General features: G+C 41.2%; 1 protein-coding gene across 2 annotated transcripts; it reads right to left on the bottom strand.

Annotated features, from left to right (window-relative positions):
* Positions 1 to 18,349: 18,349 nt before the first annotated feature.
* Positions 18,350 to 54,238, bottom strand: LOC126092389 (conserved oligomeric Golgi complex subunit 8). Of its 2 annotated transcripts, none has more exons than XM_049907955.1 (9): positions 54,106 to 54,238; positions 47,263 to 47,334; positions 47,037 to 47,161; positions 46,339 to 46,614; positions 42,495 to 42,708; positions 20,994 to 21,157; positions 20,629 to 20,910; positions 20,205 to 20,549; positions 18,350 to 19,164 (listed from the first exon to the last, which is right to left on the bottom strand). In XM_049907955.1, exons 1-9 carry the CDS (start codon positions 54,158 to 54,160, stop codon positions 18,913 to 18,915), a joined length of 1,785 nt encoding a protein of 594 aa, XP_049763912.1. In that variant the 5' UTR covers positions 54,161 to 54,238; the 3' UTR covers positions 18,350 to 18,912. The 2 variants fall into 2 exon arrangements, with proteins under 2 accessions (XP_049763912.1, XP_049763914.1); XM_049907957.1 differs by having other exon boundaries at positions 47,268 to 47,334.
* Positions 54,239 to 60,948: the final 6,710 nt, after the last annotated feature.

The following is a 60,948-nucleotide window of genomic DNA, read 5'->3' as shown; positions in this document are numbered from 1 at the left end:
ATGCATTGTGTTCATTACTGTCTTCATATTATCGCCGCCGCACGCATGTTGTGGCCGCTAGGGTCGAGTTCTATCAATGCAAGAAACAGCCCCATCAGTCTTACTGGGCATGGGCCGCTACCCTACATGGTCTTAGTCGCAAGTGTCATTTTGTCACGGAGCAGTCGCGAGAGTCGTATGCCCATGTTATGGTATGCGACGTCATTGTTCGTTCAGCCCCTGATAGGGAGGTCCGGCAACGGGCCCTGCAGTTAGAAGACCCTTCCCTTGAGGAAGTCCTGTCCATTGCTCAATCGTATGAAGTCTCTCATGCCACAGGTCAACAGCTGGAAGCGTGGTGCGACGTCGCGGTGGTTCAGGGCGGCACGTCCGCGTCCACTGTGTCCGGGGTTGACGAAGTGCGAGCAGTACAATCCGGCCATTACGGCCGCTCCCACACGGCGCGTAAACACAATTCCGGCCACCGGCCCCTGTTGCCGTCCTGTACGTGGTGCTATATACATCATGATTGGTCAGAGTGCGCCCAGCGTTGGGCCATTTGTCGCAAATGTCATAAAAAAGGTCACATTGCTAAAGTTTGCCGCTCAGCCTCAAAAGAATCGAAGGAAGCAGGTACAGAGGACATGGACATTGACATTCAGAAAGTTTCATTGGGCCAGGCTCCCGACGCATCGGCACGCAAACTCTTTATCGAGGTGTCGGTTCGGTTGCACCGGTTACAACTGCAAGTAGATACGGGTGCGGCAGTTTTGTTGTTGAATGCACAAACTTATTCCGACCTTGGATCGCCCCCGTTGGCGCCAGTTTACCGGTAAACTGTTTGGTAAACCGTTCATTCCCCAACTGGGTCAATTCACTACCGACGTGACTTACAAATCAGTCACTCGGCCTATTACTTTTATTGTTGTCAGTGATGCGAGCTCCGCTAACCTTTTTGGCCTGGATGCCTTTCAAGCGTCGATTTTTCTATCGCTGACACCATACAATTGGTCTCCGCAGACGTTCCCTATCAATCATTGGAATCTTTGATCTCAGACTTTCCAGATATCTTTAAGGAGGGTCTGGGGCATGTTTCAGACTTTGAAGCTCACTTCCCGTTGAAGGCGTCGGCTCACCCGCGTTTTCTACGCGCGAGGCAGATCCCCTTGGCTTTCCGCCTTCAGGTAAAGGAAGAGCTCAACCGGCTCACAGCCCTAGGGGTCGTTCTTCCCATTTCTTCTAGTGAGTGGGCTTTGCCCCTCGTTATTGTCAGGAAGGCCTCAGGAAAATTACGTCTTTGTGGCGATTTCAAGGGCACCGTTAATTCCCAATTGGTGGTGGACACCTATCCTTTGCCTCGTGCTGATGAATGGTTCTCCGCCGTGGCGGGAGGCCAATATTTTTCGAAAATCGATCTTTCGGAGGCTCATCATCAGATACCACTTGATGAGGACTCCAAACGGCTGGCGGTCGTCAACACCCCGTTTGGCCTTTACCAATACCAGCGGTTGGCCTTCGGAATATCTAGTGCCCCGGCGATATTCCAGCGTTATCTTGAGCACGTCATGTCGACAATCCCTCATTGTATTAATTACCTGGACGACATAATTGTCACAGGCCGCAGCACAAAGGAACACTTGCACAACCTTCGCACCCTCTTTCTCAAATTCAGGTCTGTGGGCTTGTGTTGCAACCTGCGTAAGTCAAACTTCTTCCAACCGTCCATCGAGTATGTGGGCTACACCAACTCTCGGCACGGCGTCCAGCCACTAGGAAGTTTGGTCCAAGGTATCGTCGACCTTCCTCAGCCCGCTTTGCTGAAAGAGTTACAAGCTTTTTTAGGCAAGATAGCCTATTACCACCGGTTCATTCCCAGGGTTTCCACCATAGCCCGCCCCCTGTACTGCCTTATGCGCAAGGGTGTTCCTTTTGATTGGTCGCCTGCATGCGAGCGAGCGTTCAGCTAGTTGAAGGGCCTCCTCACATCAGCGCCTTGTTTGGCTACTTTTGACCCCCATAAGCTGTTCGTCCTGGCTACAGATGCTTCGCAGTATGAGGTGGGGGTGGTCCTGGCCCATCACAATGCAGATGGTTCCGAGCAACCACTGGCATTTGCGTCTAAAACTCTTAGTCCCGCGCAGGCCCATTACTCCCAGGTGGAAAAAGAGGCTTTGGCCATTGTCTACACTGTTACCAAGTTTCACCCTTTCTTGTATGGCATGAAGTTTCAGTTAATCACTGACCATAAGCCTTTAATATCGTTATTTGGCCCCGCCTCTCAGATTCCGGATAGGGTGGCCCACAGACTACAGCGCTGGGCCTTGTTCCTCTCTGAGTACCATTATGACATCCATTTTTGCCCTACCGTACAGCATGCCAACGCTGACGCTCTTTCCCGTCTTCCGGTGGGCCCGGATCCTAAGTTCGATCGAGAGGAGATTATGTGTTTTCGTTTGGATGTGATGCCCGCCAAGTGGTTGATGGCTTCCCAATCACTAGTTCTAGAGTCGCCAGGGAAATGGCAGCTGAACCAGTTCTCCAGCAAGTAGTTCGCCTCATTCAGCGGGGGTGGTCATCCCGCCTTCCAGGCCGGGACTCGGACCCTCTTCGTAATTATTTTCTTCTATGAGACCGCCTATTGGTCTTGGAAGGAGTTCTCCTTCTGGCCACCGATGATACAGCTCCTCGTGTGGTTGTTCCTGCAAGTTTACAAAGGGAGGTCCTCACGTTATTACATGAGGGGCACTGGGGTGTTTCCCATACTAAAACCTTGGCTCGCAGACATGTGTACTGGCCCGGTATTGACAGAGACATTGAGCACTTGGTGACTGCCTGTTCCCAGTGTGTGAGCCAGCAGGCATCTCCCAGGGCAGTGTTCTCTTCATGGCCGCCGGCAACCCAAGCATGGGAACGTATTCACATCGATTTTGCGGGCCCGTTTATCAATGGCTTTTGGCTCATTGTCATTGATGCTTATTCCCGATTCCCATATGTGGTTCGCTGCTCCTCAACCACTTTAGAAGTTGCAATCCAGGCACTAGCAAAAATCTTTTCTGTGGAAGGTCTGCCAATCGCCCTGGTCTCGGACAATGGACCGCAGTTTATTTCGCAGACCTTCCAGGATTTTTGTAGGCGCTTCGGTATTCGGCACGTTTGCTCTCCCCCCTTTCATCCACAATCGAATGGGGAAGCTGAGCGCATGGTGCGCCCATTTAAGACGCAGATGAAAAAGTCTGTGCACGAATTTCCTGCGGAGGAGGCGTTGACGTTTTTCCTGACAGCATACCGGACCACACCAATGGGAGAATGCAGCCCCGCAGAGCTCCTCCACAGGCGCCAACCTAGGACTCTGCTGCACCTCCTCCGGCCTGGTCCTCGGCAGTCTTCGCAAAATGGAGTACCTGGCTTTCCACCGGGTATGTCGGTCTGGGCACGTGGGTTTGGTCGCAATCCACGTTGGATACCGGCGGTGGTCCTACGCCAAAATGGCCGCCGGCTCTATACCATGCAGGCGGGGGACCGGGTGGTACGTCCTCACCAAAATCAGCTACATCCACGTTTGGGCACCCACCCTCCGACCTCTCGGACACCGGCATCCCCATTGCCAGCACCCGTGTTGGTTTCTCAGGAGACGTTACCGCCTCTCCCCACAGTGACTCCGCCGCACTGCGATGGTTCTCAGCCTTGGCAGCCTCCAGTAGCTCCAGCACCGGCATCGCCATCGTTAGAGATGCCCCAGCGAGAGCCGGCCCCCCTCGCAGGCCCGGTTCCTCAGGAGGCTGGTTCATCTGTGGTCGTCCGTTCCCCATCGTCTCCGCCACTGGGTCTTGCCCCTCCCGAGGTGGAACAGGATCCGGAGTTCGACAGCTTGTTGCCCATTCTGACCTGGGCTCCGGTGGTGGGACGACGGGGGCCTCTTCATGTGGGTCACTTCCAGCCGTATTCGAAGGTTCCGGCTCGAGGGTTGGCAGATCCCCTTGACTTCAGCCTTCCAATGGATGTGGAGGTCATCGCTCCTACCCGACGCTCCACCTTCCGACGCAGTGGCTTCACCCCCCGAAGGAGGAGGAGTGTAGTAGCCACCAGAAAGATCACGGGAGGCGCACATCGGCACGGCGCGTCACAGACGGTAGTTGCCGCAAGTAGAGTCCCATCCACCAGAGGGCACGCGAGAATTCGTACGCGACCTCTGCCGTCGGAACAACAACAACTCAGGCACCACGGGCCGTGCCCAGTGAGTTAACATCGGGCATGCCTAGGACACAGTCCCAGTCTACGCTAAGTAAAGTGCGATGGAAAACATGAACAGTGTTACTACACCCCATTTGCAGATGATGTGTGTGATGAATGAGTGTTGTTCAAATGTCTGCTCTGTTTATTACAAAACTGGATCTTAAGTTGTCAAGAGTCAAAGTGGCAAAAAGAGAGAGAAATTCATTCACTAAGTTTATCAGTATTGAGTGGATAACCATTTCTTTCCTGTGTGTTGATGGATACTCAAATGGGTTTATTGTTATGTCGTGAAACACAGGATCTCCAAGAAAAGCAGACATTTCTTCTTCCTCCTTTATGGTGTGATACATATAAGATGATGATGATATAAGATGATATAACTTACCAAATGAAAGCGTTGGTATGTTGATAGAGACACTAACAAACACACACACAAAATTCAAGCTTTTGCAACCGACGGTTGCTTCATCAGGAAAGTGGGAAGGAGAGGGAAAGACGAAAGGATGTGGGTTTTAAGGGAGAGGGTAAGGAGTCATTCCAATCCTGGGAGCGGAAAGACTTACCTTAGGGGGAAAAAGGGACAGGTATACACCAGCGCGCGCACACACACACACACACACACACACACACACGTATATATACAGGGTTATTACAAATGATTGAAGCGATTTCACAGCTCTACAATAACTTTATTATTTGAGATATTTTCAAAATGCTTTGCACACACCTACAAAAACTCAAAAAGTTTTTTTAGGCATTCACAAATGTTCGATATGTGCCTCTTTAGTGATTCGGCAGGCATCAAGCCGATAATCAAGTTCCTCCCACACTCGGCGCAGCATGTCCCCATCAATGAGTTCGAAAGCATCGTTGATGCGAGCTCGCAGTTCTGGCACGTTTCCTGGTAGAGGAGGTTTAAACACTGAATCTATCACATAACCCCACAGAAAGAAATCGCATGGGGTTAAGTCGGGAGAGCGTGAGGCCATGACATGAATTGCTGATCATGATCTCCACCACGACCGATCCATTGGTTTTCCAATCTCCTGTTTAAGAAATGCCGAACATCATGATGGAAGTGCGGTGGAGCACCATCCTGTTGAAAGATGAAGTCGGCGCTGTCGGTCTCCAGTTGTGGCATGAGCCAATTTTCCGCAGGCTACGCGTGAAACTTGCCCGCACGCGTTCAACCGTTTCTTCGCTCACTGCAGGCCGTCCCATTGATTTCCCCTTACAGAGGCATCCAGAAGCTTTAAACTGCGCATACCATCGCCGAATGGAGTTGGCAGTTGGTGGATCTTTGTTGAACTTCGTCCTGAAGTGTCATTGCACTGTTATGACTGACTGATGTGAGTGCATTTCAAGCACGACATACGCTTTCTCGGCTCCTGTCGCCATTTTGTCTCACTGCGCTCTCGAGCGCTCTGACGGCAGAAGCCTGAAGTGCGGCTTCAGCCGAACAAAACTTTATGAGTTTTTCTATGTATCTGTAGTGTGTCGTGACCATATGTCAATCAACGGAGCTACAGTGAATTTATGAAATCGCTTCAATCATTTGTAATAGCCCTGTATATATATATATATATATATATATATATATATATATATAAAAAATCAGTTACTTCTGCCCTTAGTATGCTCTGAGGCCACATAAGACTAAGAGTCAGTATTCCAGGGAAGAGACTGGATTACAAAAGTTTGTGTTTATTCTCAACTGAATGCTGTACATAAAATATAGCAAAGAGGAATACCTGCTGTCTTTGGTGTGTACTCTGTGAATGCACTGATGAGAAGTCAGTTCATGCTGGGCTCCCCAATAAGAATTACTTCAGTCAGTAAAAAAATATTATAAGTGTGTTGGAGGCATATGTTTACATCAAGCTATTATGCAGTAGAATACACGAGAAAAGACTTCTTCGGCGAATGAACTCTCAACAATATTGGTTCTAAAGTGGTAAAGCAACTGAAGACACTGTAAATGAGGCAGTAAGACTAGCAAAAACGCTCTGCATAAGTATGTTGTACCCATAATGGCAGATATCGCTGAGACATTTGATCACATATGGTGACCAGCACATTTTGATCACCTGAGGGACTTCAACTGTTTATGAGCATTATTTCTAAAGTAGTTAAGCAACTTTGTCATGCCGAGGAGAGACCCTGGCAATAGAGATTTGAAAAGGCTACCCACAGCAATCCATGAGTGGACTTGTCCTCTTGGGACTGGTACTCGACCCGGTATTAGGAAAGCTGCACGACAACAAAGCAGTTTTAGTAATAGCATATGCCAACAAAGTGATGATGCTTGTAAAGGGAATCTCCAGACGTAATTTGGAAGAAGGATGTGACACACAGTGGTTCTGCGGAGTTAAACTGTCTGTTGCACCTGAAAAAGTCCTGTATATGTTATTAAAATGAAATATTTGAAGAGACCTACCATGAAATTATGTGACAAGTCCATAAAGAGAAAGTCTGTCACCATATAGCTTAGTAGCTTTTTTGATGAGTGACAAAATATTAGTGCATATACTGAATAAATGAGCAAAAGAGGCAGGAAAGCAGTGAAAATTATTAAAGATTATAAATTACCTATGCAAACAAGAATATGTCATGACACTATCTAAACTGCAATCATGGGATACTGTGTGAGTACTTTGGCACACAGACTTCCACTCATAACACCAGCACAGATAGTTAGCAGGATGCAACATGGACTACTTCTACATTTAATGGGAGCTTTTGGTACTGTGTCAACTGCCACGCTGCAAGTGATATTTGGGATATGTCAGCTTGATATACAGACACAGAAAAAAGTGGTGATGTACTGACTGAAGAAAGAAGAGCAACATGAATTGCAAAATTTAATGGATACATGGGCCACAAGCAAACAGTTAATCCACCATCAGATCCTTCTCTTGTGGAAGAAATAATGAGCTGAAGCTCAAACATTGAGGCATAACTTCTATTTTCACCCAAACACAAAACAAGAGACAGGGAATGAGGCACCTGAATCCTTCAAGAGGCAAGACACACTTCTTGATGGGTCATGGACTATATGCCATCTACTAGCATTGAATTGGGCAAAGAGAAATCTCCAAATGTGCCTTCGGAGAAGATGGCACACCAGAATATACTGTCATTATATGTTGATGTTACTGATATCAATTTGCAGCAACTGAATTGTCATAGAAGACTCGGTGTCAGGGAAATACTGAATGACAGATTCTGGACAATATAGCTGACACTATTTCAAGAATGGATTCGATAACATGCAAGCTTATAAATCAATACCTATCTGCTGCTGATGGAAGATCAAGAAGCAACACAGTGAATACAACTGAGGTCAACAGAGGCAGCAGATGTAAAGCAGACAGCACATGCACAATGATCATAACTATAACACTGCAGCCAATGGTAGTCTCTCCCCACCCAAGGAACTAGGACCCGGATCATGTGGGCTGGCATGTGGCTGCACTTCTCCTGGTATCTCTATATGGCTCTGAAACATTTACAATAAGAGAAACAGATGAACAAAAACTGCTAGTCTTTGGGAGAAACACATTAAGGAAAATATTTGGCCCCAAAATGGACACCCCATCACAGGAATGGAGGATATTACAAAACCAATTACTGGCAAACCTATACTCACAATCTGATATAGTCTGAAGGATGAAGAAAAGAAGACTGATGTGAGCAGGACAACTAATTAGGATGGAAGATGAGAAACTATCACAAGTAGCATTCTCAGGATCTGTGGAGGGCACAAGGGCCCAAGGAAGGCCACAAGCAAGTTGAAGGATGAAATCAACAGGGATACAGAGATGAAGGGCATGAGAAAAGGAGAATGGGCCACAAAAGCCAGGAACAGAAATGACTGGTGGAGGAATGCATGTGTTTTCCGAGGCCAAGGCAACAGTTAAGAAGAAGAAGAAGAATCCAGTTCCATGTTTGGTCAAAAATAGTCTGCAGTAGTTACTTTTCTTACATGTCAGTTGAAACACACAGGGAAAAATGTAATATGATTTTGCTACAAGGGAAATAGGTAGTGGGAAGATACTCCTAGCTCTTCTCATAAACATCACAGCCTTGATCTACATTATGTCTGCTTGTGTCTGTATATGTGTGGATGGATATACACTCCTGGAAATTGAAATAAGAACACCATGAATTCATTGTCCCAGGAAGGGGAAACTTTATTGACACATTCCTGGGGTCAGATACATCACATGGTCACACTGACAGAACCACAGCCACATAGACACAGGCAACAGAGCATGCACAATGTCGGCACTAGGCACTAGTACAGTGTATATCCACCTTTCGCAGCAATGCAGGCTGCTATTCTCCCATGGAGACGATCGTAGAGATGCTGGATGTAGTCCTGTGGAACGGCTTGCCATGCCATTTCCACCTGGCGCCTCAGTTGGACCAGCGTTCGTGCTGGACGTGCAGACCGCGTGAGACGATGCTTCATCCAGTCCCAAACATGCTCAATGGGGGACAGATCCCGAGATCTTGCTGGCCAGGGTAGTTGACTTACACCTTCTAGAGCACGTTGGGTGGCACGGGATACATGCGGACGTGCATTGTCCTGTTGGAACAGCAAGTTCCCTTGCCGGTCTAGGAATGGTAGAACGATGGGTTCGATGACGGTTTGGATGTACCGTGCACTATTCAGTGTCCACTCGACGATCACCAGTGGTGTACGGCCAGTGTAGGAGATCGCTCCCCACACCATGATGCCGGGTGTTGGCCCTGTGTGCCTCGGTCGTATGCAGTCCTGATTGTGGCGCTCACCTGCACGGCGCCAAACATGCATATGACCATCATTGGCACCGAGGCAGAAGCGACTCTCATCGCTGAAGACGACACGTCTCCATTCGTCCCTCCATTCACGCCTGTCGCGACACCACTGGAGGCGGGCTGCACGATGTTGGGGCGTGAGTGGAAGACGGCCTAACGGTGTGCGGGACCGTAGCCCAGCTTCATGGAGACGGTTGCGAATGGTCCTCGCCGATACCCCAGGAGCAACAGTGTCCCTAATTTGCTGGGAAGTGGCGGTGCGGTCCCCTACGGCACTGCGTAGGATCCTACGGTCTTGGCGTGCATCTGTGCGTCGCTGCGGTCCGGTCCCAGGTTGACGGGCACGTGCACCTTCCGCCGACCACTGGCGACAACATCGATGTACTGTGGAGACCTCACGCCCCACGTGTTGAGCAATTCGGCGGTACGTCCACCCGGCCTCCCGCATGCCCACTATACGCCCTCGCTCAAAGTCCGTCAACTGCACATACGGTTCACGTCCACGCTGTCGCGGCATGCTACCAGTGTTAAAGACTGCGATGGAGCTCCGTATGCCACGGCAAACTGGCTGACACTGACGGCGGCGGTGCACAAATGCTGCGCAGCTAGCGCCATTCGACGGCCAACACCGCGGTTCCTGGTGTGTCCGCTGTGCCATGCGTGTGATCATTGCTTGTACAGCCCTCTCGCAGTGTCCGGAGCAAGTATGGTGGGTCTGACACACCGGTGTCAATGTGTTCTTTTTTCCATTTCCAGGAGTGTGTGTGTGTGCGCGAGTGTATACCCGTCCTTTTCCCCCCCTAAGGTAAGTCTTTCCACTCCCGGGATTGGAATGACTCCTTACCCTTAAAACCCACATCCTTTCGTCTTTCCCTCTTTCCTGACGAAGCAGCCGTTGGTTGCGAAAGCTAGAATTTTGTATGTATGTTTGTGTGTCTATCGACCTGCCAGCGCTTTTGTTTGGTAAGTCTCATCATCTTTGTTTTTTTATATATATATAAGTGATAAAGACTCAGAATTTCCACAGTAATGAACTGAATTACATACAAATCCTCGTCTTTCCAAAATTAAAGATATATATGAAGGGGTCGGAGAGATATGGTCATAAGCCACCACATTGAACTAGTTTTGAGATACAGCGACTTTGAAGTTCCACGGAGGTCTGAAAATGTTGAATACAAAATATAAACCTTATTTCTACTGCAAACACTTGCTTAATACTTGCAAAGCATGTTGTTAAATAGTCAACTCTCTGCATGCTATAAAATATTAATTTTAGAATGATTCTAATTAAGATGTAGTCAACGGTGGCTTATGACTATATCTTCCAACAAATTGTTTAAAACATAAAGTAAGTTTTGTATGGATTTACTTTAACTACTCTTACACAGCAAGCAGAATAAATAATTTTTACACGTTAGTATATACATATCAGGTATCTGAGATGTATAAATTACTTTTCCATTGATACAGTTACATCAAGGAAGTTCCTCTACCTCATCATTGTACACGTTATTTCCAGTACATGTCCGAAAGAAATCTTGATTTGCTGCAGGTATGTATGGCATAAGAGACAGTACATCATCAATTTTTTTCTGGTTAATGGGTAGTGGCTTTCTGTACTTTATTGGCACCTGGTATGGATTTGGTTCAACTAGCCTTCCTTTCTTTTTGACACAAATATCCACTGACATGAAAGCTCCTATGTCTGAATAAGAGTGTTTTACACTTAGCTTGAAGGGATCTTCAGACTCAAACTTAAATTGAGTAGCTTCACTGAAATGGTGGGGATGTCCAGACGTGGATTCTGTATGTTTTGAGATCAATGTCTTCAGGCTTTCCAAACTTCTGAAGTCTTCTCTTTCCATTTTAGTTACAATGAAATGTTTTGGACTCGCAGATTTTATTACTTCTGCCCATTCATCTGGAGTGTATGCTATTGGACGTCTGTTTCTTGCATACCGTTCAATGGGACCAAAATCACGATCGCTAGGTAGCATTGTGTCCTACCACAGGGAAGTTATGCTGGACAGAATCAAATCTTTTGGTAGCAACAAGGGACCTTTCCAAAGCAATAATAGTCCAATTCTTTGCCTGACCCTTGCAGTTGTCTGTGATTATGTGGAGATGTTTTGTCTGAGGATTAGTTATCTCAAAGTACTTCAATAAGCAGCTCCTAAACTCATCTGAACCCCGTCTTCCATCTTTCTCACTCCACAGAAACATATAACCCTTATTTGATCCACAGTCGTGGATACCATAGTTATATGTCCATATTTTCCTCTTGTAAAATGCTGGACCAACTGTTAGTTTAGGTGTGAGGAACGTTTGCTGCATGTCCATTGCTATCACATGATGCTCTTTCGAATTTTCTTTAGCCAGAGCAGTTAAAGACGCAGTCATATTTTGTCCTCTGTCAGCCTTTTTGAGATGCAGTTCATTTTGTTGTTTCTTTTCTGTGACTTCTTCTGCACATAATTCTGGGTTATTTATTGCAATTAGAAACCCATCAAATTTTGAACAGGTGTAATGTTTTGGTAGTTTGAAGCCTATGTTAAATTCAGATAGGAAAATTTCTCTGAATTTACTTTCAGATACTGCAGGAACTGGCTTTTCCTTGCAGTATTCTGAGTATTTATCTCGAAATAAGGAAGTAATTGTGAGATCACAATCCAAATACACTTAATCGGGCTATGGCGTTGACTAATTCTCTAACACTTTGTACAGCTTCGTCTTGAAATTTATGTGGGTAGTTTCCATGTTATCCTGAAAGAAAAAAAAGATGAGCTTATATCCTCTTCCTAATAGAAATATTTGTATAGTACTCAGTTTGAGTACATCCCTAACTTATTTCACAGAGTAACATACAAACTTCTTCCATCTTCTTTTGGCACTGCAAATCCCTGCTTCATTTGATGTTGCAAATTCCTCACTCTTGGTGCATGTATCTGTAAGCCATGAACCCTTAGGAAAGCTTCCTTGCAGATCATGACTTCTATTCTGCATACCCTCACATTATAAGAAAATGTAACATCCCTGGATGATATTTTCTTGGAAGTCTTCTTTGGATAGCTTTGAACGAAATTATGACAAATATAACAAAATGAAATAAATATATAAAATATTAAACCATTTTTATTTAAATCGTGGTTCATGGTGTGGATTCCTGTAGTCATGTCCTAGTTCATGAACCACGGGCAACGTATGAGTGGTCAAGTAAGTGGTCCCGACAGTCGGTATACCAGTTACTTTGGAATAAGGCTGGGCATCTCGGACATATTCTGAGTCGTGATCACCTTTGTGCTCATACGGCAAAGACTACAAAATCCACCGGTTAGTCCTTCAGCTGTTAGGGGTAAAACCCAATGGGACTCGGGGCAAGTAAGGCTAGCCACCTGCTTCCCTGGTACTTTAAATATGATGCTGGCAACAATCAGAGCAAAATGCCTCGAACCTTTGGAGGTGACGGAATTCCACCTCTAACTGACAAACCAGGGACTCCTAAGATACGACTTGGCAAACAAATGGTAATGAGATGGGGAGCTATTAATATCAATGGGGGCTACTCTGGGCAGAAGGTAGAGCTGGCAGAGGCTGCAAGTAAGACGGGGCTGGACGTTTTAGCTGTTAGTGACATTCGGGTAAGGGGTGAGAAAGAAGAGGAAGTGGGAGAATACAAGGTCTACCTGTCAGGAGTCAAAGCAGGAATAGCACAATGGGGTGTAGGGCTTTACATCAGGAAAGAAATGGAACCCAGCATAGTTGCAATAAGGTATGTAAACGAACAACTGATGTGGATAGATTTGACAGTGTCTAGCAAGAAAATTAGGATTGTGTCAGTATATTCGCATTGTGAAGGGACAGATCAAGGTAAGATGGATAGTTTTTATGAGGCACTCAGTGATGTAGTTGTTAGAGTAAAGGACAAGGACAGTGTTCTGCTCATGGGTGATTTTAACGCCAGGATTGGAAATCGAACAGAAGGGTATGAAAAGGTCATGGGTAAATTTGGAGAGGATATGGAGGCCAACACGAACGGGAAACAACTCTTGGATTTCTGTGCCAGTATGGGCTTAGTAATCACAAATTCCTTTTTTAAACATAAGAACATTCACCGGTATACTTGGGAAGGCAGGGGAACCAGATCTGTCATTGACTATATAATAACAGATCAGGAATTCAGGAAGGCTGTGAGGGACACACGTGTATTCAGGGGATTCTTTGATGACACTGATCATTATTTAATCTGCAGTGAAATTGGGATTGTGAGGCCGAAAGTGCAGGAGGTCAGGTCCATATGTAGGAGGATAAGAGTGGAGAAACTTCAGGATAAAGAAATCAGGCACAAGTACATAACAGCGATCTCAGAAAGGTACCAGTTAGTTGAATGTAGTCAATTACAGTCATTGGAAAAGAAATGGACAAGGTACAGGGACACAGTACTAGAAGTGGCTAAAGAATGTCTTGGAACAGCAGTGTGTAAAAGTAGGATGAAGCAAACAGCTTGGTGGAATGATACAGTCAAGGCAGCCTGTAAAAGGAAAAAGAAGGCATATCAAAAATGGCTACATACCAGAACCTAGGTAGACAGAGAAAGTTATGTTGAAGAAAGAAACAAAGCCAAACAGATAATTGTAGCATCCAAGAAGAAATCGTGGGAAGACTTCGGAAAAAGGTTGGAGACTATGGGTGAAGCTGCTGGAAAACCATTCTGGAGTGTAATTAGCAGTCTTCGAAAGGGAGGTAAGAAGGAAATGACAAGTATTTTGGACAGGTCAGGAAAACTGCTGGTGAATCCTGTGGATGCCTTGGGCAGATGGAGGGAGAATTTTGAAGAGTTGCTCAATGTAGGTGAAAATGCGATCAGTAATGTTTCAGATTTCGAGGTAGAATGGGATAGGAATGATGATGGAAATAGGATCACATTTGAGGAAGTGGAAAAAATGGTCAATAGATTGCAGTGCAATAAAGCGGCTGGGGTGGATGAAATTAAGTCGGAACTCATCAAATACAGTGGAATATCAGGTCTTAAATGGCTACACAGGATAATTGAAATGGCCTGGGAGTCGAGACAGGTTCCATCAGACTGGACAAAAGCAGTAATCACACCAATCTTTAAACATGGAAACAGAAAAGATTGTAACAACTACAGAGGTACCTCTTTAATCAGCATTGTGGGTAAAATCTTCTCAGGTATTGTTGAAAGGAAAGTGTGAGTATTAGTTGAGGACCAATTGGATGAAAATCAGTGTGGGTTTAGGCCTCTTAGAGGTTGTCAGGACCAGATTAGCTTACGGCAAATAATGGAGAAGTGTTATGAGTGGAACAGGGAATTGTATCTATGCTTTATAGATCTAGAAAAGGCATATGACCGGGTTCCTAGGAGGAAGTTATTGCCTGTTCTACAAGATTATGGAATAGGAGGCAAAGTTTTGCAAGCAATTAAATGTCTTTACATGGATAGTCAGGCAGCAGTTAGAGTTGATGGTAAATTGCGTTCATGGTTCAGAGTAGTTTCAGGGGTAAGACAAGGCTGCAACCTGTCTCCACTGTTGTTCATATTATTTATGGATCATATGTTGAAAACAATAGACTGGCTGGGTGAGATTAAGATATGTGAACACAAAATAAGCAGTCTTGCATATGCGGATGACTTAGTTGTGATGGCAGATTCGATTGAAAGTTTGCAAAGTAATATTTCAGAGCTAGATCAGAAATGTAAGGACTGTGGTATGAAGATTAGCATCTCCAAAACGAAAGTAATGTCAGTGGGAAAGAAATATAAACGGATTGAGTGCCAAATAGGAGGAACAAAGTTAGAACAGGTGGACGGTTTCAAGTACTTAGGATGCATATTCTCACAGGATGGCAACATAGTGAAAGAACTGGAAGCGAGGTGTAGCAAAGCTAATGCAGTGAGCGCTCAGCTACGATCTACTCTCTTCTGCAAGAAGGAAGTCAGTACCAAGACTAAGTTATCTGTGCACCGTTCAATCTTTCGACCAACTTTGTTGTGTGGGAGCGAAAGCTGGGTGGATTCAGGTTACCTTATCAACAAGGTTGAGGTTACGGATATGAAAGTAGCTAGGATGATTGCAGGTACTAGTAGATGGGAACAATGGCAGGGGGATGTCCACAATGAGGAAATCAAAGAAAAACTGGGAATGAACTCTATAGATGTAGCAGTCAGGGCGAACAGGCTTAGATGGTGGGGTCATGTTTCACGCATGGTAGAAGCAAGGTTACCCAAGAGACTCATGGATTCAGCAGTAGAGGGTAGGAGGAGTCGGAGCAGACCGAGGAGAAGGTACCTGGATTCGGTTAAGAATGATTTTGAAGTAATAGGTTTAACATCAGAAGAGGCACCAATGTTAGCACTGAATAGGGGATCATGGAGGAACTGTATAAGGGGGGCTATGCTCCAGACTGAACGCTGAAAGGCATAATCAGTGTTAAATGATGATGATGATGATGAGTGAATAAACCTCCGCTTTTTCGGTTACATTTTCATACAGCTCATTAGGTAAGTATTCTGGGCGTTAAAGTTTCCTATGTCCCAAAATGAATGAAAAATATTTTCTTCCTCTCCAAGCAGTTTTGTGAAGCATTTATTTAAACAAATACAGGCACTTCCTCTAGTAGCAGCGTGAACAGTCATGTGGGTTTTTAAAGACTTATACTGCTGACCAGCATTTCGTCGACGTTTTGCTTTATTTTTCTTCCACTGATCAATATTTTGCTTTCTTTTCTGTGAAGGGTTGTGGTTTTTCGGGTGATTCTTCATTTATTCTACTTATTTCAAGTTACACTCCTAGAAATTGAAATAAGAACACCGTGAATTCATTGTCCCAGGAAGGGGAAACTTTATTGACACATTCCTGGGGTCAGATACATCACATGATCACACTGACAGAACCACAGGCACATAGACACAGGCAACAGAGCATGCACAATGTCGGCACTAGTACAGTGTACATCCACCTTTCGCAGCAATGCAGGCTGCTATTCTCCCATGGAGACGATCGTAGAGATGCTGGATGTAGTCCTGTGGAACGGCTTGCCATGACATTTCCACCTGGCGCCTCAGTTGGACCAGCGTTCGTGCTGGACGTGCAGACCGCGTGAGACGACGCTTCATCCAGTCCCAAACATGCTCAATGGGGGACAGATCCGGAGATCTTGCTGGCCAGGGTAGTTGACTTACTCCTTCTAGAGCACGTTGGGTGGCACGGGATACATGCGGACGTGCATTGTCCTGTTGGAACAGCAAGTTCCCTTGCCGGTCTAGGAATGGTAGAACGATGGGTTCGATGACGGTTTGGATGTACCGTGCACTATTCAGTGTCCCCTCGACGATCACCAGTGGTGTACGGCCAGTGTAGGAGATCGCTCCCCACACCATGATGCCGGGTGTTGGCCCTGTGTGCCTCGGTCGTATGCAGTCCTGATTGTGGCGCTCACCTGCACGGCGCCAAACATGCATACGACCATCATTGGCACCAAGGCAGAAGCGACTCTCATCGCTGAAGACGACACGTCTCCATTCGTCCCTCCATTCACGCCTGTCGCGACACCACTGGAGGCGGGCTGCACGATGTTGGGGCGTGAGCGGAAGACGGCCTAACGGTGTGCGGGACCGTAGCCCAGCTTCATGGAGACGGTTGCGAATGGTCCTCGCCAATGCCCCAGGAGCAACAGTGTCCCTAATTTGCTGGGAAGTGGCGGTGCGGTCCCCTACGGCACTGCGTAGGATCCTACGGTCTTGGCGTGCATCCGTGCGTCGCTGCGGTCCGGTCCCAGGTCGACGGGCACGTGCACCTTCCGCCGACCACTGGCGACAACATCGATGTACTGTGGAGACCTCACGCCCCACGTGTTGAGCAATTCGGCGGTACGTCCACCCGGCCTCCCGCATGCCCACTATATGCCCTCGCTCAAAGTCCGTCAACTGCACATACGGTTCACGTCCACACTGTCGCGGCATGCTACCAGTGTTAAAGACTGCGATGGAGCTCCGTATGCCACGGCAAACTGGCTGACACTGACGGCGGCGGTGCACAAATGCTGCGCAGCTAGCGCCATTCGACGGCCAACACCGCGGTTCCTGGTGTGTCCGCTGTGCCGTGCGTGTGATCATTGCTTGTACAGCCCTCTCGCAGTGTCCGGAGCAAGTATGGTGGGTCTGACACACCGGTGTCAATGTGTTCTTTTTTCCATTTCCAGGAGTGTATAATATGAAGAGCAAAATAGTCTAAGAATTTGCGTGAGATATAGTCATAAGCCACACAAAACATTAAATTTCGCTAAAATCACATTAATGAGAAAATATTTTTAACACATCTTTTGCCTTTGAAACTACATTATTGCACCATTAAGCAGTAATATAAATGTGCCCATCAAGTTTCATCATTAACACACAGGATGGCTGTCAAATGCGTTGGCAATGTTGAGAGAAACAAAGTCACAAGCCACAGGAAATTAATCGCCAGAAATAAACCGTTTTATATACTTACCGAAACATCATCTGAGCTGGAACTGCTGGTCGATGGATGCCAAGATTCATCACTATCAGGATCCAAAGGGTAAAGCTCTTCACTTCCACTACTGTCTGTGTCAAATATGCGTTGAAGACCCAAAGAAGCTTCAGACGTTCCTGACCCACCTGCCATTTTGCCGTGGCTTGTGACTATGTAGGCCTATCTTCTGAAACTACCACCAGACGGCACAGAACTGCACTCCATCATAGCCTGCCATCTGTTGCAGTAACACGGAACTTTTTCAACATATTGTGAAGAAGACATTGTTAAGAATACCGCAACATGAGAAAACTCAATTTCGTGAAAGTTGTGGCTTATGACTATATCTCTCCGAGCCCTTCATATGATAAAGGCAAGATAAATTTCATCCCTCAATAATAATGCTGTAACAATCAGTATCAGTGCATCTGATGAGAAGCTATATTAAGTTAAAATTTTTTTAGTCTGTTGAGTGTCACTGTTTAGCTGCACATTCATACAACTGTGGTAACATTATGTGATGATTTTACATTAAAAAAAAAAAAACTGCAGTAACATTCTGTATTAAAGTATAGAAAGGCACTATCATGCCCAGTTATTCCAAAATTCATTTTGAGCTACATCATTTTGCTGTCAAGAAATATATTTTCTTAATATTAACTTCCAGTGGAATGTCAGCAGTAAATTGTTATGAACTTATGCTACTGATTTACAGTCATCAATCTGATGTTGTGCACATACATTTGTCTCTACTGCAGTAATTCTACATGACAAAATCACAGTGATATGAGAGGAAAAGAAATAAATACAAGGCAATCTGGAAAGCAACATTTTTTTTGTTTGTTTTGTTTTTGTTTGAATCCATACAACAATATTCTGACAAGTTTTAGTTTTGCAAATCAGGAACACATGTAGATACTAAATATGTATCATCAATAAATAAAGTCTTTGGACATGTGGCTTATGTATTATCTGTACAAGGCACAAAGAGCTGATGAGTGAAATAGGGTAGGAGACTGATTTCAAGCCCCTCTCCCTTTTTTTTTTTTTTTTTTTTTTTTTTCAGGTCAGCCTTCGGTTTCATCCATATCTTCCTTTTTCCTGCAGACATATCTTAGTAATAACTACTTTGTATATTTCTACAGAGGACATAATTTATCAACCTGGATTGTAAACTACTCTTTGTTTAATAGCACCATGACTTAATTACCACTTTGGTAATGCATCTCATAATTGTAAATGTTTATTTTCATGTATTTATATCTCCCTTCCATTCCTTGTATTTGATATGTCACACAGAATAGCATATGGATACTGTATTATACTCTAGTAAAGAAAACAGTTTGCTTCCGTACACATTGACTCAAACAACGTGAGTCTACTAAGTCTTCTTTTCATCATCATTTTGTTGTATAGAACCAGTGGTTTCTTGAGCCACATCAGTCGGTGTAGTATCTGGCACTGAACTCGAATCATCATCTTGGGTTTCTGTACTTTTCTCTATTATGTTCTCAGTTTCTTCTGAACCTGCTGTGGTAAGAAGTTTCTGAGTAACTGATGTGGAACTCACTCGCAAAGGCAAAAGGTGTCGGATGGGTTCCACAACTGCCATTCGATCCAGGAATGTCAGCCCCTGAAAAATAAAGTCAGGAAATATTGTAAATGTGAGCAGCAATTTCAACCCACATGGAGATATGTGTCAAAAGCTAATCTTGTCAGTAATGATATGAAACTAAGAAATGTTAGGAACCCAGCATAAACAGAGCTTGCTTTGAAGTGTGATCATAGTACTTCTAAGAGCATAACCAGAGTTAGTTAGTTAGTGAGTGAGTGAATGAGTGAACGAGTGAGCAAGCTCCCTCTAGAACCATGGATGTTGCTCCTGATGTCTTAACGAATGTCCCATCATCCTGACCCTTCTTCTTGTCAGTACTTCCCATATGTTCCTTTCTTCACAAATTCTGCAGAGAAGCTCCTCATGGCAAATACACAATACAGTTTTTGCAACCTGTGCCACATGACTGTCCATTCACAACATCAAATATAACAAACTATTGTGTACACTAAAATATAAAAGAAATTATTCTGCTACAATGGGAGCAATGTTACCAAGCACATTAATGTAGCAAATGCACAAACCCGGCAAGATCAAGTAGTTGAAAGTAAATAAATAAATAAATAAAAGACTGTCTAAAGAGCAGGGCTATAGAAGCTAGGTGAACAAGGAAGATACCAGATGTAGACTGCTGCAGACAAAGAAAGCTATCTTCAAGAAATGATCTCTACCGTGGTCAAATATCAAAATGGAGCAGAGGAGGTCATGAGTGTGGTTATAGAGAATGGTTTAGTATGGGTACGAAGTATGTACCACTGTAATCAAAAGAAACTGGAAGTTACTGAAGTGTCTGTGCTACAGTTAGAATAGTAGTGGGCAGAGAGGAAGATGGGGAACGTGCTAGTGTCAGACAAACCACACAAACTTTGAAACATAACATAGAGTACATCAGGTCTAGTATGTACATAGAGATGAAAAGATCAGCACAAAACAGGAAGGAAGAGAAAAACATCTGATCAGTCAAAAGATATATTGTTATAAGAAAATTAAATACATTTCTAATATGATTTTACAGAAGCAATAAATAATCTAATAGGGCATTATATAAGCACACTCACCTCTTTTTGTATTTGCTGCACTGATACACCCAAATGTGTTGCCAATGTTGCTGGTGGAAATATTGCATGCAGGCACCTCTGCAAATGAGGAAACAAGTCCTCAGTCAGACAACAACAAAATCTGCTGAATGTCTCTCTTTCAGCGGGAAGTAGCGTTCCTTGTTCCTGCTTGTGATATCCAAGAATGGTCTTGACCGCACTGCCAAGAGACTCTTGCAGGCATTTTGTAATGCTATTTGCAACAGCAATAGGTGCACACAATCTTAATTCATTTAGTGCAGACAGCAGACCATTACAGTATTCAGCAAGGGGATAAAATTCTATCAGACTTTCTGGTGGATGATCCTGCAAATAAATTTAGATTCACTCATACGTTTCTAAATAGCACAGATTATTATATCGACAATGCCTATATCATAATTACCTGTTTTCCTGTGGTAGGTGATGGAGAAGTTCTTACATTTGATGGTGTTTTAGAAACTGTAAAAGACTCCATGTCCTGTTCAAATTTTTTATTTGCTTTACGGACTGCCTTCTCAAAATTCTGTGTGACTGTTTTAATAAAAACGGGTGCTAGCAGACCCCTGAAATCTGCACCAACTCTGCTGAATGATAATCCAAAATACATACACTGACCCAGAACAGAGTCTAAAGAAGTATTGGCACGATCCACGTCCCTCTCCAAGGTGTTCAAAAAATTGTGAATCTACAAAAAATCAAATATATTTGTATATATTGTTAGTTTTACTGAAAAGTTAAAAATTATGATGTAAGGAGTGACGTACTCACCTTCTCTGTTATCCAAGAATAAAAAATAGCAGTTTCATTTACATTTTGGTCTCTCGGAGATGGAAGAATAGGTTCTTCATCACTGAATATAGCTCTGAACTGTGTTACGATGTTAAAAAGATGTATTCTTGTAAGCTCAATGGTTTTATTCAAATGCTGACTTGCTATAAAAACAAAACATAAATATTGGTATTATTTAAAAGGGGGATAAGGAACATAACATGGAAAGATTTCCTAAATGGGAACTTAATAAATGAGCACACAAATAGGAAAATTGAAAGACTTCTCTGTAGTTGTATATATGTGGCTGTACAATTTGTTTCAGACTCTGGTTTCATACCACATATTTTAAAAACCTTCACAGCTTCCAATTGTCGCCACCAATACTAGAACTAAAATCTCATGGGAATGATTCCAGTGACGCAATTTGGAAGGTCACTAGCTGTTACAGGATTTCTAGATTTGTAATATAGCTGTTCCTTTTATGAAGTTGACATCTGGAGTAGAAAAAAAATCACAGTTGGGAATGCATTTGTAGGCACAAACTTAAAAACTGAACACTGGCAGGCCAGATAGTGACATATTGCTTCCTAACATTGCAAGTTCACTTGAAAAGCATGTGTTATTTTAAGAGATATGATATAACACAACCAACTTTTTCAGCAGGGATGCCTGCAAAACTCTTTTATGAATCTTAAGTACTCTCTTGGGATCACCTAACTATTATATTGCAGTGGCATCAGTTTACAGACAATTATAAAGATGTTCCCAAAAATATTATTACTAGAGAAAACACTTGGTCTCCAACCAGGAATTAGTGTCCAACTGCCTGAGCAAGAATAACAGTGTACCTTTACAGACACAATAGCGTTTTGTATTTTTTACTGCTCTCTGTGTCCAGTCACCAACAACATGCACATGTGACTTCTCTAATGCATGATAGTGGCAGTGACCAATCACAGCAATGTTTCACATCACATCCAGCTATGAGAGTCTGGAGAAATTTATCAAAGAGGGAGCAAGATTCTAAAACTGCCAGTTTTGAAATAACTGGTTAAGTGAAACTGAAAATTTGTAGTGCTCCAAGCACTAATTTTGATGGGAAGTATATAAGACCAACTGTATCTCAATTGGTAATAACCACTTAGTACATTTAAGGGATATTCCTTTGATATCTAAACGTTATGCATATTTAAATAGCGTATGCAATCTTATGGTATTATCAAAGTGAATATGGACATTAACTTTTTTTATTCGACAATTTGAAATGATATTCTCAAATCATTACACCCAGGATAAACAAAGAGTTATGAAATGTAGGTAGAAAATGTACACAGAAATTATTATATTCCAGTGATATAAGGGTGACACTAAAATTTAAAACATAAAAATACTGGTAGTCATAAAAAATTCCTTTCTTCAATAAAAATGACCACCCCAATATGCCAGTTTCATTTTCCTAAAAGTGGAGAAAAAATCTACTTATTCATTTTTGATGACATCTATAACACTTTGTTTTCTCATTGCTTATAAATTTTTGTTTTAATGGATTTACTTCATTAACTTATTGCTTTTTACTCTTAATGTTCATGAGCACAATCAACGTCAAACAAAATGTGTTCTGAACCCTACATTTTTGGGTTGGTTGGTGCAAGTTATGATCAAGTGTTAAGAAGAAGTCTACGGATACCAGTGACTATATGCTGGCTCCTATTTCTATTGTACAAGACGTGGGATTCTTCCTATATATCAATCAGATGGCCTGAAAATGGTGTAATGTAATGCTTGTAGCTCAAATAAATTTAGATGGCGGACGATGTTTTGATTTGACATTTTATATTGAACAAAGACAGTTTTCATCCCTTCCATTGGTCACACTACTGTATAGACTGCACTTGGTGCTATGTTGCATCCAAATAGTTTTAGAAGTTCTCCCTGTAGAGGACAACTTTTTAACCTTGAAATTTCATCCTCTCCCCCCCCCCCTCCCCCTCTTCTACTATATACACTTTATATGGTTTATTTATCGAGACATTAAGAGATTGCAATTGTGAAGTAAGTTGTCCTGGAATAACAGCAAGCTTTGTATTTCCCATCTCAATTTCTCTTTCACAGAATTTTTCAAGTGACTACTAAACTGGTCTAGTGCACCGTTCCTTCTCTCCCACACTCTGTTAAACCATAATTTTATACCAGTGTCGTCCCTCCATCCCTTTTCATGTACATGAACACCACCACCTAGCAGTATTTCAAAAGGTTTTGACATTGTTTTGCACTTGAAAATGATCAATGGATTAAGTTTAGTACCATAAGAATAATACGAAAGGACAACAGTTTAGTGCATTTTTTTCATTTCCACTTGCTTTATAGTTACAATATTATGAAAAGGAAAGTTGTCACTCACCATACAGCAGAGATGCTGAGTAACAGATAGGCACAACAGAAAGATTGTTCCAAATAAAGCTTTCGGCCCATTAGGCCTTCGTCAAAAATAGACAAAACACACACACACATACACACACACACACACACACACACACACACGACTGCAGTCTAAGGCAACTGTAGCCACATTGTGTGGCTGTGCCTATCCGTGACTCGGCATCTCCACTATATGGTGAGTGGCAACTTTCCTTTTCTTAATATTGTTACATTCCATCCTGGATTTTCCATTGTTTGCTTTATAGTTACAGTTTTAGCACCTTTCATGGCAGCAGTTCTGTAACTCGGCTTATCAAATGCCAGAGGAGTTTTGTCATATTTGCTATATGGCTGGTTTTCATTCGATGCTGAATAAATAAGTGATCGAAAGATAATATTTTCTCTTCATATTCTTGTGGGATTTTCTGAGAGATTTTGGTTTTGGTTCACATGTTAAGTCCAAGACGCTTCATGAACCTGTAGCACCAACCAACTCCATCCTTATAGTCTATTAAGTTCCACTGGTTGGTTTGTTGGTTTGAGGTATAAAGAAACCAAACTACAGGGTCACAGTCCCTTCTTCCTGACACGAACAAGGCTCAGGATGAAACAACACCCAAAGTATGTTTGGAAAAGTAAAAGGGAGAAAAGGAATGTGGAACCATACCTAAAAAGAAAACGAATAGAACGAACAAAAAACGGGGAAAATGTACACCACAAGCAAAAGTATGTCCACCCCAAAAGACAAGACAAGATGAACACATGAAGGGAAAAGATGACCACCAGGACAAACACAAAGAAAGGGTGACACAGAGTTAAAATGGAAGGAGGGTGAAGGCCCCAGAGAGAAGGTCAAACACCCACCCTTAGATGGTATGATAAAAACCCCCTCATGAATAAAACGTAAAACTAAATCTGCTGTTCAGGCATTGCCACCCAACACCAAAGGTACAGTGCTGGGAAGGTTAAAAGTCCACCGCAGAGCAGCTAAAATTGGGCAGTCCAGCAAGATGTGGACGACAGTCATAGGGGTGTCACAGCGACACCAAGGTGGGTCCTCGCGACAAAGGATGTAACCATGTGTTAGCCACATATGGCCAATGCAGAGCCGGCAGAGAACCTCAGAGTCCCTGGGAGAGGCTCGCATGGAAGACTTCCACGCGTGTGTAGTCTCCTTAATGAGATGAAGTTTGTTATGCGTGCTGAGGTTATGCCATTCTGTCTCCCAAAGCCAAAAACCCTTGCGACATAATAATGAATGCAGGTCAGTTACGTGGATGCTGATCTCCAGAAGCGGTTTCTGCTTGGCCAGCTTGTTGGCTAGTTCATTTCCTGGGATACCAATGTGACCTGGGGTCCAGACAAACACCACTGAATGACCGGGCCGTTCCAGGACATAGGTGGACTCCTGGATGGTCGCGACCAAAGGATGGCAAGGGTAGCACTCGTCGATAGTTTGGAGACTACTCATGGAATCAGTACAGAGAAAAACGACTCCCCAGGGCATGAGCAAGTGTGCTCAAGAACACAAGATATAGCCACCAACTCTGCAGTGGAAACACTGCAGCCATCTGGCAAGGAGTGCTGCTCAATATGCCCTCTGTGAACACAGGCGAAGCCATGACCATTAGCCATCGGTGTAAACCACTTCAGTGCCCCGGGACATGGCAGGAATCGAGAGGAAGTGACAGCAGAGAGCTGCGGGAGTAACTGAGTCCTTAGGCCCATGCGAGAGGTCCAGATGAAGCCGCGGCCTAGGTATACACCATGGAGGTGTACGCGGATGGACCCGGAGGGGAGATGATAAAGGAAAGGTCTCTAGTTCACACAGTAGGGATCGGGTACGAACTATGATCGTAAGCCATCACCTGGGCTGCTGATGTAGGAGATGGACCGCCATGGGTGGGAAAAGGAGATGGTAATTCAGATGCTCAGGAGAACTACGAATGTGTGAAACACAACTGACGAGCGGTTGAGCACAGGTAACTTTCAATGGATGGACTCCGGCCTCCATCAGGACGCTGGTCACCGGACACATCCTAAAATCTCTCGTCGCTAGTCGAACGCCACAGTGGTGCACTGGGTTGAATAAAGGCAACGCTTAGGGTACCGCCGAACCATAAAACAGACTACCATAGTCAAGGTGGGATTGAACAAGGGCGCTGTAGAGCAGCAGCAGTGTAGAACAATCTGCACATCAGCTGATGTTGCTTAGGCAGTGGAGGGCGTTGAGGTGCTGCCAGCACTTCCGTTTAAGCTGACAAAGGTGAGGAAGTCAAGTCAATCTGGCATCAAAAACCAGTCCTAAGAATCGATATGTCTCCACGACAATGAGTGGATCATCATTAAGGTAAAGTTCTGGTTCTGGTTGATCGGCACAATGCTGACAGAAGTGCATGACACACGACTTTGTGGCTGAAAACTGGAAGCCATGGGCTAGAGCCCATGACTGCGCCTTGTGGATGGCTCCCTGTAGGCACCGCTCAGCAACACCAGTACTGGAGGAGCAGTACGAAATGCAAAAGTCGTCTGCATACAGAGAAGATGAGATGGATGGCCCTACAGCTGCTCCTAAGCTGTTAATAGAGATACACTCAATACAGATCCCTGAAGGACTGGATTCTCCTGGATATGGGGGGAACTATGAGAGGCACCAACTTGGATACGGAAAGTATGGAGTGACAGGAAATTTTGGATAAAAATTGGGAAAGGGGCCCAGAGACCCCACTCATATAAAGTGGCAAGGATATGAAGTCGCCAAGTTGTGTCATACGCTTTCCATAAATAAAAAAAGACAGCAACCAGGTGATGGCGTCTGGAAAAGGCTGTTTGGATGGCAGACTCGAGGGACACAAGATTATCAGTGGTAGAGCAACCCTGTTGGAAACTGCCCTGGCATGGAGCCACTAGGCCACATGACTCCAGGACCAAACCCAATTGCCGACACACCATATGTTTTACAGCTTACAAAGAATGCTGGTGAGGCTGATATGGGCTGATAGCTATCCACATAAAGCATTTTTGAGCACTAGAATGATGGTGCTCTCCTGCCACTGTGATGGAAAGACGCAACTGCACCAGATCCAGTTGAAGATGATGAGGAGATGTCACTTTTTGTCTGATGAGAGATGATTAATCAACTGACTGTGGATCCGATCTGGCCCAAGAGCTGTGTTGGGGTGAAGTGCGAGGGTGCTGAGGAGCTCCCACTCTGTAACTGGGGAGTTATAGGATTCACAGTGGCATGTAGTGAACAAGAATACCTATCCTTTCAACCAACATTTGAGGGTGCAAAAAAGGCTGGGGGGGGGGGGGGGGGGGGGGGGATGTAATTCTCCGACACAGAGGCTTGAGCATAATGCTCAGCAGAGTGCACGGGAATTGCGTTTCTGTCAGTAGATAACATACCATTTATGTTAACGCTAGGGACGCCTGCTGGGGTCTGGTATCCAAAAACACATCTGATCTTCGTCCAGACTTGGGAAGGTGACGTATAGAAACCAATGGTCGAGTTGTACCTCTCCCAACACCCCGGTTTCCATCTTTTTATAAGCTGGCGAATGTGGGCACAGAGCCATTTAAAAGCAATTAGAAGCTCCAGGGAATGGTGCCACTTATACTGCTGAAGAGTCCGCCTACACTCTTTAATGGCCTCAGCAATTTCCGGCAAGCACCGAGGTACTGTCTTTTGCCGGGGGCACCCTAAGGAAGAAGGATTGTGTTTTCTGCCGCAGAAACGACTGTCCTGGTGACTCGTTCAACCATCACATTGATATTACTGTGTGGGAAAGATTTAAGGGTGATGGCAGAGGTGAAAGCTTCCTAGTCTGCCTTGTTTAAAGCCCATCTGGGTAGGTGTCCATGGGCATGATGCCAGAGGAGTGACAGGAAGATGAGGAAGTAGTCCCTACCACACAAGTCATCGTGGGCTCTCCAGTGGAGAGATGGGAGAAGTCCTGGGCTGCAAAGTGATAAATCAATGGCTGCGTAAGTACCATGAGCCACACTGAAATATGTGGGGGCTCCAGTATTTAGGAGGCAGAGGTCAAGCTGAGACAGTAAATTTTTGACATCTGTACTTCGGCCAGTAAGCATGGCGCCACCCCACAAGGGGTTATGGGTGCTAAAATCTCCCAAAAGTAGGAAAGGTTTAGGGAGTTGATGAATCAGTGCAGCCAGTACATTCAGGGGTACTGCACCATTTGGAGGAAGATATGCGTTGCAGACAGTTATTTCTTGCGTTGTCCTTATCCTGACAGCAACAGCTTCAAGAGGAGTTTGATGGGACACAGGTTCACTACATAGTGAGTTCAAGACATAGACGCAAACTCCACCTGACACACTATTATATTCGCTGTTGTTTTTATAATATCCCCTATAGCCGAAGGGCAGAGGTCTGCAGAAAGCAGGTGTAAGGCTTAACAGAATTTGCCGTAGCTCACCGTGGTGGTGGAAGAAACTGCAGCAATTCCACTGAAGGATGACATTATCATGAGGCTGGGGCACAGCGAGATCTAGGTCCTCAGCAGATGCCAGAATTTCCACTTCACCCTCAGATGCAGAGCTCGTAGGTAGCGGTGGCATAGATGCCACCGCAATGTCTTGGATCTTGGGGGTCTTTTTCTTTTTTGGTTTCTCTCACTGCTCCTTAGGCTGGGAGGGCTTCACTGATTTAGTCTCAGGGACTGAGGAGAACTGTGAAGCCCTACGACCAGCTACCTGTGGGTGCTTCAGCCACTGGCAGGTGTCTGCTTTGTCACTGGTAGGAACCTGGGATGGGAGTGATCCAAGGGACCCCTTCCTAGTGAGAGGAGCCAAAGAAGACTTTTGCTTATCCAGCTGAGAAGTGGGGACTGATGTTCCCGATGGTTGGGGGAGTGTCACTCCCAAAGTAGATGGTGCAGGAGTGACAAGTATAGAAGTGCCCCCACCATCACGGGGCCAGGTGGAGTCTTACAGCTCAGAGAGCCAACTATACACAGCGGAACTGAAGATGCAAGACCCGTTCTCTTAACAGCACGTAAGTGGATGTCATACACAAAGGATCTTAAATTTCCTCTTAGCCTAATTGTAGGTCAGTCGGTCCAGGGTCTTGTACTCCATGATTTTCCTTTCTTTCTGTAGAATCCTGCAGTCCGGTGAGCAAGGGGAATGGCGCTTTCCTAAGTTGACATAGATGGGAGGCGGGGCACATGGAGTATTGGGATGTGAAGGACATCCAAAATCTCAACAGCTGACACTGGAAGTACAGTGAGAAGACAAATGACCAAAATTCCAGTACTTAAAGCACCGCATCAGGGGAGGGATATATGATTTCACATCTCAGTGGTATACCATCACCTTGACCTTTTCAGGTAATGTGTCACCCTCGGAGGCCAAGATGAAGGCACCAGTGACAACGTGATTACCCCTCGGACCCCAATGGATGCGCCGGATGAAATGAACACCTCGTTGCTCTAAGTTGGTGTGCAGCTCCTCTTCAGACTGCAAAAGAAGGTCCCTGTGGAATATAATACCATGGATCATATTTAAGCTCTTATGGGGTGTGATGGAAACAGAAACATACCCCAGCTTGTCACAGGCGAGTAATGCTCGTGACTGGGCAGAGCATGCTATTTTTTATCAAGACTGACCTAGATTGCATTTTGGACAATCCTTCCACTTCCCCAAACTTGTCCTCTAAATGCTCCACAAAAAACTGAGGTTTCATTGACATGAAAGATTCTCCATCAGCTCTCATACATATACGGTACTGGGGCAAATACACTGCCATCCTTAGCCTGGCATTCCTCCCATGGTGTGACCAAGGAGGGGAATGATTGGGAGTCGTACTTCTTTGCATTAAAGTTAGGCCTTGACTGCTTAGAGACTGCTGCTATTGGACCACCAGCAAGAGATGATGTACTACACTTCATAGCATGTCATCCACTCTGATGCCACCCACTCCGACCAGGGGCCCTTCCCAAGGGCGCCACTCAGCCTCAACAAAGCAAAGCACCTGGCACAATGGCCATTGCTGGGAGTCCTGATGCATTAGGGAGATGGGCATCTATTCCTTGGCATACGTGGGGAGTTAACGGTGCAGGCATCAGCAGAGCGACCCTGTGTAGGGGGGTTACAGCCAATAGGGTACATGGGGGTCCCACCAGAAAGGACTGGCTACCATGCTGGACATAAAGTGCAAAGAGGTCCATGATCAGCATCAGTGCAGAAGAAGATACCACACAGTGGATGGAGGAAAAGGCACCCGAGAAGGTATCCTCACTCAACAACTGGAGAATGAGCAGAACTGCAAATCCACGACAACAAAGATCTCAGTGTATGATGGACACGATGCACCGTGTAAGGCGCCCTTCCCCAATTGGCTCGCTCTTCAGAAAAATTTGGAAGAATGGAGGTCAAACCCCACAGGTGGCCACCACATAAAAGCTGAAACAAGTGAGACTCCTTTTAGTCACCTCTTATGACAGGCAGGAATACCTCGGGCCTATTCTAAGCCCAGAACCTGCAGGGGGATAAGTTCCACTGTAGAGCTAGCATACGGGTGTGTGTTTGAATCATTTTTGTATTAATTCCAATGCCATTTTGACAGAGTCCTTGAATACATTTCAATGCTTCACCTTTTAGATTTGGCCATTTTGCGTTCAGTCCTCTATTTGCACATTTAGTCTTCCTTATTTTTTTCAGTTCCTCTTTACTAGCCTGCCAATCATGAATGGTTTTTTTCTGTTGGTGGAGGGCCAAAATGCTGCTCAGCTGCTCTGTTTCCATGTTCTTCTGCATATACTATTACTTTCAATTTATGGCCCGCATCATATGAATACTTTTTATTTTCTTATGATTACAAAACTAGCTACTAACAAAAATATTGTACTGTTATCAATAACACAAATCACTTTCAATTCAAGTTCACTGGCACTGTAGACTACAATGACACACAGGCTAGGCAGCATTCTGTGTTTGTGCTGGTGGGGCAGGAGGGAGACAGTGCTAGCAAGCCTGGGAATCCCCACAACTCTTTTTCGTTGCACTGGTGCACTGCTGCTGCCAGTTGAATCCAGTGTTGCAAGATAGAGATCGGTTTCCTGCGGCATTGAATATATGGCCATTTTTAAGACTAGCAGAAATTTTAAATCAAACACTGGACATTTTTATATTAATTTAGTGTAAGATGAAACTGAATTTTGTAGACAGTTTTTCAAAGAAAACAGTCCGTCTTATAGTCCATAAAACACGGTATATAAAGTATATGATCTGTCTTTCTAGAGGTAAAAAAATCTATAAAGGGCAATCAAAGAGAAACGAGCCGGAAGCATAATTACACGAACCAGTACCTGTATGTTAGAAGTATTGACCCTGGCTGTTGAGACACTTGTCCCACTGTGACACAAGGTGGTGAATGACTGTCTCATAAAATTCCCAGGGCTATGATGTTAATCAGTCCTGCATGTACAGCTGGACGTCGTCGTCATCCAAGGTGAATTATTTGCCCCTATGCTGACATTCTTCTTTTCTCTACACCCTGTGGTATTGAAACATTTATTGGAAGCTCATGCTGCCAAGTTAGTGATTTTATTCTGTGTCATCTTTGAGCAAGATGGCCCTCTTCTGATTCACTTCCTGCAGCATGGGGCAACAGTGAATGCCCAGTGTTACTCGCAAACCTTGACCACCCTCCATCGAGCGATAAAATCAAAACAATGAGGCAATCTCACCCATGGGGTCATTCTGCTCCATGATAATGCAAAGCCTCATACGGCCAACACAGTCACAAAACTCCTGCAGAAATTCAAATGGAAGGTTCACGGCTACCCTCCATACAGTCCGGATCTCTCTCCCTGTGATTACGCCATTTTTGGCCCCCTTAAAAAGGATCTAAGGGGCAAATGATTCACCTCAGACGATGACGTCCAGCTTTACGTGCGGAACTAGTTAACATCACAGCCCCAGGAATTTTATGAGACAGCCATTCACCGCCATGTGACACAGTGAGACAAGTGTCTCAACAGCCAGGGTCAATACTTCAACATATAGGTGCTGGTTTCTGTAATGATGCCTCTGGCTCATTTCTTTTTGAATGTCCCTTATATTTTTCTTAAGTCTTGCTTCCTTTATCAAAGCCCAATGTCAGAACAGCTTCTCTGATGCTTTCACCTTTCCAGAAGCCAAACTGATCATCATCTAAGAGAAATTCATCCATCTTTTTCATTCTTCTGTATATTACTCTTGTCTGCATCTTGGACGCATGTGATGTTAAGCTGATTTTGTGAAAATTCTTGCATTTATCTGCCCTTGGTATCTTAGGGGCTGGATGGATGGTTATTTTTCCAAATGTCTGATGGGTATTTCTTCCAGTTCATAGATTTTACATGCCAACTTGAACAGTCATTTGGTAGCCATGTCCCCCAATGATTTTAGAAATTACATAGCTATGTTACCTGTCATCTCTACTTAATCTGAAAATAAGTCTTACACAGTTCGGTGAAACTGACTATTACTGGATCCCCTATGCCTTCCACATCAACTCCCATTTTGTCTTCTCTCATCTGACACGTATTCTTTCTACCAATCTGCTCTCTCCAGTGTGTTCATAGGGGAATTTCTGCTGCACTCTTAATGCTGACACACTTACTTTTAATGTTAGCAAAGGTTGTTTTGACTACATATGCTGGATCAGTTCTTCCAAGAACGATTTCTTTTTCAGGGTGTGTACGTGGACGAGGAAAAAAAATTCCCGGATTTTTCCCGGAATTCCCGGTTAAAAGTACCCTTCCTCCTGGGTGAAAATACACTTTTTCCGTGTTAAGTGAGAGTATACTTTTCCTCGGAACTGTAAAAGTTATCAGTCTTTTGAATGATTATGGTTTTATACACCGGCGTAGAATTTCCCAGCACTTTAAAAGAAACTGAGGTAACAAAACACGTGTTGGGAAGATGTCTGACATGCAGCAACATGTACACTGTATTTTCATATTATGAAAGTATAAATTCAAATTCCACCAAGCACCGCATGTTACTTTCCGTTTCCGAAGTATTGAAATCGTGATTGCGATGCGCTTTTGTAAGCTACTCATAGCTAACATCACGTGATCTCACCAGCCGATAACAGCGGATATTCAGAACATAGGACACATGTTGTAGTCAGCCAATAGCAACATCACTGTTAAGTAGTGTGAACACACAAATAGGAAAAGTTAATGGTTTAAATTAAATACGTAGTTTTGCCACATGGAAAGAAAAGCTTTCACATATAACGTTGCCCCTTTTTGCACGTGTTACACTTGAAGATACATCACCCAAAAGTGCCAGTAAAATTTTTTGAGGACATAAATGTCAGATCTTCTGGGCTCGAAATTATTCTAAATCATTGTACTCAAAGAGCTGATTTTTAAATGAGAGTCAAATGCTCTGTGATTTAAGAAATTTATCGTACATTCTCACACATAGTTCATCTCGCATAAAAGGAAATTTAGTTTGAAAGTAAGGGTTTTCAAACCACCATTCGCAATATTTTCCCGCGACCTGTTAGAAATAGGTTCGTTTAAGCAGTTGCCAGAGACCACCAGATAACCAGCGTCACCGCGCTTGCGCAGCTACGCAGGAAGCCCGTATGTTTGTATGTGTAAAACATTAAAAGATCTTACATAATGCCATAAAAGAAACAAGACATTAGAGGATACTCCATGAGCATGGGAATTTCATGCACCATACTAAAATGTATAATTCAGCTGAAAGTGCACATTCGTATGTCCAGATTCGGATGTAAATTTTCTTGGAGTACCAGTACTGTACTATATCACGTTTGGGTCTTTATTATGGCATAATGCCATATGTGCTAGAAGATGAAAACGTGCACTTGAAATGCAGCGAATAGTTGAAACTGGCCAATAGTGTGGAATTAAACGCTCCGTTTCAAATAAATTGGCTGGCTCAGAGGAAAAGATTAATTAAAGCCAAATTTCTGTAGCAAATCGACAAAAAAGCTTCATTGTTCTGCAAGACGATTAATGTTTGACTGTCAGAAAGGGGACATGAAATAAAATCTGAAACTAATAACATATTTTATCCTTCCGTAATTACATAAATGTATTTTAATTGACTTGATAGCTCCCGGCCACAGAAATCCATTTTGTTTTCATGTGATGTGAGAGCAATAAACGAAAAGGAAACAGCAAACTCACTAAACTTAAACACAGGTCACATGAGACTACCCACCTCCCCATTACAACTTAATATTTCTCTGTGGATCAGCCCCGGATCTATGGTATTTCCAAACCAGGGCAATACTAGATAGTGGTGCCCCTCCTCCCTAGAGCGTTTGAGGTAGGACGCCAAAAATTTTAAAAACTGACTGTTCAAAAATATGTCCATGTTGTAGCGCACATCTTTCTGAACAGTCTGATATGTACAACGTATGCATTTGAGGAAATATTTGGTCTTAAATGTGCTCAAGTGCATTGCCACGCCTCTTCACACAGCATTCTTCTATCGCACGTCATTGTATTTCGCTCTGTGGAACTCAAATGCGTAACATTTTCTAACATGTGCCATCAAACTGTATTCAGGACAGTGGGAATTAAAATGTCCTGTGGTGCCTCTCCTGCTCCCAGTCAGCCGGTCTGACAACCTGCCCCTGTTTTAAAAAAACTCACAATAAATACTGGACGGGTTTATTTGTAACCGGGAAAACAGGAATTCTTCACAAAATTTGCACTCTTTATTGCCTACTAGTTAATAACTTTATGTTTTGTTTGACATAAAATTAAATATAGAATACATAAACCCAGTAAAGACAATAGACAAGCAAGACAGTACATATTTCTTCAATCTTTAAGTCCTAACATTGGTTTTCTCACTAACCTTAGTACAGCTTTAAATGCAGTGCTTTCCTTTTGGGAAAGAATCCATTAGCTCATCAAAGTTCATTAAACGTTTTGCTACATGAAAAAAACAAATTTCATTGGCTAATACTGAAAAAGCTATTAATACCTATGAATAGTACCCAAGACTGGTGTGCTTTCTCGATCTGATTACGTGAATTTCGTCACTGTCTGCTAGATAACACGAATTTGGTCTGCCTAATATTGTAGCAATTGTAACACACACCGCCACAGTTTTGGCGCAAATGGTCATTTTTATAACACGACAGAATATAATCACGTAGTACCAATATTAAATGCCTACCAGGCCTACTACAAGCAAAATGTTTCATGTTAGAAAATAGTTTCACACTTCATTCATACGCTCTAGCTTCTGAAGCATGAGATCGAAAAGTAGTAGTACAAATTTTTTATATAAATTTGCAATCATCATATTCTTCCATAATTTGTGTGATGTCCCCATTTCTTCTCCTTCCTCATGCTAACAAACAATCTTGTCATCACCAATTCTCTAACTATTCCTGCCAGGGTTAAAACTTATTTTCTGGTTAACTTGACTAATCCTGCCACAATCACCGGTTTAGTTATCCCGCGTTTATTCTCCGGTTAGGCGTTATTACGTGTTCGTACCTGTTTTCCTTGCTACTCCCAGAATAGAACTTTATCGGCTGCTAGCCAGAGACTGTACAACTGGCTCTTACCAGTGTAGCATTCTGTAAAAAAAATTTCTGCCGAAATTTCATTTTCTTGGTTACACCGAGAAGATAATACGTAATGTTTCTTACCTGTTATTCAACAGGGATGAGTTTCAAAATCATATGAATAATCGATAGACTGACATGCGCAGGTTGCTAGGCACTTTGTGAAACTTTTCCTCCCCCCCCCCCCCCCCCCAAACAGAAATTCCTGCCTGGGGCAGATATCCCGGTTTATCCCCCGACTCCTCTATCCAGGCCTGTTGCATATGTGTGAATCTGACAGCTTAGGTGCGCCAGTAAATTACTTCTGAAGCTAGAAGCAGGAGAAGGTACTACTCACATGCGACTCAACTGCGCATGCGCTTGCTCGCAACAGCTCAAACGAATCAAATGTAAACAGTTGTGACGTCACGCTCATCAGAGGCTAATTTTTGTTATGAAGCATTGCATAATCTTCCTAAAGCTGTTGACACATTTTGCTGTTGGCAGATACTTGTGTGAGCACTTTGTTTTGTTGCTGTATTTGGCGCATTTCCTTGGTAACTTAGTTTTATTTTAGTTTTTTTTTCTCTTTCATGTTTTATTGCTGCAGTATTATTCTGCACTAGTGAGATACAGTAATATCTTTTGTTAGAGTATTGGTTCTTACCAGTCAATGTTACAAAAATTTAACAGAAAGCTAAAACAATGAAAAATTCCTGGAATTTTAAAAAAATACCGGGTTTTTCCCGGTTTTCTCCCGGATGAAAAAATTCCCGGGTTTTCCCCGGATCTCCCGGGTCGTATACACCCTGTTTTTCGATTTCTTCACATTTTTCCAGCAGTTATTTTGCCTTCATTTCCCTACACTTCCTGTTTATTTCAATCCTGAATAATCTATATTGCTTTATTCCGAGATCTCCCTGGACATTTTTGCACTTCCCTTCTTTTTTTTCTTTTTCTTTTTTAAAAAAAATCAAATGAAATATTTATTCTGTCACTCAAGGTTTCTTCACAGATACCTTCCTTGTACCCATGTTTTTCTGTTCACAATCTGTGATTGGCATTTTTAGAGGTGCCCAGTCCTCTTCAACTGAACTGCCAACTGTGATATCCATTACTGAAATATCTACAGCCTTACTGAATTTAAACAATCTCATCATTCCTCAGTACTTCAATATCATATTTCTTTCAACACTGCTTACCTAGATGAATCAGTCTATTCTTCATCTTCATTAAATTGGGATATGAGCCTATATATGCTCCTGGGTATGCCTTACACTCTAGAATATGTTCCAAAGTCTCTTTTTCTGGTGATGATGTAATCCAGCTGGAATCGCCCATATCCCCAGGCCTATTCCAAGTATATCTCTTCCTCTTGTGCTATTTGAACAGTGTATTTCCTATTATTAGCTCAAATTTATTGAAGAACTAAATAGTCTTTCTCCTGCCTCATGACGTTCCAAAATGCTGTCTTCTATTCCTTCCACTAAAACCACATTCTAATCCCCAATGATTATTAGATTATCATCTCCCTTGACATCCTGAACTACCCATTCAACAGCCTCATATATTTTATCTTTTGCTACAGGCTGAGCTTGTGATACTGACACGTATATGTATTCTATTGTTGTTGACTTTTGTTTGCAGTCAATTCTGCGGTAAACAACACTCTCACTGAACTGCTCACAGTAACTCACTCTCTGCCCTAGCTTCCTAGTCATAACAGATACTACTACAGTTACACCATATTCTGCTGCTGTTGATATTACCCTATATTTGTCTGACCACAAATCTTTACCTTCTTTCCATTTCACTTCTCTGACCTCCAATATACGTAGACTGAATTTCCATTTCCCTTTTCAGGTGTTGTAGCTTCCCTACCACATTCAGACTTCTGACACTCCATGCTCTGACTCACAGAATATTTTACTTTTGTTAGTTACTTATTGCCAACGGAGAGATCATCACAACACTTTTTCAATTACAGGCCAAATGTCCTGTGGACCACATTATATGTCTTGAATGCAGTGGTCCCCATTGCTCTCTGCATTCTCATGCTGCTGATCGTTGTTGGTTCTTCTGTCTTTTAGGGACAGCTTCCCACCCCAAGGACAAGAGCATACCTCCTCAAACTTCTGTCTGCTCTTCTGCCCTCTTTAACACTTTGGAGTCAACCACTTAGAAGAATCTTGGGTCTACAAAACTGACCATTTATGCCACTATTTGAAGCATTACCAACATCACCATTCAATAGCCTCATTAATTAATTAATGTACCTTCAAGAGTAATACATATTAAAAAGCATCAAGCTTCATGATTTACTTTAGTTCTTTGCTAGAGCAGAAATTTTAAAATAATGATGACGGAAAGTACAATTACCCCCCCCCCCCATGAAAAAAGTGCAAGGTGAACTACTTAGCAATTTATTCCTCTTAAGTTTCCAAAATTTCTCGTTCACTGAACAAACATGATCGTATTTGAAACAGAATTACATCAAACTGCGAAACCTAATGAGTACACACACGAAATTATGTCAATGTGATCATTTTGGCTTAGCCATTCATGACTGCAGGTATTATGCTTGCTAATGTTTCTTTAAAAAAAATTCTAGAAATTGAGAACAAAAGGCAGCACCCAAGGGGCAGGCCGCAAGACGTCCATACATTGTTCTCCTAGAAAATGACTCCCACCTTTGAGCAATATATGACTCGCATGTCATGATATTGTGGCCCAACCTATACTCAGGCACAGTCATTTTATCACAAAGTTGGTCTCCAAAGTATTAAAACGTTGTTGGCAGAATGAGGATGCTCTTTATACCATAAGTCTTCAGCTGCCATTGCTGATCATTTTTATTCAAAATTTAAGCAGCGACTGGGTTTCACACCAGGAAATTTAGATTACCAGTTAAAGACACTACCCCTACACCACAGAGAGCAGTACCTAATGCCACTGCAGTTGACATACAGCACAGGGGTGAGCACAGGTTGATGGAGGCCACTAGTCCATTGATGGCTAAGAACAATAGTGTACTACTGAGCATGGAGCCTAGTGGGATGATGATCCCTGGGACCCTCGGGAACCTGAGCGATGTACCAAATTTAGCCCAAAACGACTATCAGTATAAAATCTCCCTGAATGAAAATCAGTAGGGAGAAGAAGAAAAAACAACACTGCAATGAGATGTTGGCATTTAGATAAAGCCTATTGGATTGCTGTTTCTAAACTAATTACCTGGTTGCTTGTGGATCATCTTACCTGGAAACCACTCTCACAGGGGGACAAAAGGCCCCATGATTTGAAATCCCAGCATAATCGTCAGGCTACCACCTTTCCAAGTAGTTTACCGAGCACCTAGCACATGGCGAGGCTCATCGGTTGGTAACTGTCGATTAAGTTGGGTTTTTTCTTGGTTTAAGGATTAGGAAAATGATACTATCTCGCCACTGTGAAGGGGTCTGCCCCCAGTAGCCGAGTGGTCAGTGCGACAGAATGTCAATCATAAGGGCCTGGGTGCAACTCCTACCTGGGCTGGAGATTTTCTCTGCTTAGGGACTGGGTGTTGTGTTGTTCCTAATCATCATCATTTCATCCCCATCGACACACAAGTTGTCAAAGTGGCATCAAATCGAAAGACTTGGACCCAACGAATGGTCTACCCGACGGGAGGCCCTAGTCACATGACATTTACTGTGAAGGGGAAACACCTTCTAGCCAAACATGGTGGAAGACCCTGAGTGGATGGAGTCTTTGAATAACATTCAGATGTTGGACTGTCTGATTATTAATCGAATTAGGGCTTGTGGCTGTATCATGTGACAAGTCGAGAGCCTGAACCAGTTCCCAGTCAGTGAAATGTTCATTATATAAGATAATTCAATGTGGTTGGGGAGGGGAGTAAAGCATCTTCTAACCAAACTGCACGCTTATGGAATATTATCTCAGTTGTGCAACTGGATTCATGATTTCCTGTCAGAAAGGTCACAGTTTGTAGTAATACGCAGAAAGTCATTGAGTAAAACAGAAGTACTATCCGGTGTACCCCAAGGAAGTGTTATAGGTCCTCTATTGTTCCTTATCTATGACATAGGAGGCAATCTGAGTAGCCCCCTTAGATTGTTTGCAGATGATGCTGTCATTTACCACCTTGTAAGGTCATCAGATGACCAAAATGAATTGCAAAATGATTTAGATACGATATCTGTACGATGTGAAAAGTGGCAATTGACACTGAATAAAGAAAAGTATGAAGTTATTCACGTGAGTACTAAAAGAAATCCACTAAGTTTTGATTATGCCATAAGTCACATAAACCTGAAGGCTGTAAATTCAACTAAATACTTAGGGATTACAATTACAAATAACCTAAATTGGAACGATCACATAGATAGTGTTGTGGGTAGAGCAAATCAAAGACTGTGATTCATCGGCAGAACACTTAAAAGGTGCAACAGGTCAACTAAAGATGCTGCTTACACCATGCTTGTCTGCCCTTTTCTGGAGTACTGCTGTGCAGTGTGGGATCTGCATCAGGTTGGACTGACAGATGACATCAAAAAAGTTCAAAGAAGGGCAGCTCATTTTGTATTATCGTGAAATAGGGGAGATAGTGCCACAGACATGATATGTGAATTGGAGTGGCAATCATTAAAACAAAGGTGTTTTTCGTTGCGACGGAATCTTCTCATAAAATTTGAATCACCAGTTTTCCCTTCCAATTGCAAAAACATTCTGTTGGCACCAACCTACATAGGAGGAAATGATCATCATGATAAAATAAGAGAAATCAGGGCTCGCACAGAAAAATTTAAGTGCTCGTTTTTCCCTAGTGTCATTCGAGAGTGGAACAGTAGAGAGACAGCTTGAAGATGATTCATTGAACCCTATGCCAGGCACTTTATTGTAAATAACAGAGTAATCATGTAGAAGTAGATGTAGAAAGGGCACGGGGAAGTCTTCAATCTGTCTTTTATGCATTCGAAAGGTAGTTAGGTACGAATGCGATACTAATGCTGTCACAAAGTGAGTCACGAGGTGTTCCACAAGAACCAATGCATTCTTAGAAATATCTCCAAGAAGGGCGAAACTTGCAACAGTTATCGATCTCTGCTGACCCAGTATACTGCAGAACTCGGTCCACACCTGGGATGAAGAGGCATACACTCCCAAGGAGGAGGAATATTGTTCCCACTATTTCTCCTTACTGCATTTAATTAACTTGCAAACCTTTGAACAGAGCTGCTTAAAAGTGATGAGGATGGTCAGTCTAGGATATCACTTGAGTTGTTGCAGGGCCTTCTGACAATCCTGAATGGCTGTTGCAATGTTGCAATTGGCAATCCTGAATGGCTGTTGCAATGTTGCAATGTCTTTGGCCCACTACGGCATTGGTCAGCGGTGGAAGACGCACGCAGAAAGAGGAATATCTGTTCCAGTGGTGCAGCTGGTTATATTGGACATGTCTCCCACAAATTTGTTGATGCAATCTGACAGAGGGGGGCGAAAGTGATGGCAGAGGCATACAACTGCAAGTTGGCTCTTTGAAGAGCCCAAACTAGTATTTGGTCTGCTGGGCAATAACAGAATCACCAGAGAGTAATAACTGCCACAAAAATCATACTGCAGCACGGCCATGAGAGACTAGGAGAAGAAACTGTAAGGTGTCATAGACAGCACCCAAATGAGTAAGCATACCATCATCGAGGAAACACAAATCAAGATTGCAAGCAAGACAGTCATGTTTCTTGGAGAGCAGCGCAGACAGCAAAATAAGAGGAAATTAGTTTTTGTAGTTCTGGCAGGTGACAGTAAATATCCATTGAATCATCATGTTAAGGGTATCCTGGTCAGGTGTCACTGGCTGGTGTTTCATTTCTGGGAGAGTGTTCCCGGAAAAGAGCCATCACTGGTAGAATGCAGAGAAGGAAGCTGCTTGTCCTGCCAGGTGTGTAGAGTTGATTTTCCTGAAGATGGTGCTGCCCAAGCCACAAGCAGTGTGTGCCTGTTTTTCACATAATCATATTTACTCGAGCGCCTACTGGATGTCGAGGGAGGCAACATGCGAATTACTGCCAACAAACTGGTCACAGCAGTGGGATAAGTCAATATCATGTTGACAGGACATAAATGATCACACTTTTTTGGGGCTTCAAAATGACAAGAGGCCTTCAATTCTAGGATTTCTTGTTCCTTAATTAGGGTAGCGCACTTCAGGGATCCGAGAGAGTGGTTGCAACTGATACAGACAGGTTGCGGCTCATGTGGTGCATTTTCATGAACTGGCTGACCAATTTCTTCAAAAACTGGGTTTTACATACACTAGGAAGATATATGCTTGAAGCATTGGCATCTACATTGGGGTTGAGAAATACGACTTCACATCACAGCAGTAAAAAATGATTCTGACTTTTTGGAAGCAAATTGCCCTAAAAAAATGGATTCCTTGCTTCTCCTAGTGTTTGGGCCTGAAGCTTTAAGTCTTTGTGAAAAATTAAACTATGTTCCACGTTTAGGCTGTTATTGTGACAGGGGCAACCTGAAAATATTGAACAACATTCATTGTGGAAAGTGACATCTACTACTTAAGACTTAAATTTTTGATTCTGTTTAACAGAAAAATTTAAAAATTTATGGAACGGCAAAAGAATTCAGTAAAACAAAACACATTTTTTCAAAATTTTTGAGTGTAAAGTAACTGAATAGATTACAGTATTTTCAAAAGGTGGATTTAAAATATGAGGGTTAACAACCGTTGGCCGGATTGCTAGTGCCTCCAAATAGACAGACACATACATCTCAGCATGTACTGGTACATAACAACTTGGGCAGCATCAATAGTGCATTCCTGCATAGCCAAATGGTTAGCACCATACAGGTACCTAGTAACCACCCCTCATGGACTGGCTATATGCTGAGTGTTCGGTGACCTTCCCCTTATGGCCCACATTTCTGTAATTTTGAAAAGGTGGAAGTCGAAGTCAAACTCAAGTATGGGATTGAACAAAAGTTCACCAAAATAAACAGTGCAAAATAAAGAAACAATGTGGGAAAAGTGATAGTTGATAGCCTATGAGCAAACTACACTGTTAGCAGGGTATCTATCCTAAGTGTGGAAGTAAGATAGCAGTAGAGGAAAGGAAGAAGTACTGCTATAGTTTGGGGCTCCACACTCTCCAACACATACTCACAGAAAGAGTTGTGTGAGAAACTACATGAAATGCAAATAATTTTATATATTATGATGCAATTCTGAAAAGTGAGTGAAACCAGTAATTGAACATTAAGTGGCTCCAGGGAAGATTTCTGACCAAGGTTTAGCTTCGGAGAAGATACTCGTGTTGTAAGTACATTACTCCATTTATACAATATGATGTTATTAAAGGACAGTACACTCAAAAGTAGACTTGTATCAAAACAGTTTATGGAACATAACACATGCAAAATTGCTTTACCATATCTTTACTATCTAAGTAAAAAAGTGAATATTTCATGACTTATTTCCTCGAAAATTACCGTATTACCATCATCTTTAGGTATGGAAGCAAGTAATCCTTGGAGCCATGAATCTCTTGCCTGCAGGAATTTCAACCTGAGTTCTGCTTCAGAAAAGATACCCATTCTTCGTAGGTAGCCAACCACAGCCAGACATCGTGGCAGTTGAAGGTCAGTACGCAACTGTGCAAGAAGTTGATGCAGCATAGCCAACCAGGCAGCTTCCACTTCCTTAACAATGCCCTATAAAACAGAGAGGAAATGGAGTGCATATTACTGAAATGGCATACCTGTGTGTGTGTGTGTGTGTGTGTGTGTGTGTGTGTGTTTTGATAAACAGTAATCTGTGGAGGAACTTTCTTTGAAACCCCAACTAGTAACCACCCTCTGCTGATGCACACTACTTGTATTTGGTGAGTAGTGATTTAGCTTGATACAGGTAGTTATATTCTGTGATGGATTTTTCACCAGTTCACAATGAAATATGATGTGAATTTTCTGGTGTACTGAGACTGCAAACACTTTTATATATAATCTTTAATTTACTTAACAGTTCATAGTAATGAATACACTTCTATTGTTATAAAAATGGAAAAGTAAATACCAGATTGAGTCCCTAAAAGAAGACCAAGTAGCTGTCCATTAAACAGGATTACATTCAGTACAGATGGATCACAATAATTAGAGATGAAGGTTATTTTAGTTTCTGTATTAATCAAGACATTTTCACAGTGCCTTTTGTCCATTTGTCATGTCACGTAAGAAGTGTACCATATTAACTGAGGAAGTGTAGAAATAAGTGAGAAGCTGTCAAGGTTTAAAATGTGAGAATAATAAAACTATTTAGTGAGAGAGAACATGGTATAGACAGACAGAGGAGAAGAAAGAAAGCATGATTATGATGAAGATGATACAATCATAAAAAAACATAACAAAGCAAGAACAAGAATGTGGGGCGAGATGGGAAAAGATTATTGGGGGGGGGGGGGGGGGGAGGGGGCAAAAAAGAATGAAGAAAATTAAGAGAACAACATTATTACTCTATCCAGAAGCCAACATAGCTCTGGAACAACTTGAGAAATTTATACTAATCTTGGTATACAAATGGCTTGCTATTTAGAAAAGTATATTACAGTACGAAGACCCAGTGGGGTGGAGGATGGAGGTGAGCCCTCTGACACAAAACAGTTTTGCACACAGACTTCCTATTTGTGAAAAAATCACCTGTAGAAATGGTGTGGAATGACAACAAATAAATAAATGTAAATCTGGAAATGCCTGAGCAATTTCAACTCCACTGTGACAAAAGTCACTTGCAACACTGGGCACAATGTTGGTCTATACAACATCACGACACAATCATATGCCTGGAAAAGTTTTATTGAAGAAACTGAAATAGCTGAAAATGAGAAGTATGACCACCTGTGAAAGCAGTCACATCATAAACCAACTCAACTCTAATTTATACACAGCATTTTATGCAGGTATGACCACCAACCAGCTGTCCCTCCAAATGAATAGCTGCAGCCAAACTGTGGCCACAGGCAAAGTTCATCACACAGTGGCATAACACACTGCTGTGCACAGAATGTTAAATTTCAGTCAATCGCTGGTTCACTACAAGTGCTATCTGGGGGTGGGGAGTGCACGTGTGTGCTCTACAGCTCTGAAGACAGATCTGTCTGTAAGAAAGTTTTTCGCCTTCTTTATGTTTCTATTGATCACTTGCAACATTTACAATATCCTCTCACAGTCAGATTAATTTACACTATGGATCTAGGAGTTGTGTTGCTGCCAAACACAACAAAATCGTAAACTGGCTAACTCTGAGAGACCATAACAAACCCTGCTCCAGCCACACTGCTCTGACCTGTGAAACTCATCTGCCCCTACCTCTATTGCAGTTATCAGTACACTGCACTCCAACATGTAAATTCTGCCTAACTGAGTTTTGAACACAACCACACCTGGGGAGTTAAAATGCAACTACCAATAAACAAAATTAATTCTGGCAGAAATGAACTTTATCACAGAGCCCAGCACCATCAAATTAAGTGATAATACATTTGTCTTTACACCAAAACAAATTCAAAGATGGAACCTACCAGAATTCACAGAGCTTGTTCAAACATTAGTGTGCATTTATCAGTGGTTCAAAGGCTACACATGAAACTTCACTCAGTTTAAAAGTTGATGTTTCGTAAATACCACAACACTGCTAACCTATGTCGGCCAGGTGTAATTAATGCTTTTTGCCACATGGGATTTCCACACCTCACCAGTATAATTTGAAAAGCCATAATTCTGTATTCTTCAAGTCAACAAATCCCATGTATTATGAGTTGTGACCAAATGGTCATCGGCAAAGCTAACACCACAACACTTCAGTAGCTAACACCTTGCCAATACACCGTACCCACCTACCTTCGCCAGTGTCATACATGCCATACGGTTTGTTCATAAACTATTTATCTTTAAACATCAGTAGATTGTCACCAGTATAAATGCATTTCAAACACGTTATTAAAGTTCACTACACACACGACTTTACTTTGATGACGTTACTAGTACAGAATGTGCCCAAACAAAGCTTACTGTGAACCCAAGATGGAGCAATACTCGCTGCAAGTCCATCCCATTCAACTGTCAAGCTATGTCTCTTCTAACAATGGTCTGTCTCCCCACTGCTCACGATTCTTGGTGGCAGTGATGTCAGATGCAACAGTTTGTCAAATATTACCAGTGCTTGCAATTACATAATTCTCTCTGGTTTACCTATATGGAGACTACATCTAAAGAATGCTTTAATAAATATGACTACTACTCTCTTGTAAGCCACAATAAAATGTATGGTGGACATTTTTTCCCCCTGTCAAGGTCTGCTGATGGACTAGTCTGCAGGGACGGAAGTGAAGTGGTGCCCATCCCCAAGAACTGCATCTTAACTTCCATGTTCAGTCCCTTCCCTGTACCCCTTTACCTGCTCCCAGCCAGGTCCTGCTGGCTTCACCTGCCATGATGATTGCTGGCAATATTGGGGGCTGCCATCCGCACCTGCCTCCAATCTTTCTATATAACCTACACATCCTGCAGCCCCACTGTTTCAATTTTGATAGGCTTTTTTAATTATAATGTAAATGCCTCCACTCTACATACTCTAATCAATATGCTGTTCTTACCATTCTTATTGTAACAAAACACTGCGCCATTTAACAGGTTTTCCCACTAACAACAATTGTTAATTATCATTCTTAATGGCTTAAATTGTTAATTATTAGCTTCAGCATACACAGCACTATGACAACACACCACAATGTCCCAGACTCGGTGCCTAAATTGCTTATATTCCAACTGAAGAATGATATTGAGATGAGATGCATTCCATTAGTATAAATCTGCGCAAAGCCAATCCCCTCCCCCTCCCCCTCCCCCTCACACACACACACACACACACACACACACACACACACACACACACACACACACACACGTACATATTAATGTCTGCAAACTGCAAATATAGTCAATTTAGGCATTATTCATGTGCTCCATAAGAAAATTATGTATCTGTAAAGTGTGGAAAATGCTCAGTAGTGTTCAAAATGTTCAAATGTGTGTGAAATCTTATGAGACTTAACTGCTAAGGTCATCAGTCCCTAAGCTTACACACTACTTAACCTAAATTATCCTAAGGACAAACACACACACCCATGCCCGAGGGAGGACTTGAACCTCTGCCGGAACCAGCTGTACAGTCTACGACTACAAATGCTTGGTAGTGAGGTTGTTAGTGTGGATAATAGAGATTGAAAGTGGTGCAATATTGTGTACGGTAAATATCTATATTCAACAGAGATTAAAAAATCTACTTACAGCAATGATTGGTATATGACCATGTTTTCTTCCAAGTCGTCTAACATATGCAGCTAGCTCAAGTGCCTCTTCATAACTGCCATTGCGTATGCAGGTTTCCATTAGTTGAGGCAGTTCCAACACTTCCAAGAGCTGAGCATTCCTCGTTAAAGTCAGAGAGTTTAGGCGACGATGTGCATTAATATTGCTTGACTTCTGCCCAAATTCTTGGCACTTGTGGGAGAACTCTGGTAGCTTTGCTTTCAGTGCGTCCAGGTGATGTTCAACATGTCCAAACTGGAAATGTTCAATATCTGAGTTTTTAAATCAGAAATTAACAGAATCACTACTGCTCATGTAACATGGAGACTGCTGTCAGTGAGTTCCAGTAACATTTCTTAATCTTTTAACAGTGAAATATAACATGGGAAACTGTATAGGGGTATATTTCTGACAACTTTCCAAACCCTCATGACAAAATGCTGCACATTTCTCTGTATTGTTTGTGATATACAAACAAATATAAAGCAGAAAATAAATTATGATAAAAAAATTATTTGGTGTACACACCATGGGAGACAGTGGTGAAGATGTGACTCCAAACTACTGGAAGCTGTTACAACTGGATTAGTAAGATGTCGGTAAAATGAGAAGGAGAATCTATGAATACAGATGTCAGTATATTAATGATTTAGCTGAAACACATATGGAAAACATACCTGTTTGAATATTTCTCTGGAACATTCTGCAGTTTGAATAAAAGTTTTATAGTTAGAAAATGCAAGTTCTTGAGTCTGTTCCAGTACTGCAGATTTTTCCTCATTGAGACGCTCTGGTTCTTTGACTGAAAAAAAGGAAAAAAAAAATTACCACCATCAAAAAAAGCCCTGGCCAACATCTGCATCAGAATGGAAAAGTTATTTTAATAATTTTGGTAATACATACTCAACTGTTCGACATGAAATGAGCCAAGCTTGGATAGATACAAAACAACATCTGGATTCTCCTTCCAGTTATCTGAAACAATTGTATATATAAGTAATCTTGTTCCATGTGGGGGGGAAAAAACAACTGTAAGACAGCTATCTGGAAGTGTGCACACATTATGTATAGTTTCTTTTCCATTTCATGTACATCATATTTATTAAAGAGCAATTTTACATTACTTATTTGAATTCAGTATTTCATGAGGCTCAGTACTAGGTGTACTCAATACCCAGAACTATCCACTAAATGAGTTACCCTACCTTTGTTTACACTGGCGGACAGTTTTAAAAAGACCACAAGATACTGAGAGCCTAAAGTTAAAGCAATTACAGCCCTCAGTCACAAAATTTAAGTCTTTCGACCAGGTTTCAACACTTCTATGAGTGCTTTAATCACAAATTAAATATTCAAATTGGACTATAAGTACAGATTTATGGGATTTTTTTATATAAAAGTGCAAGTACTGACTAACAGTAAAAGAAAGAAACAGTACTTACATGTCATGTATAAGATACGCTTGATATTTATCACGTAAGTAATGTAAAAAGAAAGTCCCATAAATTTGTATTTATGTTATATGCCATATAGAATATTTAATTTCTGATAAAGTCACTCATAGAAGTGTTGGAACCTGATAAAAAGACTTAAATTTTGTGTCTGAGGGCTGTAATTGCTTTAACTTTAATTTTTAAATGGTCATCGAACTACGAAGCCATGTTTAAAACTTTTTTACTGAGAGGCATTTAAATCATCTAAATATATTACATATAATGAATTTACAAAGTAGGATAGGATGCGGTGAAGACAGGACAGTAAATTGGTCATGACCTAATCCAAAGAAGCACAGGAAGGAGAAATGAAAACAAAGTAACTGTATCAGACAGAGCAAAGGATATGGAAGATTAGTTGAATAGAATGGATAGTGCCTTGAGAAAAGATTATGAAATATACATTAATAAGAATTAAACAATGGTAATGAAGTGTAGTTAATTTAAATCAGGGGATACTGGCTGAGATAGATTTGGAAATGAGACACTAAAAGTAGCAGTAATATGACAGAGATTAAGCCTAAATAAAACGAAGGTTGGCACTAGCCAGAAAAGCTTTTCTGAAGAAGAGAAATATAAATTTAAGTGTAAGGAAATATCTGTCTGGAGTGTTGCCATATACGGAAATAAAATGTGGACACTAAATAGTATAGATTGGAAGATAATAGAACCATTTGAAATGTGGTGTTACAGAAGAATGCTGAAGATTAGATGGGTTGATCAAGTAACCAATGAAGAGGCACAGAATGTAATCAGGGAGAAAAGATCTTTTCGCCAGATCTTAACTAAAAGAAGGGACTGTTTGTTAAGACATAACTGAAGCCCTGATGAACACTTAATTTTGAAACACGGGAGGTAAAAATCATAGCAGGAGACCAGGGTTTAATTACAGCAAACAGGTTTAAATTAACATAGCCTGTAATAGTTATTGAGATACTTCCACAGGACAGACAAGAGTGGAGAGCTGCAACAAAACATTCTTTTGATTAAAAATTGCAGTGACACACATTAAGCCATCACACATGTTAGACATAATTAGTGAAGTCTCCCTGTACAGCTGGGGGGCTACAACAGCAAACTACAACTTGATGTGGACATTATAATAAGCAGCAGCTCTCTACAATTAGGTCACCAGTAACTAGCATTTGTTTTTGTGAAACCAAACATGTCCGCAGGTCAGAATTCATTTCACACCCGACTGATGGTGTATTACATTCAGACAATATTCTACTGTCATGCCATGTACATAACAGTCCATAGGGAAAACTTAGTGGTCAATAGATGATGAGAGCCTGTAGCCATATTACTGATTCACGTCAGAAAGTTAATTCCAATAGTCTCTTCAGTTTTGTGTCTCATGAGCGGTTAACTGACTACAGCAATTCTTTTGGAGCATTACTTGAATATTTATTAAGTGGTCTGCTGGTTATGCTGCGGCAATGGTCCACAGCCCCCTTATTGAAAAGAAGTTGTGCAGTCTTTTGTAGATCCTATCGACTGGATTGTTTGGGGAAAAGAGACCAAACAACGAAGTCATCGGTCTCATCGGATTAGGGAAGGATGGGGAAGTAAGTCGGCCGTGCCCTTTCGAAGGAACCATCCCGGCATTTGCCTCGAGCGATTTAGGGAAATCACGGAAAACCTAAGTCAGGATGGCCGGATGCAGGATTGAACCATCGTCCTCCCGAATGCGAGTCCAGTGTGCTAACCACTGCGCCACCTTGCTCGGTCAGTAGATCCTATGATATCCCTGATTCTTTGGATGTAGCCTACAACATTCTTAGTAAAATACACTGTTTTTCTGTAACAGAGGCTTCTTTTGTGTATTACATGCATCACCAGATGATTTTCTGTTTCACTGGTGCTGGCAATTTTTCCTTAGAAAATAATTGCCCTACAGTGCTCTCCTAGTTCATATTTCACATTTTTAGTCTTTTTATACAAATGGAAGCTGGCATATACAGGACAGAAGTCCGCACTATGTTCTTTATTGGTACCACACTCCTTGCCAGAGGAACATATAGCATTTGTAGAGAAAAGCACATGAAATAACTGCATGTGCAATACCAAAACTGTTTGACACAGTAATCCGCTGCAGACTGTTAACAAAAGGTATGAGCATACATAATAGGTTCCCAGATATGCGAGTGGCTCGAAAACTCCTTAGGTAATGGAACCCAGTGCACTGTCCTTAATGGGGAATGTTCACCAGAGATAGTGGTATCATCAGGGGTGCCCCATGGAAATGTGATATGGCACCTATTGTTCTCTATAGACATAAATATCTGACAAACAGCATGAGCAACAATCTGAGGCTATTTGTTGATGATGCTGTGGTTTACAACAATGTGTTGTCATTGAGAGACTGTAGGAGGATACAAGATGATTTAGCAAAAATTTTTGACTGGTGTGATGAACAGCAGCTTTCCCTACACGTAGATAAATTTAAATTAGTGCAGACGAGTAGGAAAAACAATCCCATTATGTTTGTGTGTGTGTGTGTGTGTGTGTGTGTGTGTGTGTGTGTGTGTGTGTGTGTGTGGTTTTTGCTGCTTTTTGTTTAGTGATCTTCTTTACTCCTGAAGTATTTAAAATGTTGTTAGTTCCATTTGTAGATCGTGGCCAATTTACGGGACAACGACAATAACTGGAATATCAGCCTCCCTCTACTGTTGATGTCTTAGGAGCATGTTAAATGTGGATTTCAATATCAGCTGAATTAACAGGCTAAACCTTCAGCAAACTGACTGGTGTTCTTTCCTCAGCCATAATGCACAACCACTTTGAATGTAGCATATACTCATCATCCCTCTCATCAAATGGTTCTCTATTACAAAGGCATATAGCTAAAGCATGGGACTGTATGATGGGACGACATTATTCCATATAAGCGTTTTTGGCTCTTGCATTTTTTTATCTCATTTATTTTAATCCCTTTGTGTCCTAGTTTTAATCAGAAAAACAACTCAGTAATATATCTTCTTTTCTATTTGATACATCTTTTAATAATTTTGGAAGCACAAGGCAGGTAAAAGAAATGTTGATGCTTAATGTAAATACTTAAGGATTGATAATTGGATGATTCTGCTTTTTGGTGAGTGCAGTTTCCTTCCATCCTCAAGTATTTACATTCTACATGAACATTCCTACAACATTAATTTCTGATTAAGGCCTGTCAGAGCATACAATCTGAGAAGAAATTGTTAGTCACCCTTCTAATGAACTATTACGGCATGTGCCTATAGGGAGATAGAGAAATTACAGAATACCTAAATGAGAATAGTTGGATGAGGATTCAAGGGCCATTTTCCGTTTGAATATACACCAGTGTTTTTGCAAATATACCACTGTTATAGGTCCGAAAGCACACTGGGAATAGTGATACAAGATAAATTCCAGCAATTATCACACTGGATGTATTCTCAAGCCCTTAGTATCACAAGGAAAACTGGACTAAATCCAATAGACAATACAATTTTACAGTAAAACTCATAACAAGGGCAGTCAAGGTATCAACACACTTTTAAGTTTGACACATCTGAGATAATACCAAACATCTTGAAAACTGCTGAAATGGCACTACAGTTCAAGAAGGGAGACAGAGAAAAATTTGATAATCATCATCCTGTAAGTCCTCTAGCACATGTGTGTGAGCTTCTGACTAAAGCCATTACCAACTGATTAACTCAATAACTTGATTTCTAACAATGCGCTGAACAACTAGGATTTTGCAAAAGTGTATCAACTGTTAACTATATCAGATTATTCAACTTCTTGAAAAAACCCAAGAACGCAACATCACATCTAGTAATGACTTTTGTAAAGTATTTGATTCAGTGGAAATGTGGGCAATCATGGAATCTATAATGAATGCCAGTTTCAAACAGAAATATGAAGTAACTCGATGTCTATTTATTATTAAGCAACAATGAAAGTCAATGAAGAGCTCACAGCTGAGAACATCTCAGTAACTAAAGGAGTTCACTGAGAGGATAAGGTATCTCCAGAGTTGTCTATCCTAACTATTAAGATGCATCCCAACAATATGGACTGGGATAGTAACGGGATCAAAACTGATGACCAGTCTCTGAATCACCTACAATTTGCTGACATCATCACGCTCATAAGTTAAGGCCTGACAATTACGATCCACAGACTGAAAGCTGCCTCTGTAGTTGGTTTGGAGATGCGTGTAAAACAAACTAGACCTATACTTCAGTGTCCAAACATCCAACTGGTTAAAAGTGAGTATGTTGGCAATAAAATTCAGCAAGAGAAAGTCAACCACAGGGAAGAAACTTAAAAAAGAATAAATTTGAGTTCAAGAGTGTTAAGAAAGTTTCATTTCATCCCAATCAACAAGGGTGGCCCTACAAAAATATATTAAGTATAATTCCTGTGTTCTACTACTAACAGCTTAAGATCTGGAAACACTGTCTCTGACAAAGATGAATGCTCATCAGTTACAGTGTGCACAAAGAGCAAAGGAGAGGCAGAAGCAATGCATCAATCTCAGGTGCGAGATCAGGAATGATATCACTATAACAACATTGGTAACAGACATCCTTGAGAGAGATACCAACTTGAAATGGCAATGAGAAGGCCACTTAGTGAGAAGAAGTCAGAACAGATGGAGCAATAAGGTAGCCAAGTGCTGCGTCTTGCATCTTAGCATGTTGCTTTTTTTGACCTGAGGCAATTTTTAAAGGGAATAATTTTTTCTGATCTATGTGGCTTTCCACATAATTTTAGTATTCCAAGATCAAGGCAAGTATTGTAGTGGTCACAGAAAAAAGCACATGGCTGAATGGCTTATTGCAACACACAACTTACACTAAATTGAGTAATCATGATTGATATACTTTTAGTTTTCTTAACATATATTTGACAAAGTCACTTGGGCTTCCTGAGGTGTTTTCTGTTTGTCCCAGCCTTATACTCAGGTATGTTTTAGTACTATTGGCATCTCCCTCTGTCTCCCAACTTCTCATTTCCTACTATAAAATGACTATATTGACACCACATCAATTGAACCGCTGATGTAATGATGTTGAAATTATGAGGAATATTCAACACTAGATGTCAGCTTTCACTAACAATGTAAGAAACATGCAACAAATGTCATGAAAACATGGTGACTATAACATCATAGGGAACAAGTAGTGATTTTTCAAATGGCCTAAGCTACAGATCAGTCTGCCACCACATCCATGATTTCTGGTTTCACACTGATTGATTTCACCAAATAATAACCATACTGTGAAAATATGCACCAAAAGGTGATATCACATCAACCATTAACATTACTACATCACTGATCAAACTTGCTGGATAGTATTGAACCTCTACTGTAGTCTGAGATCACACTTTGATTTAAAGTTGACAGTTTGGTTGTGAGATCTTGGAATGGTATTTAAGCCATCAGTTAATCATTAAAAAGAAATTAATATGATGGTAGTAAACATTACCAGATTCAAAAATCCCAAAATATTTTGCAAACATTTTTGACACTATGACACTGAAAATGAAAAGGTATGGAAATAGGCCTACTGTAGACTTTCAACTACGTGTAACATCAAAAAACTATGGCTGTTATAAGTAACAGCACCTTGTAATATGCGACATTTCAATGTTGCAACTACGACACTTAGCTGCTAAGTCAAGATTTTTATAGTTTACACTACAGCTTATAACATACGTTATCAGAACATCAATTCTTCACAAACTGTTAATTATAGAAGAGTTGCGTAAGATTTATACCTTAATTACTAGCAGACTGTATCACTGGGAAGAGAATCAGGTATTACTGATAGGCTTCATAATCACCACAGTCAAATTCTAATCTGGGTGTTCGGGAAATTAATTAAAAAAGACATTCATGTGTGTCATACACGTCAGCATAAAATTCCTTAGCCATGATACTGGAAATATATAAAGCTTTTGTAATCTAAAGTGAAGGAACGAATCGTGAATTTGAAGACAGGAAAATCAATATAGAAAATCGTCTGACTCGCAACTCAGATTCTGAAGTGTGTTTATGGATTTCAGTAATTTATATTTACAATGACAACCATTTATATCAAGAAATTACCGACGGCGTAATTCCTTTTCTGTTGTCGTACTTACATCAAGTTTCTGAATTACTGTTATAGATGTGTTTACAACAAAAGAAAATACACACGTTTGATGAAGTGTTTATAGTAAACGAAAGCAAAAAAATACAAAACACTGTTCTTAATAGTAATACACACACCGGGTACTTCATTTGGAAATATCAGCTTCAGAACATTCTCTACTTCGATATCCATAATCCAATCAAATGCAAAACACTATTCAAAAAAATTTCATATGTTTGCCAACAGTTTGTTTACAAATCACGACCCACGTCTCCAGCGATGTAGCAAGTTGTTGGTATAGTGTGACTGTCGACTTAAAGTCGATTATGTGATGTTACGAGAGTCAATGCACGTCCGTGGCACAGTCGACTGACAGCTGAAATGCAGTTCCTTGTGTGAACTCCCAGTTTTTAGTGGTTATTCTTGTTATTCTTGATTTGTCCGTGGATCATTTCTTACAGTGATACTGCACACGTCATGTTTACATAAAGCTCACATACACATAGCGAAAATACAGTGGTATATATCAATAGGGGACATAGGGGATATAAAAATGAAAAAGCTGGCATACTATGCTTACTTTCATATGGGATTATTTTTTGGGGTAATTCATCAAGCCAAGCTAAAGTTTTCCGGGCACAAAAACGTGCAGTAAGAATTATATGTGGTGTGAACTCAAGAACATCCTGCAGAAGCCTGTTTAGGGAACTAGGGATACTAACTACAGCTTCCCAATATATTTATTCCTTAATGAAATTTGTCATTAAAAATATATCACTTTTTCAAACCAACAGCTCAATTCATGGAATCAATACTAGAAATAAGAATAATCTTCACAAGGATTTAAAGTCACTTAGTCTTGTACAAAAAGGTGTGCATTATTCAGGAACACACATTTTCAATAACTTGCCAGCAGCCATAAAAAGCTTAACAACCAATGAAATTCAGTTTAAGAGAAGCCTAAAGGATTTATTGGTGGCCAACTCCTTCTACTCCATTGATGAATTTCTTAGTAAAACCAACTGATTTGTATATAAGTACAACATAACTTCTGCACAATTTCAGTGCAGTAATGTGTTCACTGAAAATTTGTGTGTGTTTGTGTGTGTGTGTGTGTGTAAGTATAATCTAACTTCTGCACCATTTCAGTGCAGTAATGTGTTCATTGTAAATAAGTATTACAGTAGTTGTATTACATGTTTATTACCTTATAAATAAATAAAAAACTTTTTTATTTTAAATTCAGTGCATTAGTATTTGTAAAATGACTCGTAGTATCATTAAAAATGACGATCATTCCAATTGGGACCTGTGGAATGGTTCATTAGCTTATTTATTTTAGTTATAAATATTTGCCATGTATTGTTGTTTTTCTGACATGTTCCACATCCTGGAGGACCTCCTCACTACGGATCAATTGGAATGAAAGTAAATCTAATCTAATTTATGTATGATTGCATTTATAATCTGACGGTTACGTATTTGCTGGTTTCAAAAAGACAGTAAATATACACAAATTTTATAGTATTTTCACAAAAAATGTCATTGAAAGTACATTATACAAGGCATCAATGATAATATAGTTCATTTTTCTGTAAGTCCTTGGTCTTCACTCAGCACTGCCAAGAAAAATGGAGAAAAAGTAGAGAACAGCAGTATCAGTGTTTTGGCACGGAATACTTTTTCGTACATTTACATACTTGAAGTGATTCTAAACACCGTTTTACATTTGTTGCAGTTTCCCTTTGCAATGTATACTGACACACTATTTATTTTTTTATTTCAAGATGTCCTTTAGTACTGTAAGCACAAATATTGATCACATGTCTTTTTAGTTTTCTTTTAAATAGAGACATAGTCTCTATAATCTTTATACATTGTGGTAAACTGTTGTACAGCATTTACAGATTCTTTGTCTGTTAATTTTAGCCTACTTCCTTCTACACGAGAGTCATTTTTTCTTTTTGTATTATGTTCATAGTATTCTCATACTCTCTGAGTGTGCACATTTCCGCATTTCTCCAGACCAGGACGCCATATGAGAGGTGTGAATGGACTAGTCCATAGTACACTGTTTGTAGAGTGTTTCTTTTTACTGGCTTTGACATTTTTCTCATCAGAAACATGCTTGAACCTATTTTGCTGCAAATGTTATTTACATGATTCTCCTATGTCATATATCTATCCACTGTTACAACTAGAAATTTATAGCTGTCTGTCTCCTTTAGTTCTAGGTCTCCAAGCCTGGCAGTAATGTTATCCAAAGTTTGTTTTTGTTTGCGTGTATCTGCATATATGTTGTTTTGTTTCCATTTATAAAGAGATCGTTTTCCCTGAAATAATTGTTTCCACTTTTCATATAGCCTTCTCTTGCAAGTCATCTGTTGTAGATATAGGAACGACAAATAAAGCACCAACTGCTTACACGAATACACTATTAGATAATGTTTTTGTCATATAATTGACATACAGAATTACTGTATAAGTAGTGGACCAAGGATGGATCCTTGAGGAACCCCATATTTCACAATTTCAAAATTTGAAAAGATACTTGTAATATTATTTTTCATTTTTTGCTTTATTTCTACATACTGCTTTCTATTTATCAAAAAACGATTTAATGGTGTCTACTGCTTTTCCCCATATACCATAACAATGAAGGTTTTCTAATAGGTGTCATGGCATACACAATCAAATGTTTTAGATAGGTCTATGAACGTACCACAGACTGTCTTCTGTTCATCAAGTGCTTCAGTTACAAGTGTTACGAATTCAGCTATTGCTGTTTTGGTAGATTTGTCCTTTCTGAACCCATGTTGTTCATCATTGAGAATGATGTTTGTATAAAGTTTAATATTCTGTCTTTTATTGTGATTTATATTGTTTTAGAGATTACAGATGTAATACCTATAGGTCTGTAATTTCCTAGGTCTTTCTTGCAGCCTACTTTAAATATAGGGATTACTTTACTCTTTTTCAGGCACATTGGAAATATTCCTTTTTCTATAGATAAATTTATCAGACCGGCTAATGGCTTTACTAACCACTGTGAACAGCATTAGGGGATAAAACATCTAGTCCCTCAGTGTTTTTTGTTTTTAGACTATGTATTACTTTTACAATTTCTGAGTCATTAGTTGGAGTCAGGAATAAGCATTTTGTCTCATATGGAATGTTTATTGTTTTTATTTTGGAAGTATAATTTTGAGTTATTAATTTGTCCACAACTTCAAAACAGTGTTTGTTTAAAGCGTTGTTGACATTCTGTGCATCCCTGAGTTTCCTCCCACTGACCTCAAGTGTTATGTTATCAGTCTTTTCCACACCTACACCTTTTCTCTCTTCATTTATGAGAGACGATATGGTCTTAGTAGTATTTGTTGAAGTTGCTATCTTGTTTTCATAATATGTCGATTTAGTTTCCTTTACAGTTTGGTGTATGATTTCTTCTTTCCCCTATATGCATCACTATTTTCTCGGATTGGCCATAGCAAACAATTTTGATACATACTTTTCACCTCTTCCCTCTAACTTTTTTGCTCTACTGTGACCCAACTTTTATTATTCTTCTTATTTATTTCCCTACATACTAATGGACATGCAACACCTATGTTATGGCCTAATGTATTGCAGAATGATTCCCATCCTTCATCTAGGTTTTCTGTTACATATACTTCACTAAAATCTCCTTCTTTCCAGTAGCCATTGTAGCTTGTCTATGTTTGTTTCATTTGTCTAAACTCTTTAAATATTTTTTCTGGCCTTCATATGTTGCCTGCTAATTCAATTAATACCCGATAGTGGTCTGCAGTGGTTATGTACGTGATGTGTACTGTCTGCCTGCTCTGTGGTATATTAGTGATCACGTGATATATTAATATTTCTGTATTCTTACAACACCTTGTGGGACTGTCTACTGCTGAATTAAGTCCATAAGTTAAAATCAGATCTTGAAAACACCTCATGTAACAGTTATCTTTTAGATGTTAGTATTTAGATCACCAGCTGCAATTATATAAGGGAATTCCCTGCTAGCCTTATCTAACAGGACTTCCAGCTCTTTTAGAAGTGCAAGTTAAGAGACACAACTTTTTTCATGCTGCAATAAGTTCACCTTGGTTGTAATTTATTGCACCACTTTCCTTCCACCATTTCGCCCCCGCCCCCTGCGACCTATGCCAGTAAATACGATACGAAACACAAGCATTCTACTGCAATTATTGTGGAATAATTGCTGCTGTAGTTCAATAGATTTAAGCGTTTTCGTCTTATTGCTGAAACAAGTGAAAACAGTACACAAAATTGATACCATTTTGCAGCTTCTGGAAGTATAAGAACAGCAACCTATGTTTGATTTCCTGCAGCAGTGAGTGTGTATGTGGCTGGGGGGGGGGGGGGGGAGGAAGGGGGCAGCGAAACCAATGACTTATCCCATACAACCTTAAAAGATTTTTATGAATAAATAAATAAATTTAATATATGTAACCGAAAAAGCAAGTCCTATAAACTTCGTGATTTGTGAGACCAAGCATTGTTTAAATTGTGGATTATATTCAGAAAATAGCTTCCAAGTGAAACGTGGCAGCTGTTTAACTACAACTAGTTATATGAAGTGCCTATATCAACGAATACAATAAGATTCTGATATTTTGGAAGATTGTTGCATTTGCAAATGATGTTTAAGCTGGGTTCACACATGCAGCTAATGTGCCGCAACAACTTCTGGCTTTCTATAGTGGCATCATGAGTTACCGTATACACAGAATGCCAGAAATTGTATGTAGTTGTACAGTTTTCAATATGGCATCAAGTTAAATTATATGGATGGCTATGAATGTTGTTGTGCAGGTTATGGCATGAGAGCTGTGACAGGAGTTAAATACAAGGAAGACGAACCCCAAATGTTGAATCCAAAAATAGTGTTTGCACAAGGATAAATCAGGGGCCACAAACATTTATAAAAGAAATAAGACTCAGAGACGAAAATTCTGTGTGCAATGGCAAACTAAATCAACAGTTGGCCTATAAATATCGTCTGCAGACACACCAAAATTTTAGAATATTATTGTATTCTTTAATACAGGCATTTCAAACAATTACTTTAAAGTTTAACAGCTGCCGTATCACACTTGGGAGCTATTTACTGCATATAATCCTCAATTTAAACCATGTTTGGTCTCACAAATCACAGAGTTTATACCGCTTGCTTTTTTGGTTACATATATGAAGTTTATTTATTTATTCATCCAAAAATCTTTTAAGATTTTATGGGATAAGTCATTGGTTTTGCTCCCATCCTCCTCTCTCCACCCCTACCGAAAACACACACTGCTGCAGGAAATAAAACATAGGTTGCTGTTGTTATACTTCCATAAGCTGCAAGTGTGTTTGTGCCAACCACTCTTTTCACTTTTTGCAGTAATGAAATGAAAACACTCTGAAATCGAATTGAGTACAGCAGCAATTATTCCACAACAACTGCAATAGATACGTGTTTCGAAATACTGCCACTAGGCCACCAGGGAGCAGTGGTATCAGGAAAGTGGCGCAACAAAGTACAACCAAGTTGAACTTTTTGTAGCATGAAAAAAATTGCGTTTCTCAAGTTTCTCACCTAAAAACTGGGAGTTTACACATGCAATTGCACTGCAGATGCAATATGCCACTAGCTGTGGTGACACTTTTGTTGCATGTGTGAACCTGCTTTTACACGCCAGCTGTTGGTTTGTTTGCCATTGCAGACAGCATTTTCATGTCTGAGTCTTATTTCTTTCATAGTTGTGTTGGTGACCCCTCATTTTCCGTGTACAAAATCTGTTTTCAGAACCAAGATATTGGTTGCGTCTTCTTCCTTGTATTTAACTCTTGTCACAGCTCTAATTCCATAACCTGTACTACAACATTCATATCCGCCAATACTATTTCATTTGACGCCATATTGAAAGGTTTAATTTCAGTGATTCGTTCGTTTACAGGTTGTCTCAGAAGAGACTGAAACACCCCAATCCATAATGAGTTTCATCAACAATCATATTTAGATGTCTATCTGTGGAGTGGGTCTCAATTATTGGTGGCTTTATGTTAAAGGTGTCATGATTCTGCAACAGTTCTCATACACTGCACATACATCTTGAACCCTGTCTGTAACCAAATATCTGACATGGCTGAACCAGTAATTTCTGCAATAATTTATTTCTTTTCCAACACTGTTTACAATTTACAGCTTATCTTTAAACTGCCACTTTACATAAGTAACATATGAGAGTAGAATTAAACTGAGAAATATTGAAGCAAATATGATTTACAGATAACCTATATTATCAATGTATCATGCACTTCTTAGTTGCTACTGAAGACAGTTGTTGCTTGTCTTTTTATGGTACCCTACAGCATATTTGACAATTGGAGGTCTTTATTATAAATCTATCTTCTGTACTGCATAATTTTTTCCACACAGTAGAATGATTAATTATCTACTGGTAACACTTCTTTCATTTTAGACTTTTATAGGGCCAATGCAAATCACGACGTTTTACTGGAGATTCCGAGATTTAGTGCACTGAATCACATCATTATTTGTCACATACTAGTATGAAAAAGTGTTAGAGAATATAATACATCAGTCAGTTAATTGATGCTCAATTAAGTATTATGACTAGGTGAGGGACAAAAGCTTGGGTATCGAAACAAACAAGGAATGACATCAAATAAGTTATTATGACCTGAATGACAGTTTGATAAAAGCTTCTGATGGGGTACATGGTTTATAAACAACCAAGAAGATATAGAATAAGAGTTGTAGTGCAGTACAGGTACTCGCTCATCTAACATTTCAAAATATACTCAGAAAGTCCTAAGTGATGTGGTAATTATTTATTTCTATTACCAAAATGTTCACCCATGGTTTATCTTAATAAGCTGAAATTTAGAAGAAGAGTTGATCAAGCACTGGTTAGTTATGTAATTGTAGAACAGTTTGA

Source organism: Schistocerca cancellata, chromosome 7, assembly GCF_023864275.1.
Source record: "Schistocerca cancellata isolate TAMUIC-IGC-003103 chromosome 7, iqSchCanc2.1, whole genome shotgun sequence".
NCBI classification, from domain to species: domain Eukaryota; kingdom Metazoa; phylum Arthropoda; class Insecta; order Orthoptera; family Acrididae; genus Schistocerca; species Schistocerca cancellata.
The sequence above is the reverse complement of the archived record's forward strand: the minus strand, read 5'-3'. Positions and strand labels throughout refer to the sequence as shown.

Coding starts and splice junctions, on each gene's coding strand:
- LOC126092389 (XM_049907955.1), bottom strand. CDS start 54,160: ATGGATATCGAAGTAGAGAATGTTCTGAAGCTGATATTTCCAAATGAA. Junction 42,709..46,338: donor GTCATATACCAATCATTGCT/GTAAGTAGATTT, acceptor TCTGTTTTATAG/GGCATTGTTAAGGAAGTGGA. Junction 20,550..20,628: donor CACCTACCACAGGAAAACAG/GTAATTATGATA, acceptor ATTTATTTGCAG/GATCATCCACCAGAAAGTCT.